Source organism: Olea europaea, chromosome 2 (genome assembly GCF_002742605.1).
Source record: "Olea europaea var. sylvestris chromosome 2, O_europaea_v1, whole genome shotgun sequence".
Taxonomy (NCBI): Eukaryota; Viridiplantae; Streptophyta; class Magnoliopsida; order Lamiales; family Oleaceae; genus Olea; species Olea europaea.
In genome coordinates, this window is record NC_036238.1 from 14944716 (window position 1) to 15016804 (window position 72089).

Here is a 72089-nt window from a genome sequence, read left to right on the forward strand (position 1 = left end):
TCCTTTACATGGGATGGATGATGGACCTTATTAGTTGTTAAATTCAATTCATAACTCTTAAATTTAATAATTTCTTGGATTTTCTTATTATGTATGCATTCATATTGTGTTATTTAATTGCTTTCTATTGATTGGATAAATTGTTTCCTATTTGTAGTGCTAGGAGGCTCACAATGGATTTCACTACATATTTGACATACCGATAATAGATATTAGCTATTAATGATGTGTGCAATCTTATGCGATAGATCCTGTGAATTAATACACATTTTTCATATGAATTCGAATCAGGAATATGACTGTTTCATATTAAACATTGGTTTAATATATATTGAAAAATAATATTGACTAAAATTGGATTATCAATTGTCATTAACGATAAAAAATACTTACTATTTTTATGGGTCGAGAATTGAAAATAGTACTAATAGGGGAATTCTGAAATTCAATACATTCGTCTCGAATTGATAAAATCACTTTTAATTGCGTTCTTTGTTAGAATTAGTATAAACAACAAATTCAATCTTTTTGTGTTACTATACATCGAATTTGGTAAAAACTATTGAACTAGATATTAGACATTGTTTCTAGTGAGAACAATAAACTCAAAATTCCGTTATTTCTATTACTTGTCAACGATCTCATACGCTTACCAATTTTGTCCAAACAATCCCCCATATATTTTTGTCTCATCGAGTTACCTTAGTACATGATGTTCCAATTTTTCGAATTTGAAATTAAGGAAAAAGTCCATGAAACGCTATATGCTGCATATGCATAAGGTATGTAACATTATTATTCTACTCTCAAAATAAATTTTAGCTTTGAAAAAAAAAATACTTGGCAAAGTAAAAGAATAAAATAAAATAAAATAATGCCTGAAGTCACAAGGAATACATCTAAGAAAAATTTAAAAATCATAAAGAACTTTGAAAAGTTATTATTGATTATTTCAAAGGCGCTCTTTATTAGTTGAAATCATTTTTAAGCATACATTTGAATAACATAAATTAAAAGTAAATTTTTTTAAGAATTTTATACCAAATAAAGAACCATGACTTTTTTTTGGGTTAGATGTATATTGACTGAAATAAAATGTGAACAAAAGAACAAATTGTTAGACACTATTGCATGTAAATTGACAATTTGTTTTTTTATGTTGGCTTGTTCCGTGGTTTTAATAAGGAAAAAATCATGTTAGCTTGAATTTTAATTGTATACATTTGGAATCTTCTAGCAACTTCATAGATTTTACATAAATCAAAAAAATAAAAATAAATAAATAAATAAATAAAATATATATATATATATATATATATGCCTTTTTGTAGGAAATTAGAAGCAATGCAAGAGGGATTAGTGGAATTGACACTTCAAAATGGGATTTTTGGTAATTCAACATATATGTAATAAAAGTGGAATAATTTTTCTATTCAATTAGTTATATGTTTTTATGGTTCTTGTTTTTGAACTTCAAGTTATTGAAATTCGATTTCAGTTATAAGATTTGTAGCTCTTCAAAACATATCTTCCTTTGTGCTATTTGTCTAGAATTTGAGTGTAATGTAAAATAGTGGATATGCAACTCATGGTACTACTTTTTGCTATTGGTCAAGGATTTAAGAGTATTCTAATATAGTATTAAATGTGCCTCTTTTGTGCAAGTAGGTGTATTAAGTATGCAACTTTCGTGCAATTAGTCTAAGGTTGCTTATTTTCTAAAAGTGTTCAAAACAAGACCTTTGTGCTATTGGTTAAGGATTCGTGTGTTCTAAAAATAGTAAAAGTCTAAAACAAGTGTTTCCTTACTTTGCCTTTTTATTTATTTATTTTTTGGTGACGTAAAAGCATAATTTATTTTGAATGGAAAACTTTCTAGGGTCCAAGTTCTCAACCAGTATTAATTCAAACCAACTTCCCCCATTCCTGCATTTCTGCAGCTGTAAATAATAAAAACTTAAGCAGTAACAAGACTACTTGCCAGTATTACCCCGTTTGGCCTCCATTTTTTGGAAATGAAAATGAGTGGAATAATATTTTTTTGAAAAATTGATGGTTGAAAAAAGAATGAAATTTTTTCAATTTACATGTAATATTATTTTCTGCAAAATTGTGTGATTAAAAATAGAAGAGAGAAAATGAAATAAAATTTAATGGGGGCCAAACGGAAATTCCTTTATGTGTATCGTGTGAATATTGTATCCAGCAAGAAATCATCCTTCAAGTAACTCGTTCTTTTTCTATTTCTCAAGCTCTTCCTATTGCCCTAGGTATTCGGGAAATACTAGATGAAGATTGTAGAACTGGAGTTGGCACAAGAGGTGGAACAGGAGCTTGCTAAGGAGTTGTCACTGGATTTTATGGCACAGAAGGTGGAACACCAGCTCGCAAAGGAGTTGTCATGGGATTTGACCCGTGAGCTGGTTCAGAAGCGTGTGAAGATGAAGAATTTATTTCATCCAGACTTGTACGACAACGTGGTGTAGATGCTACAACCAAACCTGTAGTTTTTTAATAAAACTATTTGCCAGGTTTAAAGCCAGGGCAAAATCCAGCACTCTTCGTAGTTTTTATCTCATGTTTTCTTATGGTCTGTTTCATTACAAAGGTAGACAAGGCAAACCAATTTCATGTAAGTTAGAAAAGAAAAATCTTCCAAAATCATAGGAATTTGTTTTCCACTCAATTGGGCAAAAACATGCTTTAAGCGTTTGTACTTTGAAAAGAAAAACCAATTTCACATAAGGTAAAAAAGGGAAAAAAAAAATCAAAACCATATGAATACATTTTCCATGGAATTGGCCAAAAATATCATTTAAGTGTTTGTATCTTGAAATTCAAACTTCATTTCCACATTCGTATTAAACAGTCAAAGTAGAAAACAAATTTTTCGAACGTGACATTTTCCATGGAATTCAATCCAATCAAACAGACCTTATAGTGTTTTATGTTCCAACTTTTCAAATATCTAATTAAGGACAAAGTCGATGAAATGATATATTACACACATGCATGAGGCATGTATCATTACTATTCAAAATACAATATAATTTTAGCTTTTGTAGAGAAATGCACAAAAGATTTCATGGAAAAGTTAAAAATAAATAAATAAATAAATAAATAAGAAGGAATTCACAAGGAATACGTAATTGGAGAATTAAAAAAATGATATAAAGTCCAAAGTTATTATTCTTTATTAGTAGAAATCACTTTAAGCGAACATTTGTACAATATAAACTAAAAGAAAATCTAAGAATTTTATACCAAACAAATAACCATGACATTGTTGGTTAGACGTATAAATGTTTGAAATAAAATGAGAACAGGACACAATATTGTATGTCAATAGATAATTTGTGATTCTTATGTTGTCTTGTTCCCTGATTCTTACAAAGGAAAAATGCCAAATTAAGCAGAATTTGAAATGTATACACATAAAAACTTCTAGCGATTCTTAGTTTATATGTAGATCACAACAATAGGAGAATTAGAGGCAATGCATGTCCCACAAGTACGATTTCTTGAATGGACACATAATAAAGCAATTTTTGTGGTGCAACTTAGGTAAAAAGGTAAAATATTTTCCTAGACAATACAGTTATTTCTTTTTACAGATCTTGTTTTTGAACTTTGAGCTATTAAAAAGGCTTTTTTTCCTTAAGATTAGTAGCTCTTAGAAACATGTTCTTCCTTTTTGTTATTGGTTTAAGTTTGAATTTAGGATACGTTTGATTGCCTATATTTTTCATGGAAAATTTGTTTTTTTCACTCAAATTCCTACTTTTGTGCTATTTGATTGTCATTTTTTTCATGAAAAATATTTTTCCACTTTTGGTCACGTGACCATATTTTCCTCAAAATCAAGGAAAATATTTTCTTTAGGAAGAGTGAGATTTTATTTTCTACGGAATTCACTCTCTCTCTCTCTTATTTATCCACTCTCTCTCATTAACTCACCAATAAAAAATAGACAAGTATAATATTTTCTAAGTTGAAAATTAAATCAATCAAACACATTTAATTGACAATTTCTATACAAATAAATTATAGGCAATTGAATTACCTAAAATTTATTTTCTTTCCATACAAATTTCATGTTTGCGATCAAACGCATCCTTAATGTAAAAGTAGTAGACAGGCAACTCATGGTGCTAATTCTGAGCTATTGGTAAAGAATTTAGGTGTGTTCTAAAATTAGTAGTAAATGTGCTTCTTTTGTGCAAGTATATATGTTAAGTTTGAATTTAGGATACGTTTGATTGCCTATATTTTTCATGGAAAATTTGTTTTTTTCACTCAAATTCCTACTTTTGTGCTGTTTGATTGTCATTTTTTTCATGAAAAATATTTTTCCACTTTTGGTCACGTGACCATATTTTCCTCAAAATCAAGGAAAATATTTTCTTTAAGAAGAGTGAGATTTTATTTTCTACGGAATTCACTCTCTCTCTCTCTTATTTATCCACTCTCTCTCATTAACTCACCAATAAAAAATAAACAAGTATAATATTTTCTAAGTTGAAAATTAAATCAATCAAACACATTTAATTGACAATTTCTATACAAATAAATTATAGGCAATTGAATTACCTAAAATTATTTTCTTTCGATACAAATTTCATGTTTGCAATCAAACGCATCTTTAATGTAAAAGTAGTAGACAGGCAACTCATGGTGCTAATTCTGAGCTATTGGTAAAGAATTTAGGTGTGTTCTAAAATTAGTAGTAAATGTGTTTCTTTTGTGCAAGTATATATGCCACTGGTATTCTGGAAATAGTAATGAAGATTGCACAACTGGAGTTTGCACAGGAGGTGGAACAGGATCTTTTGAAGAAGTTGGCACTAGCAAGATCTGACGGCACAGAACGTGGAACACCAGCTTGCAAAGGAGTTGGCCCGCGATTTGACGATGAGCTGGCTCAGAAGTTTCTGAAGATGGAGAATTTATTTTCTTTGGACTTCCACTACAACGTGGCACGGATGCTACAACCAATCACTCGTAGCTTTCGTCTCCTCGAGTTTCCCTAGTGTTTGATATCCAACCATTAATAAATGTAATTAACGAAAAAGTATTTGAAATGCTATATTTTACACGTGCATAATGTATGTGTCAAATTATTATTCAAAACATATTATTATTCAAAACATAATATAATTTTAGATTTCGTAGAAAAATGAACAAAAGAATACACGGATAAGTTTTAAAAAAATGAAGTCACAAGGAGTGTTAAGATTTGGGGTCCATCTTAATAAGGTCAACCTTAATAAGAGGAGTGACCCAAAATTTATTTAAGTTGATCAATATTTCGATATTTCACCGATGTGGGATTTATTGCCTTAACATGCCCCCGCAAGATGGTTGCTCTTTTTGAGTAGACCAATTTTGAAATTCGTGTGCTCATTTTTTAGACTTAATCGGATCGAATAGCTCATTGGAACTTAATGGGCTCTGATACCATGTTAAAACTTTAGGTCCATCTTAATAAGGTCAACCTTAGTAAAAGGAGGGGTCCAATATCTATTTAAATTGGTCAATATTTCGATATTTAACCGATGTGAGATTTATTCCCTTAACAAGGAGTACGTTCATGGAGAACCAAAAAAATGATTCAAAACATATTATTATTCAAAACATAATATAATTTTAGATTTCGTAGAAAAATGAACAAAAGAATACACGGATAAGTTTTAAAAAAATGAAGTCACAAGGAGTGTTAAGATTTGGGGTCCATCTTAATAAGGTCAACCTTAATAAGAGGAGTGACCCAAAATTTATTTAAGTTGATCAATATTTCGGTATTTCACCGATGTGGGATTTATTGCCTTAACATGCCCCCGCAAGATGGTTGCTCTTTTTGAGTAGACCAATTTTGAAATTCGTGTGCTCATTTTTTAGACTTAATCGGATCGAATAGCTCATTGGAGCTTAATGGGCTCTGATACCATGTTAAAACTTTAGGACCATCTTAATAAGGTCAACCTTAGTAAGAGGAGGGGTCCAATATCTATTTAAATTGGTCAATATTTCGGTATTTAATCGATGTGGGATTTATTCCCTTAACAAGGAGTACGTTCATGGAGAACCAAAAAAATGATAAAAAAAAATAAAAAATAAAAATGTGAACATTATTATTCTTTATTTCAAAGGCATGCTTTATTAGTTGAAATCATTTTTAAACGATCATATGAACAACATAAACTAGAAGAAAAATTTTCTAAGCATTTTTTACCAAACAAATAACCATTACGTTTTTGTTTAAATTGACAAATGTTTGAAATAAATTAGAACAAAAGAAAAATTTGTGACACAGTATTGCATGTCAATTTACAATTTGTATTTCCTATGTTGTCTTGTTCCTTGATTCTTATAAAGGAAAAACGCTGTGTTAACTTGAATTTGAACTATGTGGATTTGTAATCTTCTAGAAATTCTTAGTTTATACCTAGATTAAAGTAAAATAGGCCTTTCTTGTAGGAGAATAAAAGGAAATACACACTTTAAAATGCAATTTCTTGTAATGCAACATAAGTAATAAGATAAAATATTTTTTGCTACGCAATATAGCTTCTGTTTGGACTCCATTTTTTTGAAACGCATTTTTCTCTTTTCTTTTCAATAATAAAATAATATTGCGTGTAAATTCAAAATTTTTCCTTCTTTTTTAACCACACATTTATAAAAAAAAATCACTATTTCGAAATACCATTTTTCCAAAATTTGATTTTAATGGAGTCCAAATAAGGGCACATGATCTCGCGAATTATTTCTGAACAAATTAAGAAATTATATGTACGAACCACAGCATTTTCGTGATTAATTGGCAAATCTACTTTGATTCTCTAGGAACCAATAATGTGTTTATTTTTTTCGTGGTTTTTTTTTTTTTTTTTAACTTCGAGATATTAGACAGGTCCCTATTATAAGATTAGTAGCTCTTCACAACATATTCTTCCTTTGTGCAATCGGTCTAGAGTTTGAGTGGAGCGTAAAAGTTGTAGATGCCCAAATCATGGTGCTAATTTTGTGTGATTTGTCAAGGGTTAAGTGTATTCTTAAAATAGTATTAAATGTTCTTCTTTTGTGCAAGTAGATGTGCTATTTATGTTCTCTTTCACATAAAAGAGAACGAAAAAGTACTAAAATATATTTCTTTTGTGCTATTTGTCTAGGTTGTTTTTGTATTCACTACAAAAAAAATGGGCTCCACCGACCAAGATTTCAGCGACCAATAGAAAGTGGTTGCTATACAGCATTATCATCAACAAAATGTTGGTTGGTAAAAGTTTTGGTTTGTTAAAGCAGTATTAATATTGTAATGCACTTCAACGACCATTCTCTGGTCACTGGTGTGAAGTATCAGCAACCAATATTGCCTTGGTCACTGGAAAACATGGTGGAATGTATTTTTCTAGCTCTTTGGTGACCAAAACTGTGGCCACTAAGTATTATCCGCCTTCAGCAACCATTCTATGGTCACTGTTGTGAAGTTTCAGCAACCAACATCGCCTTGGTCGTTGGTAAACATGGTGGGATGTACCCCGCATATTTTTCTAGCTATTTAGCGACCACCACCACGTGGTTACTGAATATTATCTACCTTCAATGACCATAGAATGTTCGTTGGTGTGAAGTTTCAGCCACCAACTTCGCCTTGGTCGTTGGAAAACATGGCGGGATGTACCTCGCGAATTTTTTCTAACTGTTTTAGTGACCAAGAATGTGGTCACAGAAATGTTTTTTTTCCCACGCTCATTTTCTTGATTTCTTTAGCAACCAACTTCAAGTGGTCATTGAATATTTGATTTCGTCAGCGACCAATATATGGTCGTTGGTGTGACCAACCAACCTTCAAATAACCTTGGCACTGATTATAATTATTTTTTGTAGACCTTTTAACCGGTTATAACCAACAACCATGAATTAGCCTATAATTCTGTGATGAAATATTTGTAAATAATTTGTTTTTTTATCAATTATAAATAATAGCCAAGTAAGTACGGATTGTTTAAAATGCTCATATGAAAAATTTATGCTTTATTTTTCATATAATGCGACAAATAAGTTGATCGATTTAGGCTTGTTACAATGCAAACAGACCACAAAAATTTGAAACCAAATTGATTATTCGAAGTTCCATTGTTTTTTTTTTTTTTTAATTTCAATTACCGATTTTGAATTCACCCAAATCAATTAAAAATTAAAAAAAAATTATAGGATAAATTTCATTTACAATAACAATACTACATCTTTATTAAAAATAAAAATAAAATGAAAAAATATTAATACAAACATGTAAAAAAATTTGAATAACCCATTTTAAAATTCGTTGAAATATTAATAAAAATATGTAAAAAAAAAAAAATTGAATAACCAATTTTTACAATATGCAATTTCCCTCCTACTTAAATTTTCACTTCCCGCTTGAATTTTTTTTCCAATTAAATGAAAAAACTGAATGGAAAAAAAATCATTTTCCTCTCCCGACCGACTCCAGCTTGCCTCTCCTCTCACAGTTGCCTATCGCGGCCTCGCCTCTCTGCTCCAACCGGACAGGCGATTGCAATGGCCACTCCCTTAGGTAGTTAGGCTGCTTTTCTTCTTCTTCTCTTCCCTTCACTTGTTCATAAATCAAAACGTGCCGACCCTTTTTTCAACCCTAACTGCTTTGTTGCCATGCCGCGTCCACCATCTGCGCAACAGTGCGTCACTCCGGCCATCGACCTACTCCCAGTAAAGGAGAAGTAAAGATTGCTTGTCTAGCTTCTCCAACTCTCTTTAAATCTACAGAATCGAAAAGGAAAAAAGCAAAAATGTTGATGTCCAAAGTGAAATATGAGGCCTTACGCGAGCAAAGATTGGAAGAGAACAGGAAAAGACTTCTATAGTCCTCAAAAACTCCTCTTATCCCAAACCCACACTAGTATCTCTCTTTCGTGGTCTTATTTGACTTACAAAGTACTGTGGCTCTCCTTTTAGGCCTTTTTCTAACTCTGCCAGATGGTAAACTCCTTGCAAATGGTTTTTAAAAATTTCTAGCACATTAATTTAATTTGTTAACAATGTAATTATTGTGTAGAACAGTGTTCTTTATTGGGTTAATGCATTTGTAGAGTTACCAATTGGATCCGGAACCTCTCGAATCTTGCATATGCATAAGATGAAGATAGAGAATGTGCTATAAAGAAAGCAGAGGAGCTTGAGTCAAGCCTAAAGTCTGATTATCCATGTCGCTGGTGGTTTTTGGCTGGTGAGCATCAGTAGATTACTTAACTCTATTTTTCACAGTGAACGTTGCTTCAAATATATTCCCTTTGGATTAGGCTGCAGAAGAAGAGTATATTATTGATCCATTATTTTGACTTGCCTAATAATTTCAAACAAGGTACCATGTGTTGGGAAAACTAGACAAGTCACTTACTCTGTATTGAATCATTTGGTTGAGTGTCATCATTTTCTTGAGAAGATTGGTTTGTTGGAAGAAAAAGAGATGACCACCTTCATGATGCTGTCCAGGTAAATGTGTTTGTCATTTACTTTAATGTTCTTCATTTTGATGCTATCATTTCATATTTATACTACTAAAATTTAAACTTTGATGTAGAGTGACTTAAAAAAGCTCTTTAAGAAACCCCCTCTGGTGAAAATTGTGTGCTTTTTGGATTTAAGCGCAATCTAAAATCTCAAAGTGTTTTGCATAAATTATATATTAGGACTAATTTTTTTGTGCTGATTTTTTCTCTTCAAGTGGTTTTGGGGCTTCATAGCTAAAGGAAATCTGTTTTTGGTGTAAGGTTCCTTTCTCTTTCTCTTCCTATCTCTCTATTTGCATCTATTTATAAAATGGCCTCTATTTCATTTTCGACACTGCAAATGCCCATAAAATGGTGCTATTTGTTCCACTGGTGTTTTGGAAATCTGGTGCAAACTATCAGTTTATTTTTGAATTTGAATCTTTAAGCCACTGCTTCAGCAATAGCCACTGGTACTTTTTTTTTAAAAAACTTTATTTAATCTTCAAATGTGCAGTGGATTATTGTTCTCAGATAATATTTGGAAAAGGAGCTTGTAAATGCACCTGCTAATATGCTCACCATTGGTTAGTAATCTTTCACACTTCTGCATCTTTTTCCTATATTTGATTTAACCATTTTTTTTAGACTTACTACTGGAGTTGGTTACTTTATCAAGCTTTAGTATACATCATATTAATTAAAACCACATCATAGATAATTTAGAATGGAATGGACCACCCTTCTAAATATATGCCATGTACACAGATATGATTACTGTTTCTATTGGATTTCGTATACTAGGCATGTCAAGTTGTGAACAAATCCAGAAATGAATGAGATGTTCTGCACTAGCTATCAGATTAAAATGATGGCAGCTTTGGCCAGACATATTTGAAACCTTGTGTTGGACATCATTTGGATATGCAGCTAATCACCGGAAGGTGTTTCAAAACTTACTTAACATGCTTCAAACTTTATTTATAGGGTGATTTCTAGTCTTGCTAAAAAACTAACGTTTGGCTGGATTTTGTGTTTAAATTTAATTTTCTAGAATTTGTTATAGTCCACATTAAGGTTGGCACATAAGATCAGACTGATGTTGTTACTATTATTTATTTATCTCTGTTGTCAATGCAATAGGTAATGTTTATGTAAGATATCATTTCTTTATTGATCTCATTACATGTTTTTTTAATGCTTATACAGATGCAACCAAAAAGAAAGTCGAAGCACGTGTCACCTGCTATTCCTCCAAACTCATGCAATGGAAGTCCATCTCATTGTGGGCAAGGACAACACTCTAATAAATTACACATTCCTATGTCAACACTTTCTACAGCTCAATTTGATGCAAATAGGACAACTTAATCAAGTGTTGGAAGTTATAATTCATCTTTTTGTGGTTAAATATTAGTCATTTAGGGTTATTAATAATTGAAATATGTGCGATACAATTTTACTTCTATGGTGATACGTTTCTTTTCAAATTTTTTTTTTTTATTATCGAATTTGTGAATTTCAACTGTCTTTGTGGTTTTTGAAAATTGAAATATTAGATAAAATATTAGCAAAAATAAAAAAAATATTGGCTTTTAAAAGATTTATATTAATGTTCCCTGACCAAAGATTGATTGCAAAAGCATGTAAAATCAAATAGTTTTTTCTTTTATTGACCACAGCATTGGTCGTTGGATGTTCACAACTAGCGACCACAGCATTGGTTGCTAAAGACATTAATATTTATCAGCCACAAGCGACCACAACATTGGTCAGTAAAGACATTAACATTTATCGACCACGTGATTGGTTGCAAAAGATATTCATGCACCAACCTTTGGCGACCAACAATTGGTCACTGTATGTTGTATATATAGCGACTACGCTCTATTGGTCGATGAAAACCTTCACAAATGGTGAATTACCAACCAGCAATGCGGTCGCTAAAGGTATTTATCTACCAAAAAAATAGCTTTTAGCGACCAATTAAATTGGTCGCTGGATCTAGTTTTTTTTTGTAGTGTGTTCTTCTTCGTGTTCTCCTTTTTTTAATCTAAAAAATAATAACATTATTTTATTTTGAATGGAAAACTTTCTCAGGTCCAAGCTTTAAAGCAGTATTAATTCAAACCAACATCTACCATTTCTGCAGCTATAAATTAAAAATTTCAAACAAAGAGACGAGTTCAATTAAAATATTATGACAGCATCTACTCCAAAGTTTTTCAGGTTTATACATGCCTTTCTTTATGTGTGTATCTTGTGGAGGACTGCTGTATCCAACAAGAAATCATCCTTTAAGTAATTCAGTGTTTTTCTCTTCCTTGAGCCTTCATATTCCCACTGGTATTCTGGAAATACTATATGAAGATTGTGTTAGAAATATACTTAATCATGCACAGTCGAGTCTAAACAATTTCAATTCTCATCGAGGATCTTCTTTATTTTTTTATATAAACTACTATAAGAATTATACCCCTAGTTAATTTTGCGAAGTTCTTTAACAATCTTAGAAACATACAATCCTAATCTGCACATCATAGTTGTCCAATTATCAAACCTCCAAATTCACAGAAAGAGTACAAGAATGAGAGAATATGGTTTATTTTTCTTGTGCTAACAAAATAATGAAGGTATGTTATAATTTCCCAAACCCAAACAATTTATTAATAAAAGTTTAAGTGGGCTTGACCCATCCCTTAAACTTAATCTGGTCCAATATTTAATTGATTTAATTAGTTAAACTTGATTTATAAATCAATTAATCTAATTAATTAACTTGGGTTCATTAATAAGCAACACCCTTTAATTAATTCTACAAATGTACAACACTTGTCAATTAATTAATTGGTAATATCATTCTTCTATTCTCCTTTTTGTGTGTGACTCATTAGGTTCCTCGTTATGATACCTAATGACGTCAATTATTATTTTAATCTAATCAAAATAAGATAAATTAAAACACAATTTTAATGTATCATTAATTCACATTCTCCATCCCAAATTGACATTTAGCAACGTGTCAGAGCTACTGATGAGTGTAATTCAATCATTAAACTAATGCCTCTAAATCGAGTTTTTGGTTTGTTCTTGAGCACTTTTGAACGTTTTGATATGTGTATTCATGTTGTTTTGTAGCTTGGACAACTTTTAAGAAAACACCATATTTTGGAGTTATGATGAAGCCATAATGAAGATCATAAAATTCTAATGTGAAATGAGGAGAACCAAATGAAAAGGACACGGCAACGAAGCGTAAAAATTGAATAAAATAAGAAGAGGTAGCTTCATGGACGTCGTGACGCAAGGAAAAGAAAGAATCAACAGAAACTTGGGCGCCGCGAGGCCAACTCATGGGTGCCGCGGCGCCCAACAAACAAAAAAAAATGTTTCAGCAAGCCAGGCGTCATGGCTCTAGGTCTAGGTGCTACGGCACCATCAGAAAAAAAAGTCGCGACGCCGCGACGCTAATTCTGGGCGCTGCGGCGCCCAATGAAAAAAAAAAAGGGAAAGAGGAAAGTGTAAATTTTTTGGCCCAGATCCAATCCTTCTCATCTTATAACTTTTGGGAAAGATAAATACCATGAAAAAGACCAAGAAAAGGGAGATTTTTCTGGCATTGAAAAAGAAAACTCAAGGCAAAAACAAGAGATCAAGAAATTCAAGGAGGAAGATCGACAATCATTGGAAGAAGATTCAAAGCATCAACTGAGAGTTTCTTTCTAATCTCTTCTTCTTCATGCTTGTTTATCTATAATTTAGAATATCATTTCCATCTATCATGAACTAAATTCTTAGATCTAGGGTTGGTGTAACCTAACTTGATACAATGTTTGGATATTGATACGGTATTTTCTTAAATTTTCAGTATTTATTTGTGTTATTCATGTTTATTGCTTTCAATCACTTGATCAATGGTTGAATGAATTGATGTATTGAATTTCGGTACTCGAGAGAGGGAGATTTGATCTTGATCTACGAATGACACAACTTAGATTTCGTGGATTTCAAGAGAAAGCACGAATTCTTTGAGGCTTAATTCCAATTAAGAACCAAGGGATTAATAATTTTTATTGATCTAATCTGGAATAGAGATATCGGGATTAGAATATAGAAATAAATTCGGTTCGGCACTTGAGAGAGGGAATGGGATTAATTTACAGTTCTTGCCTATAAATTGAGAATAATTCAAAGAATTAACCATTGAGATTGAAAGACATTGTTGATAGAGCGGTAACATCATTCCCTAGACCTCCTTGCATTGATTATTTTTATATATTTCATCTTTAAGTTATTTGAATTGCCATTTTATTTACAACATATTAATTTAGCATAAACTTATCAAGTCAAAAATTGGTTTTCTAAATAAAGTAGAAGTTAAAATAATAATTCAAAGAATTAACCATTGAGATTGAAAGACATTGTTGATAGAGCGGTAACATCATTCCCTAGACCTCCTTGCATTGATTATTTTTATATATTTCATCTTAAGTTATTTGAATTGCCATTTTATTTACAATATATTAATTTAGCATAAACTTATCAAGTCAAAAATTGGTTTTCTAAATAAAGTAGAAGTTAAAATAATTATAGTATTCGATAGGAATCAAATATCACTATATTACAAAACTTGACACCATATACTTGCAGTTAAATCACGTTGTATAAAACGCGTGGTAAGTTTTTGATGCCGTTGCCGGGGATTGTTTTGATTGATTTCTATTGATATTTACCAATTAACTTTACTTTAATTTGGATTTTATTGTTATTTTGTTGATTTTATTTCTACTTCCAATAACCCCTTGTTTTCGTTTTCAGTTGTTTATGCGAAGGGCGAGAAATCTTGATCTATTGCCTATTGATCCTGAACCAGAACGTACATTTCGTCTTCTAAGAAGTTCACATAGGTACGAACGTGGAATAATTGTAGAATAGGATGCAAGAGCAGCTCAAGCAAATAATCAACCACGACCTATTCGAGACTATGTCAGACCGATAGTCAATGAGAACTACTCTGGTATTGCATGTCCAGACATTGTAGCAAACAATTTTGAACTAAAGCCAGGGCTCATACATATGGTTCAGCGAAACCAGTTTGGAGAAAGTGCTACAAAAGATCCAAAAGCTCATCTGGGCTCATTTTTAGGGATTTGTGATACAATAAAAATGAATGGAGTGACGGAAGATGCAATTAGGCTGCATTTATTTTCATTCTCCCTGAGAGATAAGGTTAAATCGTGGTTCCAATCATTACCATATGGCTCCATCACTACTTGGGATGATCTAACTCAAAAATTTCTCACCAAGTATTTTCCCCCTTCCAAGTCGGCCCAACTCAAAAGTGAAATAGGTCAATTCAGGCAATTTGATTTTGAACCGTTCTATGAAGCTTGGAAAAGGTTTAAAGACTTGCTCAGATGGTGTCCTTAGCATGGTTATCAGAATTGGATGCAGATTGAGATTTTTTACAACGGGCTAAATGGGCAGACCAGAACTATTGTGGATGCAGCTGCACAAGGAACTTTAATGGCTAAAGTAACAGAAGCAACATATGCTTTTCCAGATGACATAGCTACAAAATGCTATCAATGGCCAAGTGAAAGATCGAACATGAAGAAAGTAGTAGGTACGCATGAAGTAGATCCCATCATAGCATTGTCATCTCAAGTGTCATCACTTACCAATCGATAGCTTCACTCGGTACACAAGGAAATCACCAAAAAGCAGATTCAGTTATGGCCACTTCCTCAATTCATCCGAATACAGAAATAGTGAACGAATAGGCTCAATATGTCAACAGCAGAATTTCAATCAAAAGGGTAACTATTCTTCCAATCACTATCATCCAAGGCTGAGAAACCATGAAAATCTTTCATATGGTAACAACAGAAACACACTTCAACCTCCACCGGGGTTCAACAATCAGCATTCTGAAGTGAAGCCATCTTTAGAAGACATTCTTGAAACTTTCATCTCTAAGACAAGATCACGATTCAACAAAGATGAATCGAGGTTGGATAATATCGAAACACATGTGTCCAACATGGGAGCTACAATAAAAAACCTTGAGGTTCAAATCGGGCAGTTGGCTATATCAGTGAAATCCTAGCAACAGGGAAAGTTTCGAAGTGACACAGAAATCAATCCGAAGAAACATTGCAAGGCCATCACATTAAGGAGTGGAAAGGAACTTGTAGAAAATATGCCTACAGAAGAAATTTATGCCACCATCAACAAGGAGAAAAATAGCCAAATGCAACACTGGCAAATCAGATCGAAGAAACACGGAAGGATTACAAACCTTATTCTATATCCTTCCCTAATAACCCACCAAAAGTCAAGCCCACACTTCCATTTCCACAAAGATTTCAGAAGAAGATGTTGGATGCGCAGTTTGCCAAATTTTTAGATATCTTCAAGAAGATTCATATTAACATCCCATTCGCTGATGCTCTAGAACAAATGTCAAACTATGCGAAGTTAATGAAAGAGTTGATGTCAAAGAAGAGGAAATTGGAAGAATACGAAACAATGAAGTTAGCAGACGAATGCAGCGCATTTCTTCAAAAGAAGCTCCCTCAAAAAAGGAAGGATCCAGGTAGCTTCACCATTCCATGCACTATTGGAGACTCTTCTTTTGATAAAGCTCTTTGTGACCTTGGAGTTAGCATAAATCTGATGCTACTCTCAGTATTCAAGAAGTTGGGTCTCGGAGAAGTTAAACCAACAACGGTGACTTTACAGTTAGATGATCGATCCCTCACTTACCCACGAGGAATTATTGAAGATGTGTTGGTGAAAGTCGACAAATTTATTTTCCCAGCAGATTTTGTATGTTGGATATGGAAGAAGATCAGGAACTTCATATAATCCTAGGTAGACCGTTCCTAGCAACAGGAAGAGCTTTGATTGATGTCCAAGGAGGTCAGTTGACCTTAAGAGTAAATGAAGAAGAGGTGAGATTCAATATCTACCAGGCAATGCAATTTCCAAATGATACAAACACATGCCACAGAATTGACTTCATTGATGCTGTAGTAAAAGAAGAAAATGTACTCATTGAAGACCACTTGGAGCATTGTATGATGATGAGTGCAACGCGAGATGATGTTACCGCCTCAGGAGGGTATATGGGCAGTAAACACCTAGTTGATTACATATTAGCTCTTGATTCCTTGCCAAATGAAGGTATTCCATCAAAAAATGAAGATATCCAACATACAATGGAACCAGATGAAAATAAAGGCAATGGGAGCACTAAAACCGAATTGAAATAGCTACCTGATCACCTTCAGTATGCATTCTTGGAGGAAAATTCTACATATCCAGTGATAATCTCACTCACCAGAGATGAAGAAAACAGATGACTAAATGTTCTGAGAGAACATAAGGCGGCTTTGGGATGGTCTATAGCTGACATAAAGGGGATAAGCCCATCTGCACAAAATTCTCATGGAAGAATCCTTTAAACCATCAATTGAGCACCAAAGGAGATTAAATCCAGCAATGAAAGAAGTGGTGTGAGTTGAAATATTGAAGCTACTAAAGGCAGGAATCATATTAGTGAATGGGTCAATCCAGTACAAGTGGTACCAAAAAAGGGGTGGGATGACAGTAATTAAGAATGACAACAACGAGCTAATCCGAACAAGGACAGTAACTGGCTGGAAAGTGTGTACAGATTATAGAAAACTGAACAAGGCAACCAGAAAGGATCACTTCCCACTTTCGTTCATTGACCAAATGTTGGACAGATTAGCTGGATACTCCCACTATTGTTTTCTCGATGGTTATTCAGGTTATAACCAGACTGCGATTGCACCAGAAGATCAAGAAAAGACAACATTCACTTGCCCTTATGATACTTTTGCATACAAACGGATGTCTTTTGGGTTCTGCAATGCACCAGCAACATTCCAAAGATGCATGATAGTGATCTTTGCAAATATGATAGAAGACATCATGGAGGTATTCATGGATGATTTTTCTGTATTTGGTACTTCTTTTGATAATTGCCTTCACAATCTATCTCTAGTTTTGCAACGTTGTGAAGAAAAGAATTTAGTTCTTAACTGGGAAAAGTGTCTCTTCATGGTAAAAGAAGGCATCGTTCTTGCCCACCATATGTCAGCAAGGGGACTTAAAGTAGACAGAGCAAAGATCGACACAATAGCGAAACTACCACCACCCATCAATATCAAAGGCATTCGAAGTTTTTTGGGACACGTTGGATTTACAGGAGGTTCATTAAAGACTTTTCAAAGATAACTAACTCTTGTGCAACCTTTCCGCATTCGTATTTGATGAAAATTGCCTAAAAGCATTTGAAGCAATAAAGGAGAAATTGGTCACAGCTCCAGTGATGGTAGCTCCAGATTGGGTTGACCATTTGAAGTCATGTGTGATACCAGTGATCACACAGTTGGGGCAGTTCTAGAACAAAGGCATGAAAAGACATTTCGAGCAATTCACTGTGCCAGTAAGACTTTGAATGAAGCTCGGTTGAATTACATAACAACAGAGAAGGAAATGCTAACAGTGGCTTTTGCTTGTGATAAATTCAGATCTTATCTCATTGGTACTAAGGTAATCATCTACACAGATCATGCCACCATCCGCTATCTCTTTTAAAAGAAAGATGCTAAGCCACGCCTGATTCGATGGATACTACTGCTACAAGAATTCGATGTGGAAATTCGGGATAAGAAAGGTAGTGAAAATATTGTTACTGATCATCTTTCATGGCTAGAGAATGATAATATAACAGAAGATGGTCTAATTCAAGAAACCTTTCCAGACGAGTTTCTTTTAACAGTTTCAACACTGACTCCATGATATGCTAACTTTATCAACTATTTGGCGTGTGGAAAAATGCCACCTGATTTTACCCCCATCAAAGGAAGAAATTTTTACATGATGTCAAGTCATATTTGTGGGATGATCCACTGCTCTTCAAAAGATGTACAGACACGATATTCAGAAGGTGTATTCCTACGGAAGAGACACGGTCAATTATAGAGCACTGTCATTCCTCACCTTATGGAGGTCATTTTGGTCCTAGCCGAATTGTATCCAAGGTATTACAATCAGGATTCTATTGGCGAACTCTCTTCAAAGATTGTTATGCCTTTGTGAAAACATGTGACCGCTGTCAGCGCACCAGGAACAACTCGAGATATCATGAGGTAGCCATGACCAATGTGCTTGAAGTGGAATTGTTTTATGTATGAGGCATAGACTTCATGGGCACCTTTCCACCATCTTTCGGTCAAGCATACATTCTTCTTGCAGTGGACTATGTGTCCAAATGGGTTGAAGCCATTGCTACTCCAACAAATGATGCACAGGTAGTTTTGAAGTTTCTGCAGAAAAATATCTTCACTCGATTTGGCACTCCTAGAGCAATCGTGAGTGATGATGGAACGTATTTCTGTAACAAACTTTTCAACTTTCTTTTAGCCAAATACAATGTCAGGCACAAAGTAGCACTTGGCTACCACCCCCAGACAAATGGACAAGCAGAAATTTCCAACCGAGAGATTAAGTAGATATTGGAGAAAACAGTGAACACAAACCGAAAAGATTGGGCGTAGAAGCTTGATAACGCACTGTGGGCATACCGAACAGCTTTCAAAACACCAATAGGATTGTCACCCTATCGCTTGGTATTTGGCAAGGCATGTCACCTGCCAGTTGAATTGGAACATCGAGCCTATTGGGCAATCAAAAAGTTGAATCTGGATATGCAATTGGCCAGTACCCAGCGACTACTACAACTTAATGAATTGGAAGAATGATGCTTATGAAAATGTAAAAATATACAAGGAACAAACGAAACTGTGGCATGACAAAAGAATCCTAGTGAGAGAATTCAAGCCGGAAGAACAGGTCTTCCTATTCAACTCTCGCCTAAAGCTATTTCTAGGAAAGCTTAGATCACGGTGGTCAGGGCCATTCGTAGCACGCAAGGTTTTTCCCTACGGTGCAGTAGAATTGGTGAGCAAAGATGGAACATCTTTTCGGGCAAATGGTCAACACCTCAAACACTATTATGGTGAAGAAGATCGATATGTGGAAGACATTGCTCTCAAAGAATCAGATTAAATCCACATCACGTTTAGCTAATGACATAAAAGAAGTGCTTCTTGGGAGGCAACCCAAACTCTATTCCTGAATTTCTTTGCACTAGTAGACATTTCATTCTTCGTAGGCAACATTAATAACTTCGTTTCCTTTTTGTTTTTGTAGGGACATACTCAATTATGGTAGCATCAACACTACAATCAACATTGGGAGAGGGGGGAAAGGAGATAAAAAAAAATTAAATTAAATTAATTTTTTTCAGAATTGTTGGCGCCGCGATGCCCAGTTTGGGCGCTGCGGCACCAACCATTCGAGAAAAAGAATCGACAGTAACGTGGCACCGCATTGCCCATGTCTTCAAAAAAGAAAAAAGAAAAAAAAAAAGAAACCTCTTTCAATTCATTTTAACCCCAAGCCCCCCTTTTCTTCTCTCTATATCTCTCAACTCCCTTTTCCCCCATTTAGAACCCCAGCCATCTCTCCCATTAATCTACTCTTTTATTGCTTCCATATCCACCATTCCCTTCACATTGTGGTTAGACAAAAGAATCTTCTCATACAAGGTAAGGAATTTTCATAGTTAGTTTATTTTTATTTATTTTTTTCTTTCTTCATTGCACACTTCTTAGCTTTGTGGGGATCCCTTTTGAGTAGTTGATTGGGTGACTTCGGGGAGAAAGAAGTATTATTACTTGGATATAAATTGCTACTATTAGAAAGTGTATTACGCTTGCTTGAGTTTTGTGTATGCAAGGTGTTTGTAAATTTGCCTAAGTGACCTCTTGTAAGTTATATTGCAATTGTGCTTTGGTTTGGTTATTGGTTGCTCATATCCCCGCTCCCCCCCCCCCCCCCCCCCCCCCCCCCCCCCCCATTAGAACCCTAGCCATCTCTCCCATTAATCCACACTTTTATTGCTTCCATATCCACCATTCCCTTCACATTGTGGTTAGACAAAAGAATCTTCTCATACAAGGTAAGGAATTTTCATAGTTAGTTTATTTTTATTTATTTTTTTCTTTCTTCATTGCACACTTCTTAGCTTTGTGGGGATCCCTTTTGAGTAGTTGATTGGGTGACTTCGGGGAGAAAGAAGTATTATTACTTGGATATAAATTGCTACTATTAGAAAGTGTATTACGCTTGCTTGAGTTTTGTGTATGCAAGGTGTTTGTAAATTTGCCTAAGTGACCTCTTGTAAGTTATATTGCAATTGTGCTTTGGTTTGGTTATTGGTTGCTCATATAATTTATAGAGGAAGTACTTTGGGATTACATTGGTCCATTAGTGGTTGCATGGCCCTAATATCTTAGTAAATTTCAAACTTTCCTTCAAGGTACAAAGAACATGCCGCCTAAAAAGAAATCCAAAGTCATGGAATCTTCATCTTCCGCTGCGTTTGATCGGAGACATTTTATCAGTTTTGCAGCAGAGGAACGATATATGAAATCTGTAATTCACCAAAATTGCATTCCCAAAAGAGGCTTTGACAACTTATTGCTTGAGAAAATATAGAGCTTGGGATGGGAAAAATTCACTCGGCGACCTACAGCTGCTGCCATTCCTTTGGTGAAAAAAATTTATGCTAATGCCAAGGAACTTGAGAATTTTAAAGTTTTTGTCCGGGGTTTTTGGATAAAGTTTGACAGTGCTTAAATAAATAGGTTCTACCAAACTCGGGGTATAACTTCAGATGACTACTCTCGATTGCATGACAAAGGGACTGATCCCGATGTATTACTTCGCACTCTCGCTCGGCCGGGTACTGAATGGAAAAGATCGACTAGTGATGTAACTCATGTCCCCGCCTCTGGTTTGTCACCCAATTGCAAAACCTGACACCACTTCATATCAGCAAAACTAATCCCCAGTAGCAACATCGGTGAGGTCACAAAGGAACGGGCTTTACTGAATTTTGTTATTCAGAAGGGATATTCTATTGATGTCAGCAACGTCATTTAGAACAGCATTCTTCGCATCCTAGCAGGACCAGCTACAGATAGTTTGGGACACCCTTCTCTAATCCATGACCTTTGTGTACGCGGGGGTGTGCCCACGCGGGAAAATGATGAAGTATTACACCCAAAACTACCACTTACACGAGAACTTCGTGATCGCCTAGGGGGACATCGAAACTTGGCTACTTCTTCCTAGTCCTTTCATCAAGCCCCACCACCCCAACCTCCACAGCTTACTGATGCTACGGGAGACATCCTTCAACGTCTTGAAGCCATGGATTTGCGTATGTCCGATGGCAGGATGGCATACAAGTACAAATGAATCATGTACAATCCACCATCTATCACTAGTTTCAGTATCAGAATGCTTGCTTGGCAGTCATGGCATCTGCACACCCCGAGCTCCCTTTCCCTCCACCGCCACAATTTCCACCTCATTCACATCCTCCAACTCCACCTGATGGCGATGAAGACAGTTGATTTCTTTGATGTGGTATTTATCTTCCCCTTCTTTCATTTTCACATTGAGGGCAATGTGTCGTTTAAGTTTGGGGGTCATACTTTAACTTTATTGTGTCAAGCATTTATTTACTGTTTTTGTTGTGTTTGCATGCATGCTTCAATTATGCTTTGAGCTTTTTGAAAGAAAAAAGAGGAAAAAAAACTTTACATTTTTATTTTGCATGCTTGTGTGAGTTGGATGATATTGTTAGCAATGATGAATATATTTGGAATGTGAGTCGGTCACGAATTATGGATGAGTCAATTGCCTGAGTTAAAGTCTTGCTTACCCTAACAAATTATTGTGATATATATGCACGTGAATCAAGTATAACGTCGAACAAAAGTTAGTTAATTCACAATTAGCTTTAAGTTGAAGTAATGACCCTAGGAAATGAATCCAAATAGCCAATAAATTAAAAGAATTCACATCCCTTAACCTACCTTAGGATAGTTGGATAAGTGAACTGTGTGGAGAAGCATTGACGTGGGTGTGAATTCCGTGTGTGCCAAATGTTATGTGGACTGTCTAGGACCAATGAGATGAAAATTGAGTAAATACTCTAAGTTGAGGGCCAATTTTCAAGAATAGGTGTTTATTAAGGCGCATTACACTAATAAAAAAAAGGATCCCAATGAGGACAACTCTAATACACTCATTGTGAAGCATCTCTTCATAGCTTTTATGACTCGAGTGATTAAGCATGTAAAGGTTTAAAACCTGATGCCCTAAAGTCATCTGATTTAGGAGTCATCGACATAAAGCTCACTACAAGAGTCATTTAGAAAGCTTAAAGGAGGGACTACCACACAAAGGGCGGTTAAAAAAAATTGTGTATAAGGTTTGATTAAGCTTCGAACACCTGTTTTAGAGAAGTAGGCCTTTGACAAGGAGTTAGTAACTTGATTGATTCTTGGAGGTTGAAGCAGTCAAAATTAGGAGAATCCGCACTTATCGATACGTTGAACTGCAATCAGTGAATTCCAATCGAACTTGAGAGGTGCAAGAGAATAGTATTGAGAATCAACTTTAGAATACATCTTGGGAAGAGAAAAGAAAATAAGTTTGGGGTGTGTGAATCCCACGAGCAGAGAGAGGAGATAATTGACTTTCAGGGGCAGAAATTGAATCAACATGCAAATGTTTGGCGTATAATTGATTCTTCACACACACACGCACATGATCTGTAATGGGTAGGTATGGAGTTAGCTTTTGTAATATAGCTTTGAGATAGTTCGTGAACTTGATCTCGTATTTCAATACGAAGTAATAAAAACAAGTTATCCAACTAAATTATGTATTTGAATTCCTTGGCATCATATGTGTTTGTGTTTGATAACTGTTAATTATTGTTTATGTTTGCTAGAGGACAAGCAAAGAACTAAGTTTGAGGGTGTTTGATGAGTGTAATTCAATCATTAAACTAACGCCCCTAAATCGAGTTTTTGGTTTGTTCTTGACCACTTTTGAACGTTTTGATATGTGTATTCGTTGTTTTGTAGCTTGGACAACTTTTAAGAAAACACCATATTTTGGAATTGTGATGAAACCATAATGAAGATCACAAAATTCTAATATGAAATGAAGAGAACCAAATGAAAATGGCATGGCAACGAAGCGTTAAAATTGAATAAAACAAGAAGAGGCAGCTTCATAGACGCCGTGACGCTGGAATTGGGCGCCCAAGGAAAAGAAAGAATCAATAGAAAGTTGGGCACCGTGGGGCCAGCTCATGGGTGCCGCGGCACCCAACAAACAAAAAAAATATTTTAGCAAGCCAGGCGCTGCAGCGCCATCAGAAAAAAGTCGTGGCGCTGCGGGACTTGACGAAAAAAGGGGGAAAGAGGAAAGTGCAAATTTTTTTGCCCAGATCCAATCCTTCTAATCTTGTAACTTTTGGGAAAGATAAATACCACGAAAAAGACCAAGAAAAGGGACATTTTTCTGGCATTGAAAAAGAAAACTCAAGGCAAAAACAAGAGATCAAGAAATTCAAGGAGGAAGATCTACAATCATTGGAAGAAGATTCAAAGCATCAACCGAATTTTTCTCTCTAATCTCTTCTTCTTCATGATTGTTTATCTGAAATTTAGAATATCATTTTCACCTATCATGAACTAAATTCTTAGATCTAGGGTTGGTGTAACCTTACTTGATACAATGTTTGGATATTGATACGGTATTTCCTTAAATTTCTGATATTTATTTGTGTTATTCATGTTTATTGCTTTCAATCACTTGATCAACGATTGAATGAATTGACGTATTGAATTTCGACACTCGAGAGAGGGAGATTTGATCTTGATCTACGATTTCGTGGATTTCGAGAGAAAGCACGAATTCTTTGAGACTTAATTCCAATTAAGAACCAAGGGCTTAATAATTTTTATTGATCTAATCTAGAATAGAGATATTGAGATTAGAATATAGAAATAAATTCGGTTCGCTACTCGAGAGAGGGAATGTAATGCCCTGAATTCTCGAAACCCGAAGCGTTAAAAAAATCATTTATTTCTTTGGTTCGACCCCTTTGACACTAGCCAAAGTATTTTATAAATCCAATTTTTTTTAAAAATATATAAAAATATAATGGAAGGTAGTTATCCATATAAACTTAGGCAAATGTAACAAAATTTGATTTTGGAAAAGATTTGGAGGCAATTCGACAATTACGGATTTAACAACAATGGAAGAAAAATATATTTGGCCTAGAAAATGTCTATTAAAAATTATGAAATTTTTATAGGGACTAAAGCATTCATATACGTACCACATATAAAAATTGGGGTCTCGAGGATAACGTTTGAAGGATGAAAATATTGCTCAAATATGCTGGACAGGAATCTCGAATTCGACACGATGCAGTTTACTAAAATGGGCATAACTTTTTTTTATTTAATTTTTTGAGAAATTCAAAAGGCCACTATTAGAAGACTCATAGAGCTTTCAAACCCCACTGGTTTTACCTTGAAACGTGCACCATACCCCAAGTTATACCATTTTAAAATAAGAGGATAGAATCTGAAATTTTAACCCAGCGTAAATTTAAACTTCATACATATTTAATCCAACACTTCTAAATTCTAGTTAACATGCATTGTCTATAAAACTAGACAAAATAAATATTAAAAGCATTTTAAAAGTGTCACCTAAGTATCCATAAAATGTTTACATAAATGGAAATATTTACTAGAAATTGAAAGCACTAGAGATCGCCGAACACTTGCCACTATGCCAACCACTGTCATGCCTCGATCTTAACCTGTAAAATTATTTGTAGGGATGGGTACTATAAATAATACTCAGTAGGAAGCACTTATGTAAATGGTAAAAATATATATATTTTTAGTATTGTAAACTTTATTCGATTGTGTCACCGTCAATTTCAAGCGAATTGGTGATCAGTCAGCCCTCTTACTTTTAGGTTTTGATAACCCCATTTCATTTATCATAATCATCTCTTCATATCTTGTATAAACCACCAAATGGTGATTCCATCATGCGTAACACAATAAGAAGTTTAACGCAAATGAAAACATATAAATCTTACATCACTTACAAAAGCGCCGGAACACCTCTACCTTAATGCTTGGAGTTTGAATATCCTTTCGAGTCCAAAGAAGTACTTTTAGTATCCTCTTTTAAGAATTTTCAGATTTAAAAGTTCTTTAATCTATGGAAAAGGACAAAATAAATTGGGAGAGAAACCGTGGCTAAAGGAGTTTAAATTTGAGTTATCGAATTTATCTTATGACTTTTAAAATGAAAAGGGATAGTTATTATTTTCTAATTCCAAATGAAGTGGCGGGCAATGTATTTTAAAAGGGAAGTTGAAAAGGAATAATGTACGTGGTGGTTATGCATAATATTTTAAATGTAAATCTCCAATGGAGGGCAGGGACATGCAAGTTAACTTCCCAATTCAATAGCAAATTAACAAAAATGGCGGTTAGACTTTTGAAATGTCTTCAAATGGTTGAACAATACGTGCCATTTGACTTCCAATATACAATGGCAATTTTATATGTATACATCTTTTGGGAAGTTAACAAATGGAGTTACAAAAGATAATAAAGTGGGGTTTATGGCTTTGAAATGTTAATCTTCAACGGACGAACAGGGCACGTAACTTCCAAATGATCAAATGGCAATTTTTTTATTTATATAAATATATATCTTTTGATAGTTAACAACAAATAAAATGGAAGTTAATATTGTAAGTGGGGTAGTTAATGGATAAAATTGGAGTTGTAATTTTATTTTCAAATGAATGATCAAGGACGATTTTGGCATTGACAAAATGGAAGTTTATTAAAATGGTAAGTTGGAGTATAAATGATGGATGATGAAACATGTAAGTAAATTTTCCGATTTAAAAAAAAAAAAAAAAGTAGTTTACATAATGGAAACCAAAATGGTAGTATTAAAATAGTGTGTCGTAAGAAAAATAATGTAACCAAATTAACATAAAATTTTGTCGTTTAAAAGAGATTTTAACACCTTGCAAAATTTAAGAAAATCAAGTATGCGAAATTTTATTTTCGTGACCAAAGTTTAATTTGGACTATTAGGAAGTGTCGTAGCGACCTAATAATATAACCCAGATTATATTTGAGTCCCATAAGAAAATTTCATTTTGGAATGAACAAAACATTTTTTTTTTTTTTTTTTGCAGTCGCTACAAGGAATGGGATTAATTTACAGTTCTTGCCTATAAATTGAGAATAATTTAGAGAATTAACAATTAAGATTGAAAGACATTGTTGATAGGGCGGTGACATCATTCCCTAGACTTCCTTGCATTGATTATTTTTATATATTTCATCTTGAGTTATTTGAATTGCCATTTTATTTACAACATATTAATTTAGCATAAACTTATCAAGTCAAAAATTGGTTTTCTAAATAAAGTAGAAGTTAAAATAATTATAGTATTCGATAGGAGTCAAACAACAATCCCTGTGGGTTCGACAATTTAATTACATCACTATATTACAAAACTTGACACCGTATACTTACGGTTAAAACACGTTACATAAAACGCATGGCAGCAACACATGTGAAGAAAAATGCCTTGTGATATGATAAAACCAAAGTTGTTTGTTAACTGTGAGACTATAATCCCTTCGTGCCAACTAGAATACCTTTCAAATGGACATTCGTCAATCACTCAATGCACCTCCTCATCCATCATCTACTAGACCATCCAGTTCAGGGATGCTCATTCCATACTAGCCTCCACCGTCATACTCACAATAGGGGAGTTCCTAGACCTTTCTTTTTGCCCTTTTTTTTTTTTTCTTATTTTGCTATATTTTGGGATATTGATGACAATGTGTGATGCATGTTTGGTGTTGGAGAACAGCATTGATGTTTTTACTGCTTTTGTGTGATTGTAGTGTCTTTAATGCTTTATTATATATGGAAACAAAGAAAAAATTGTAAAAATTCCCAAAAGATATATATTTTTGTTTGAGTGCTTGTGTGAGTGGGATAGCTTTGTTGGTTATGATACTTTGAATTTCTTGGTTTAATAAGCCATGTGTTTAGATCATTTGATCTTATCCTTGTGAAACTTTATATATATTGTGCACGTGAATTGAGTTACGTGTTTTAAATTTGTCAATTGATTCATAACATGAATATGTTGAAATAGTTGAACTTAGAATGCTAACCTAAAACATTATCATGCTTGCAACCTTGAGACCATTTGAAAATACAATTTTGGGGTGATTGAGGCAATGCAGAAAGACATTTATACGAATGTTGATTCCATGAATGAAAAACTCGTGTGGATTGTATTAGGCCAATAGAATGAAATTAGGTAGGAATCTTACGTTAGAGGTTTGATTTTGAGAATAAGTATTGATATAATGGACATTGCAGTATTGAATAAGAGAAAGAAATACCATGATTTATGAGTGAGAGCTACCATATAAAAGATCTCAATGAAAATACCTATTGAAAATCTCAAAAGAAAACTCAAGAGGGATAAAAGCTAGTGCATTAAATAAAATATGCACAGAAACTTTTGGGGAAAAAATGATTATGTGAAACAAAAGATGCACCATATGCATGATTAAGCCTTAAACGCTTTTTTGTAGAAGTTAGACTTTTAGAAATGATTATTATCTTAGTTGGGTCTTGAAGGTTGAAACAATCAAAATATAGGAGAATCCTCATTTGTTGAGATATTGACTTGCATTGATGAAATATAACCAAACTAAAGAGATAAATGAGTTAGTGGTATGAATTCAACCTTGTGATACACCCCGAAAGAGAGTATAAAGAACAAGTTTGGGGTGTGCATCTTACAAGTTAAGAAATGAGATATTTGATCATTAAGGGTCGAGAATTGAATTAACTTGTAAATTTATTATATTTGACTTGACTCTTTACAACTCACATCGGTTTGACATTGGATAAGTAGAATTTGATATAGTGAATTGGAAACTCTTTAAAAGTTTAACATGAAATTTCAAAATTGAAGTGAAACAGCAAGCTGTCCAGCTATTTTATATTTTGCATATATGTGTCGGGATAAGTATATAATTTTATTCGAGGACAAACAAATGTTCAAATTTGAAGATATTTGATAAGTGTATTCTATGCACTTATCTAGACCGTCAAACATGGATGTTTGAAAATACTTTTAGAAAATTATTCCTTAATCTCGTGTAAATATTGTTTGTTTTGGTAAAACTCAATCTTAGACGAGCTTTTGGAGAAAATAAAGGCAAACAGGACAAAAAGGATGAGTGTGATTCTGAGAATGAGGACCAATTTGATACAAACTGGAAGATCAAGGGCTTTGATAGCGACTACAACGGGGTTAAGCTGACCAAAGAAGAGAAATCAGGGATCACACTGCACAGTGTGATCACAGGGCATACACTACTAAAAAACAGTTTTTCACCTACGAAAAATTACCAACGGATTGCATCTGTTGTTGATTAGAAACGGATTATCTATTGGTAAAAGTAATTCACTTTTAGCTACGATAATTAGCAATGGATTTTCTGTTGGTAAAGATGATATCTTTTTACCAACCGATATTCCGTACCTAATGTAATCGTTTAACATTTGGATCTTCCTCCAACGGATATTCCGTAGGTGATGTACCGAATATTAACAGATTATCCGTTGGTAAAAGTAATTCACTTTTAGCTACAATAATCAGCAACAGATTTTTCGTTAGTAAAGATGATATCTCTTTACCAACGGATATTCCATGCCTAATATAACCGTTTAACATTTTAATCTTTTACCTACGGACGTTCCATTGATAATTAGAAATGGATTATCCGTTAGTGAAAATGACATTTTTTTATTAAAGGATATTCCGTGCCTAATATAACCATTTAACATTTTGATCTTTCAGCAATGGATATTCCATTGGTAATGAGAAACAGATTATCTATTGGTAAAAATAATTCACTTATCCCACATCGGAAATTTACAACAATATCTTTGTAGTTGCCCTCTATAAATTTGTGGTCCAATAAGGAGTTAAATAATATTTTGGCCTTTCAATTCAGTTGGCTAAAAATAAAAAAATATATATTATAATTATTAAATAATAATAATAATAATAACAACAACAACAACAGTAATAAAAAATAAATAAATAACTTTTTTATCATACGGTTATTTACAATATTGATTTTTACCAATTGTAATGGTAAACATTTACCAACGGAAAGTCGGTTGGTATTGGTTAAAACTTTTACCAACGAAATTCACACTTTACCAACGGAAATCCGTTGGTAAAATGTTTACTCTTTACCTACGACATGATCCGTTGGTAACTATCAGCGACCCTCAAATTACCAACAGATTTGTGGTTGCAAATATTCCGTTGGTGAAGATTATTAGCAACGGATACGATCACAAGGGCACGTTTGACAGAAGGAGTTCACAACATGGTAATGCCAAGCAATCGCACTATACCATGTGATTGAATGGTGTTAAATCATGGAGAAGATTCTATTTCTTTTTTGCTTCATCCAAGTTTTGGAAAAATAATTTGAGACGATTTAACCTACTTTGCACCTTCAATTTCGATATCCTAGATTCGACAATGTGGAGAACAAGGCTACGAAGGGATTTTGTGCAAACAAGACTAAGAGATTAAAGATTCAAGGTTTGGAAATTAAAAACATTGAGATTTTTTCTACATTGATTTCCTGCAATTATATTTTTTGGATGCTAAATTTCCAAAATTTTTGTTGTAATTTCATTATTGAGATGCTAGGCTAAATATATTAGTGTTCATGAAGATAAAAATACTATTTTACCATTTTAATTCAACGACCATTTCATTAGTTGATTTGTGTTATTGATTGCTATTGCATGCTTATGGATAATTTGGATGCTAATCACCATTTATATAATATGTTTGTTACTTAATTTCAGGAGGTTCGAGATAGGTTGAGAGCAATTGCAGTAATAAACATAGGCTCAATAAACATTAACAATCAAATAGTTAATCGTGCAATTGAATGTATTGCTTCGCACATGAATTCAGAATAGGTATATTTTGAGTTGTGCTTAAGAATAGGTTTAGCTACCCTCGAGAGAGGTAGATGAATAAATTAAATTATAGATTGTCAATTACTCACAAATAATATTAGAGAATTGGAACGAGAGAATAATAGGTGGAGCTGGAATCTCAACACACTCTTCTCACTTGCATTTAAATAGTAATTGAAATAGACATTAGTAGTTAACAAACACAAACATCAAAACTTTGTCTTGTTTCCAGTACATTCGTGTTTTATATCGAATAAATTCAATTCAACTTAGAATCCAAATCAATTGCTCCTAAAATGATACTTTGACTCCTAACTCTTACTTGTCAATGATCTCGTATCATTGCAATATTTCACCGAATAGTGTTCAAAAAAATGTATTTCATTAAAGCATATTTTTCATTTGTGCTATTGGTCTATAGTTTGCGCGTAATGAAAAAGTAGTATATTTGCAATTCATGGTACTACTTTTTTGCTATTAATCAAGGTTTAAGTGTATTCTTAAAAAAAATTAAAAAAAAATAAAAATAGAGAACAAAAAAAGTATTAAATATGCTTCTTTTGTGCCATTATTCTAGAATTCTTACGTTTTCAAAAAGTATTTACGTGCAAAACACGTGCAACCTTTTGTGCAAGTAGATAAAAGTATTATGTGCTTCTTTTGTGCCATTATTCTAGAGTTCTTGTGTTTTGAAAAAGTATTTATGTGCAAAACATGTGCAATCTTTGTGCTATTGGTCTAGGGTTCATTCGTTCTAAAATGGAAAAAATACAAAATATGTTTTTTTTTTTCTGAGATATAAAAGATTATTTCATATTTAATGGAAAACTATTTCGGGTTTAATTTTTAAAATGATATTAATTCAACCCAACTTCCACCATTTCTGACAAAGAATAGATAAAAACTTTCATCACAATTGTCGATACATAGAATCCATATTTATGAAGAGTTTGTATAGGAAAAAGCCAAACGACCCACAAGGATGACCTCGAGGGCGACCGCGCCCTCACATGCCCGATGTGGGTCCCCCATAAATAAAATAATCCCACCCCTCATGTGTGTGTGTTGTGTCAACCTCGTGGTCATCTATGCGGGCATTGTAGCACGGCTCTTGCAATTATTTGCTAGTTAGGTTTCAAATCAGAGCAAAGTTTAAACGAGCAGAGAGGGCAACATTGCAAACCAAGCTCCATATATTTAGTATCCTCAATAAAGTTAATTATCATTAAAATTCTAATCCCAAGGAAAGTCTTCCCATTCGCATAAGCCGGTCTTTTGAGTCTTCGAGGTTTCGAAGCAGTCTCCCATAATATCCTCTCGAAGACAAAAACAAAGAAAATGTATGGTTTTTATCGTTTGAACTTACAGGTAACTAGTAACTCAACTCTATTTTGCAAAAAAAAAAAAAAAAAAAAATCGATATTATTTTTCTCCCCATTTTCAAGTGAAATTAATGATAGATTAGTAGATAATAACAATCTTTTTAGTTTACCTGATCGGTTGGAATGTTATGAAGCAGTTCATCTTGGCCTACTTCCTCGGGAAGGACTACAAATGTATCTTGTGATTTATCTTCCTTGTTATTGTCTTCATTGCCGTTGCCAATTCCATTTTCATCGACATTAATTTCATTGTCATTTCCATTGCTACAGCTTCCATTGATAGAGTTAATACTAAATTTTGTGTTAGCCAGTTGTTCGTACGAAATCTACAAGCGTATAGGATCTTTGACAAATAATAATGTGATAAGAAAGAATATCGTTGCACGAAGAAAAAAACTTTAAATTGAATTAAATCAACTCGTTATCAAATTCGAGTGTAACTAACAAAAGAGATTTGTGCTTATTACATTTAAATTTTAAACTAAAATATGAGATATATTGAGTTGGAATTTCGAATCCACCTATTATTATTTTATTTCCAATTCTTAGCCCATATAATTTTATATGATTCGTATTCATGACAATCGATAATCCAATTTTATTTCATTATCTCCCTCGAGATAACTTAAAAATATTCTAAACACAATCCGATCATATTCTTATTCCAAATCATACGGAATGTAACGTATTCAATTACATGATTATCTATATGATTCTACATGTCATACATGTTATTCCCAACATCTATTGCACGTGTTAAACTTACAAAATTCTGAACATATTATAAATCTCTCAGCACTACGACAAACAACTAATTGCCTAATTGGTGATCGAACAATTAAATAATTCAACAAATCATACAAGATCAATCATGAACATAAATTAACTAAATTATGGGATCTTTGAATTAAAAATAAATGATAATAGGGTTCATCTTCATCCCAATATAAATAAATAAAACATAGCCTAGCATGTTTCTAGAAATAAAACAACAAAGAAATTGAAAAATCATTACCTGAAATTTATCTATAAGATATTAAATATCACATCAAGTGATAATCATTTTTTGAACGATTTTAACCTACTTATTCAATTATTTCGATAGTACCTTACTTTTCATTTTTTGAATATGTAATCAATATTTAAAAATCCTTATCATATATGAATTGCGTGTTATTAATTCTAGTTAATCAACATTCACATTAATCTAGACTCAACAAATTTTGACTTGATGAATCTTGATCTACATAAATCTAGAGTTCATGTATCTAGAAATTTTAATGAATATATATTTAAATTCATGTATTAGCAATTAATTCTTATGTACCAAATGTAGTATAAAAAGTTGTTCATTTGTAGTATTTCATCATCACAAAAAATTTGAATCATAGAAGTTGAGATTGGAGATTATAATTTTCTTCTCTTAAATTTGTATCCTAATTTTTTTTTTATTTGGTTCACTTGAAACTTATCAAATCCTCCCAACAAATTGGTATCAAATACTTTTACAGCACTTATTAATTTTTTCAGAATAATGTGCAATGTACGTTCAACTCTAATTAATAAATACAAGAAGGAGATGTGAAATCTATTTCTTGATCTTGATCTTCACTTCCAAGATTTAATTCTTCAAATTCTTGACTTTTTTTCATTTGGATTCTTTGCTAGATTTGTTCTCATTTCCAACTTTTGATGTATTGGCCAGTCGTTCTTGAAAGATATCTCTTGAATGTTAGCCCTTGTTCTATACTTATACTGATCGAAAATTAGGTCAAATTTATGGAAAAATTGGTTTTGACAAGAGTTTCAATAATAAAAGAAAACTATCACATTCTGCCGAAACTAGTATTGTTGCTCTTGCAATGGGCAAAGTTATTCGGCCTTGAGTTTGGAAAAAGTGAGCCTTGCTCTTGCAAGGAATTGCATGGAGTAAAAATCTTCTGCGATTATCCATTTTGGTATCCAGATTTCATTCTTTGTTCAATTTGAGTCCTTTTCACATGTAATTTTCATCATTTGGCTTCTAATCTCATCGAATCGATCTCGTATGATCTTCAACCATCATGTTATAGTCCGAATCAACTACTGAATATTTACAATTTGGTCGCCCAAACTTTAGAAATTATCCTTTTCCACCAATTTTCTTTCCTTGCTTTCAATTATAACTCAATTCATTGAATTTTACCTAACAAATAATATATGCACGAGATAAGGCCATAATTAATCATAAAAATTCCTACTTTATTTAAAGGCTTAGGTAAGTATATAGCAGCATCTGGCCTATTTCTTCTCCCAGCACGCCCGTGAAATTGCTTAATTTTGAACCTGCATATTCCAATACAGTTTCTGTCTGCTAATAGTGAGATTGAGGCATCTCCATACTCTTGCCGGCATCACAAGTATTGATTACTGTTGATGGTGTGAATCTAGAAACAAGTCAATTGGTAATTGTTATTCTGTAAGTCAAAAATAGAAAGAAAATGAAAAGGCAAAAGGCAAAGAGTCGATGGGGTGAAATTGGTTTGACCATGTTGAGTGAATGTATAATGTATCTGACATAGATATATTCTCAATTTCTATAAACTCCTGACCCGTTTAAGAGACGTACAAAATCCATGTAAACCAGACACTGTCTACAATATAAGCATTGAGCTCTTTTCTCATTGTTGTTTGCTTTTCTAAGGCGGGTAAAAAAAAAAAAAAAACACACACACACACAAGAAATTTTAGAAATCATTAACATAGCAGACTCGAAGCCTAGAGCGTCACTACATATACATGCATAATGAAAGCATTCATTGCTCGGAAAGCAAATCGCCTTTTATCTCCGCTTCAAGCATATCAAATTCGATCAATTCTTTTCTCGTGGAATCAAGTTATCTCCTCTTATCGTCCGACTCTCCAAAACCGTTCGGACATGCTCCCATGCAAACGGTTCCAGCCTCCCATTTATAATAGGACATTGTGATGCCTCTTAGAGAAAATTATAGAATTCATAAATGATCCAAGTAAAAACAAGTCACATATCATTCTACATATACCAAAAACTCAGTCCCTCTTTGAGCCTCGTTCTTTAAAAATTTAATTTTTTTTTTCAAATTTATTTTCAACCACATTTTTCAAATAAAATAATTTTATACGCAAATCTAAAACTTCTCTACTATCCAACCACACATTCTCCAAATAATACTACTAAAAATCTATTCTCCTAATAAATTGTCTCACTCAATGTTCAAAATTCATCGTTTTAGCACATAAATAACAGACGTGTATTAAAAATTTGTCCAAGAAAAGCAAAAGATGATGTCCAAACGTACTAAAAGTTCTCAACTTTTATAATTTTATGATAATGCCAAAAAAAAAAAATTTAATGAATAAATTAATAATTGACCACTTTTTGAGCCGGGAGTCTCCTACATTTAAAAGAAGAGACCGTTGTTGGGAATTAGAATTTATCTAGAATTGTTAATAAACTAAACGTGATCCATTAAATAGTTTTAGTTTTAAATTGAGCTGATGATACTCCTAATTGACCAATATAAATTGCTTCATTTTTTGTGCCTTTCAAGCTCAACCCAGTACAAAATTGCTCCTAGAACAACTGAATTTGGGTTCAAGAACCCATGAATAACACCATGGCTACACAAGAAGAATTGATAAAGCCAAAAGAACTCCGAAACAACTAAAGAATCTTCCACCACATAGAAACCTTACAAGGTTGTCATGCTGACCTTAAATAAAGTGAAATATTACGGTAAAACTCTATTAGAATTACATTAACTGCGAAGAATATAACAAGCACGCATATTTGATTTACAAAGCTTTGAAGGAATCCATGTCTTTCATACGATGCAGGCCTGGATCCTATGCTATTAGCAAGATTTCACCACCTGAACCTGTCGAAATAAAGAAAAAAAGACACTATAAAAATAATGTTCATGAGAATAAAATATTATGAGCATGTTTGCATGAGCTTTAAGCGTTTACTTAAAGTAAGTTAGAAAACCTTGAAATAAATATTTTTAGTTACTTGAAAAGGTAAGTTACTTTTTTTAAGATTAGCCAAGCATGCTCATGGTTGTACATCAGGAAAAAGAAAAGCAAGGAGAATTACTTTGATCGAAAATGTCAGCTGCAAACTGAAGCAGTGAGTCCATCTCTTCAGCCATCCTCGAGACCCTCTCCGCCTCCTTGACAGCTTCGGCTGCCACGAAAGATTTGTTTTCTGCTTCTGCAATTCTATAGGCAGCAGAAACTGCTGCATCTTCAACTGTATCCCCGAGATATCCAATGCTCTGTGCCTGTCTTGGTAGTGAGTTCTGCTTTGTAGTAGGGGTTTTCATGTCAAGCACGACATCTGTTTTGATTCTGAAGCAATTTTGTACCTGTTTTTCAAATTTTAAAATAAAGATTAGAATGAGAAAATATTTCTTTCCAAATCTTAAATTTTAAAGATCAATGGTTCGTGCAACTCCCAACTTGAGACAACAAAAGTACTGTAAATTTTTGAATCTCAAAGGCACCTGAGAAGCTCAAGTACAGCCAAAACCATTAGGGGGCATCTTCTAACTGACATGGAAAACTGGGCAATTCGAGCACAAAAGTCGACATTTAAGAAAAGAAACACTTGAGGACAAAAGGAGAAATTAAAAGAAGCTCAACCTACTTATTTCAGGAAGGTCACCTATAGAGATGATTAAATTTTCAGTCATCACAAGCAGATTGTCCAGGAGTTGCACAGCCATTGGTTATCATCTAAAGCATCAGCACAGTAGAAAAAAGGAACAAAAGGTGACCGCAAGGTTATAGAAGATCCTTTCTGTAAATAGAAGATACATAAGGCTGACTTCCATTAATTCTTTGTATTACTTCAAACAACCACTTACCATAGACTCAATTGTTATAATCCAAAACTGTTACCGTCTACAAATCAAACTTGTTGGGAGGTATCACTTAACTCGGATGAAGATCTTAACAGGGCCTTACATTTTTAATTATTGGAAATTTTATTGTCAGAAACAGCAGAGAACTGTCAACTACTGAATGGTAATGATTCAAGGCACAGATTCATCTAAAAGACCTTTTTCATGAAAATATCACAGCAATAAACTGGAAACAAGTTGTACACTTCAGAACACTGAACAGGAACTAATTAAAGTTGATCTGCCAGCAAAGATGAACTGCACTGTGATATGACCCCAAGGGCAAAATGGACAGATCAAGAAAAAGGGCGTAAATGAATATTCAAGCAAATTCATGTTGAGAACTTTGGCAACAAATCACAATAAATAGGGGGTTGCAAGTTCATTTGAGGCATCAAGTAATTGTAGAATTGTTGGGAGAGTTGAGGCCTCTCGATTGCCTTGGAATCTGTAATTCATTTTCCTTATAATTTCTTTCTTCAATTCAGTACCTCTTATATACAAAACACAGTTTATGTTCTTCAATTATTGAGTTCTATTACCAACAAAATCAGAGGGTTCTACCAAAATGGTATCAGAGCAACCATTGGGAATCAGGTCATGAGGAAAAAGAATTAGGAGGTCAATTGGACAAGGTTGAAGAAAGGATGGAGGTAATCAAAATTGAATTGCAATCAGGGTTAGAGGAGATTCATTTCATTCATATTCGTATTCGTATAATTCATGTTCTTACTACTACAATTCAGTACTCATATATACAAAATACAAAAATACAGTTTATGTTCTTCAATTATTGAATTCAATTACTGCCAAAATCAGAGGGGTCTACCAAAATGGTATCAAAGCAACCATTCTGGAAATTACGTAAAAGAATTAGAAGATCAATTGGACTAGATTGAAGAAAGGAAGGAGGTAATCAAAATTAAATTGCAATCATTGTTAAAAGCAGTGATATCTAAATTTCACAAGGTACAAGATGTGTTGGAGATGAAAATGTCTTTGATTATGGAGAAAATGAAATTTATGATGGATAAATGTAAGAATCAAGAACAGAGGAAGGAGGAGTATCCCCAACCATGGGAAAGAAGTGTAATGCCATTGAAGATACTTACAGCGTCAGATAAGAGGGAGTCATCAGAGAACATTTTGGAAGGGAATTTTATTCATGGGCTACAACCAGAAACTAGAGCTGAGGTTGTCGAGTTACAGCCCAATGGACTAGCCTGAATAAGGGAGGACATCAATACTTCTCTTAAGCATGCCCAGATAATCCCAGACCATTAGAGTTGAAAGTCCACAATAATTCTAATAACTAGAATCCACTAACTTCGATTCCCAAATCAGTCGGTAATTCATCTCTCAAACCCATCTCAACTCCCAAACGACAAAATTCCCTCAAAACAATTAAATGAGGTAGAGTTCAATTGATAATAGAAAAGGGACTTTCTATCCTGTGAGATGAAAAATCTTTGATTGGACAGAACAAGGAATCGCAGAATTTGGTTGTGAAAAAAGAGATTGGTTAAATCAACTGTCTTGAATTCAATGGAGATGACTATAGTCATAATCAGCTCCTTCAATCCATATACCCACTCCAATCAATCCGAAACCACCCGATCCACATAACTCTTCAACCTGCAAACCCCTCACCAATTGGGAATTCCTGCTCAAGCATGAGGAGGGGTATTGCTGCCGATGCAAAGGAAAGAATTTTGTAAACCATCATTGTAGGGAAAAGAGCTTCCAGTCTAGGAGGTCAGTGATAATGTGGAAGAATCAGGTTTAGCAGGAGAAAAAGACGGGGATGGAGCAGCCACAACCCAAACTCACGAACAGCTTAGTGCTAGCATACGAAGAGAGTCAAATTATTGAGGAGAGCAACAAATATCATGGTGCTCTAATAATGCAACAGCTCATTCAAACATCAGTAGGTCAGCCCCTAATCTTACACATCTATTGCGTAGATTTGATTATGACAGACCAGTAGAGCACATACTGCATCCGGCCAAAACGTCATTACAGTTGCATGATAGTCATTCTTCAAATGTTGGATAAGCTCGAAATCAGTTCATTGCTTCATGAAATTGGTTTTGATCTAACTAATAAATCATGCACAGATCCCCTGTTTTCAGGTCCTATTATGGATTTATTGTCTACAAAAAAGTACCAGTTCTTCTTGAAGGCCTAGTTGAGCCTTATGTGGCATAAAATGAAAATGGAGGCACTTGCACACCGTCAAAAGGTGGATATTGACGTTGGCGAACCAGAATTGCAACTTGAGGACAAGGTGAATTTTTGGACATTGGATAATGATAGGAATCCAAAAGGCAAAATGGACCGATCAAGCAAAACGGCATATATGGATATTCAAGCAAATTCATATGGGAAAGTTTGGCACCAACTCATGATAAATAGGGGGCAGAGAGTTCATTTCGGGCATTGAGTAATTGGAGAATTGTTGGGAGAGTCCAGGCCTCTCAAATGCCTTGGAATGTGTAATTCATTTCATTTACTTCCGTGAAATTTCTGTTCTTCTTCAATTCAGTTCTCTATGTTCTTCAAATATTGAATTTAATTACCATCAAAATCAGAGTACCACATTGTAACATAAAATCTGCAAACTAGCACTGAGAGTATAATAAAATAACTATTGCTAATTGCTAAGATACAAAATTCACCTTTTCAAGTTTGTCCTGTTGCACAAGCCTTCTTAATCTACAACTCAATAGCCTTTTGAAATTTTGGGGCAACTCATTTCTTTGCTGCATAAAATATCACCAAAAACTGAATAAGAAATCTTTCCTTCAATTCAAGAAAAATAAGATGACCATGAGACATTGTTATAACACGGGATGCTAAAAAATCAAACAACAATTTACTCACTATATCTACTGTATAAAAGAAAAATAACTTCAACCAAAAGACTGACGCTGTTTGATCACAAATAAGCTTCAGAATCTTCCAGTTTGCAAAAGTGCAGAGGAATCAAATTTCCGACAGTATATGCCATATTTATTTTCAAATTATTAACTATTACTCTAATCAGCAATTTCTCTTAAAACCACATCTTCCCAATGCATGGTTCTACCACAACCAGCAGATAAGGTGTTACACAAATAGAAGGACTTGAAATTGAAAAGAAAATATATAAATTCGATATTTCAAATATAAGGTCTCCCTTAATGAAAGACCAATATTGCACTTGAAACAAATTTATAAAGAGGAGGCATGTTAGGCTGTCAATTAGCATCACAAGGGAGACCAAACAAAGAAATGAGCATTTTTATAAAACCCCCGCGAAGAAAAAAATAAGTATCAAATAAAATGTTGGAGAAATTTCTATTAAAAAAAATAAATAAATAAATAGTTGTTCTCGGGTCATGCCCATCATGTGAATGTTAGTGCCAACACATGGTTCCAGAAAGAGAGAGAAAAGGAAAAGAATTCATACATAGACTAAAGAAAATGGAAAAATAATTGGATCACTTTGTAATGCCAATAAAACACACACAGTCAAAATCAAGAGTGCGAACAAAAGTATTTGTCAAAACCTGGATCATAACAAGGACATGTCAGAGGCATAAGCAAGATGGTATATGTGTCTTACATCTTCTAGATTTATTTAATTGTAATATTGTCACATGGAATTTTTTTATTACAATATTGTGACATAGAATGCTTTAAATTCAGCACGAGTGATATCTGTTAATTTCGGAAAGATGAAGATAGTGGTAGTTACACTGCACAAGTAAAGGACACAACTTTGATGCCCACTTAAACACTAGGTCCCTGAAAGAGTTCACTCCTAAAACAAAATTATTTCCCCTTCTCCCCACCAATGTGACTTATCATTAAAAATGTATAAATTAACTAATGATGGTATATCATTTTACCAGACCTCAATAAAATTAGCAATTGTACTAGAATCTGATCCATTTGGCTCTTTAAGGGTCAAAAGTGCTTCATATATCATCGCATTGTACCTGAAAAACAAAACAGCGATGCCATTCATCAGAGGAGATAAAAGAGACAATTAAATTTAATTGCAATTATTGAAGAAAATACAAAAACGAGGACAAAATCATGCAGACGACTTTAGAAATTGTCAAGAATTTCAGGTTTTTTATCTTCTCTTTCTTTCCTCCTTTCCTTTCACCGGTTTGACAAGAGATGATTTTTAGCTGTACTGACCAAAAGAAATAGAATGGAACCACCAAGTTTGGAGACAATCATTTTTGTCCACATGCCTTTGACAGACAACAGTGCTCAACCTCATCCAACCATACCCTAGTCACCCCACCTTCGCCTAAGCTACTTAATAGACACCATACTGCAATCCTGTATCACCACTACCACATAACCACAACTGCTACAGCTATTCAACCCGCATAACCATCAAAACAGTCCACCCACTCCTGCTATCACAACCACCTCAACCACCAACATACATCTTGACTTCTTCTGCCACCAAGTTCACAGAGTCCACCCCCTAACTCAGAAGCCAACACATCCACATACCTGATCTCCAGTCCCCTTACCCCATCCTTCAAATAAGACAAAAAGAATATAGAGGCCCCACCTCTTTTTTTTCAGGCGCTTCCCTACCAACCACCGATCTAGGCCTTTTAAAATCAAATGCTCAGTCTACTCTCTTGTGATCTGTTTCAATCACATAATATCCGGAAATAAGGTAGTTCCCTTAAGTATTTAACTTATGATTTAATAATTGAATTTGACTTTCTTATTTCATATGTATCTCCGTGCCGTGAAACCACAGTGATTGAAAACTGCTGATAAAATAGTAACCCAATGTATAGGTAAAAATACATGGTACAAATGTCATGAATTAGCTGAACCAATCTGGCACCATATTTAGAACTTGTCGATTGGAGGCAGAATTTTTGCCTCCAAATTTTATTGTTCCTCTTGGCTTACCAGGGAAATTAGAAAAAGCACATGCATTGTAGGTACGCATAAAATACAGTTCTGTTGTGTATGTAAACAATGATAATAAAACCGTCATTGCCATCAAAGATTTAAGTCACTGTCCACCATATTTAATCATGTCATTTGTCAAAGGCTTTCATATCTTGACCATGAAGCTGCAAAAGATTCCATTCAAAAGGAAACCTGAGCACACACTTTCACTTACTCATGGCAGACCATAGTCAATTCACATGGCATTGCCACCATCACCAGCAAAGGCAATGACAACTATGTAGCTATGGCCTAAGGTAGATGGAAACACTGAGAGAAGTATAGTAGATGTATGGGCAAATGCTTCAACAGGGACTTCTTTATTTTGATCAAAGACAGGAGTTCTAGAATCAGAATACCAAATTATTCTTCCCAGTTAGACCGCTAAAATTCAATAAATGCAATCAAATCATGCACTCGTTATATGTCACAGAGCACTCACTCACGGTATCTGAATACTTGCTTACTCCAAATCTCCAATATTAAGAAACTATTATACATCAGTGGAATCAATGACCACAGAACAGAACAAGACATATACAAGAATTTCACAATCTATTATGAAGATTCGATAATGGACAATCATTTGATCTGTTCTATTTTCATCATGACTTTCTTGTTGGAATCCAGTTCTTTGCAACTCCACATGAATATATGGGATGCTGGAATCAGAAAAAAAAACTAGGATCTGATTGCCATTGACATGCAGCTAAAATTCCAAATAACGTATCTAATCAAATTTAAAAACATTTGGTTTCAGTGCATTACCCTCGAAACGTGTTTTAACAAAATCCTTGATCTCCACCCCAATCGAAAGCGTCAAACCTTCAATATCCTTCCAAGAACTAATTGCACTAGCATATCGGCACTAAATTAAAACCAGAATGCACATACGAAATTTGAAATTAAGGGGAAAAAAATGCTTTTCATTGTCTCTCTTTCTCTCTCTCCCTCCCGCACCACCCAATATGGAATCAATGTTATTGGAGAGATTGGGAAAAAAATTATATTTGTTATCTCAATTCAAAAAAAAAAAAAAAAATCATGTGTATTGTGGTTTTGATATAGCACCCACACACTAGTACAGTTTGTTCTTGAAGGACATTGAAGAAAGTTTGGGGCTTTCAATTGCATTGTAAATCAAGAATTTTGTTAAAGCACACTTCAAGGGTAAGGCACAAAAACTCCAATGTGTTTAATTCGAGCATACAAAGTTTCGACGTCTAGTTGCATATCAATAGCAATCCAATCATAGTTTTTCCCGTTCCAGCATCCCATATCGTTATTTGGAGGTGCATACAACCAGATTCCAACATCTCTGAAATAAAATTTCTGCCTCTTCCCAAGGTTTGCAGAATAACAATTTATTGATCCAGAGAAAGAGCAAAAAAATTATTTTTTTTCACTTCTGTTAAGCTTTTCATTTAGATTGTTGTTTCGAGATTGAGCAAATTATCACATTCCTGAAATCCTCATATAAAAGATCACCGCAGAAAGATAACACTGACTAGTAAGATGAAAAATGTAATGGTACAATACCTAGCAGCAAAGGAAAAATTATTTACCTTGACGCATTATTCCCTTCAGGTAAGGGCCTCAAAGAATCTTCCATAACTACATCTGCTGATGTATTCTGTGACTCTGGAGTAATAGAAATCGGGGTATTTGGATTGGGCAACAGAATAGTTGGAGTATCAGCAGCACTGGCCTTTGCCTTGGGTGTTTTTGATTTATCTCTTGACCCTAGGCCGTTGGCAACACTTAAATTCCGCCATTTATCCTGTTAAAGCAAAACAGCACCATAGTGAGCCTTGTATTATTTTTTTCGATCTTTTATTGGCTTGGTCAGTGATTCAGGCTGCTAAAGACCAAAAGTCTGTCAATTTTAAATTCACCGTATGAACACAATGTGGAAAATGGTCATCAACTTATCTTACATACGATATAACAGCAAATGCGTTGCAAGCCGCAGACAAAATTTGTATTTGCAATTAAAACAATAGATACTCAGATGATACTCTCTGAAAACCATGAACATTATGCTTTCTGAAACTTGATTCAATATTGCATATCTCAACTGAAACTACATATGTTACACTTCGGAAATTTTGAATTTTCAATTGTCAGAATAATTCGAGTGTTTGTAGCCCAGGATCAACCCAGGCAGCCCAATAACAATTAACTATCAACGATAAAAATCACAAAAAAAATAAAATAAATAAAATAAAAAGTAAAAAAATACAAGTAACTAGTTTAATTTATGCGCGCTTTAATTTTTGCAATTTAATATAATGATATGCATAAAGTCATAGAGTTACTTATACAAATATAATTTTCATACATACATAGGCCTGTTTTTATAATTATAGTGACCTTGAGATCAATGTTGGAGCGAGAAAAGAGGAGGTGATTGAACTCAGGGTCTTTTTGAATGTTCTTCCACTTTCCGGCACCGTGCTTGGCAACTCCGGCGCGCAATGCTTCTTCTTCCTCAGAAGTCCACTTCTGCTTTCGATTCCCCATCGCTTTGCTAATTCCACAACTAATCTCCGCTGCTGCTCAAATTCTGTGTATCCTACGTAGTTTTTTCTTTGGAAAAGTTCGGAATCTTTGACTATAATAAAACACGCACTGCGGCGCCGTTCCTAATAAGGATTATTTGGCTAAGCCTAATTAGTTTGTATTATTAACAATCATGATATATGTAGAAAGATGGTTGATTGGCAAAAATCGTCATGTTTCTCCACTTCAAAAAAATTTTAAAATAATTTTTTTAAATTATCACGTCAAATATTGTCGAGAAACATTGTCAACAAGTTGATTAACTCTATTATTAACGTTTTAGAATATGCTTAGAGAGTTTATATTTTTAAAATTAAAAAAAAATTGAAATAAATTTTATGCATGTTGCTTTACTGCTTGTAACTTTAAGCTTTGTTCAGCTCTTCAAGAGTTCTAATTAAATTTAAATCATCAATATAAACTGTTACAATCGCAAATTCAATATTTCTTTTCATAAAAACACATAGGCAGACATTATTATTTTTATAACCCTCCTTAAAAAATATTCGCTAAGGAAATCATACCGACTGCGTCGAATTGTTTCAATCCATATAATAATCTTTGCAGTTATAGTTCTTGGGCATGTATCATTTAATCCTGACACTTTTAAGTCCATTAGGGATTTTCATATATATGTCATTATCAAGTGAATCTACAAATAAGCAGTTACTATATTCATAAAGTGTATATAAAGCTTTTGTGATAAGATCAAACTAGTTGAGAATCAAAAAGTAATGGTGTCCATTACGAAAAAATATATTTTCTCATAATCAATTCCAAGTCTTTGTGAGAAACATTGAGCTACGAGTTAAATTTTGTATCTTGTGATTTCATTATTTTCATTTCTCTTTTCGTACAAAGACATATTTGTATTCTATAGAGATTATATTTTCAGGTGTTCGAACTACAATTCCAAACAATTTTTGTTTCTCTAAGGAATTCAATTCCGCTTATATGGCTTATTTTTTTTTTGGTCAATTATTTCTATTTTGACAATCTTCAACTGATTGTAGTTCAGGATCCTTATTTTGCAAAATATCAAGAGTCACAATAAAAGCGAAAATCTTGTCTATGACAAAATTATTTCGTTCCATAATTTATGAGATAACATTAATTTATTGAAATATCATTATTTTTAGAGACCGGTGGTTTTTCAGGAACCATATTTTTAATATTTGATTGATCAATCTTTTGTAATATTACTTCTTTTGATGTTTTTGTTGGTTTTTCTCTTGTACTTTTTTTTCGGAGTACAAAATTTTTTGTACGAATTGGTATACCATGCTTCTGGCATATTTGAAATTCATTTGCTACAACAAATTGTTCTGCAAGAATATCAATTTTTACTGAAATAATTTCTACTAGTACATATGATTTTGTTGTTTTTCTTGTGTCAACAAATATATCGGGTAATTGATTTACAACACCTTGCAATTAAATGATTTTTCAACATTTTGCTCACATTGATTACTGTAAGAATCAAAATGAGATAGAGTTATTTCATTTCAAAAAATTTTACCTATTTTTCAGGATGTAGTCTTTCTCCTCCTAAAGTTGGGAAAGTCATTCTTCAAAATGACAATCTACAAAACGTACGGTAAATAAATCACATGTTAAAGGTTCAAAATACCTAATCATAGATGGTGAATCAAAATCCGCATAAATCCCAAATTTTCGTTGGGGACCCATCCAATTAACACTTGACAATAATGCAAGTATCAAAAATCAGTGCACAAATAGTAAAGTTCAATCGGTAAGAACCCTGTGTCATGTATACTATTGTGTACACTTTAGTTTACACTTTGCCATGTGACATTACCATATTGGACAGTATAAATTTCAAACTGTTTTCCTATCCAATTGACACTTGACAACAATGCGAATGTCAAACAACGTGTCAAAAATCAGTATACAAATAGTAATGTTCAATCGATAGGAACATTGCTACATGTACACTTTATGTTACACTTTGCCACGTGACATTACCCGGTTGGACAATTTAAATTTCAAATATGTTTCTCACCCCAATTGACACTAGACAACAATGCAAGTGTCAAACAACGTGTCAAAAATCAGTGTACAAATAGTAAAGTTCAATCGGCAAGAACCTTACTACGTCTACCCTATGGTGTACACTTTAGTTTACACTTTGCCACGTGACATTACCCGGTTGGACAGTTTAAATTTCAAACAGTTTTCTCATCCAATTGATACTAGACAACAATGCAAGTGTCAAACAACGTGTCAAAAATCAGTGTACAAACAGCAAATTTCAATCGGTAAGAACCTTGCAACATGTACACTATGGTGTACACTTTAGTTTACACTTTGCCACGTGACATTACCCGGTTGGACAGTATAAATTTTCATTGGGGACCCATTTTAGTATGTTGTAGGGATGAAATAGGGACTTAGATAATATAACCAAAAATTCGTAAGTGGTAAATATCGGGTTCATGACCAAATATCAGTCACCAAGGTAAATATTGATAATAAGTAGTTGGTCTAATACAAATCAATGACGCAACATGTAATATGGCTTGATCACAAACAGAAACTGGAAGTTTTGTTTTCATAAGTAATTGTCCTGCAATAAGTTTTATACGTTTAATAAACTACTCCGCTAAACCATTTCGTGTATGAATAGGTGCAACCAAATGTTCAATAGAAATCACAATTGACATACAATAATCATCGAGCGCTTGTGATCTAAATTCATCAGTTTTGTCAAGACGAATAGTCTTGATGAGTAATTAGAAAGTTGCACTTGTAATTTGGTAATTTGAGCAAGCAGTCTAGTAAAAGCTACATTTCTAGTAGAAAGTGGGCAAACATGTGACCATCTAATAAGAAGAATCAATTAATACCATAAAATAACGAAATGGTCTACATGGTATATGTATTGGCTACATATATCTTTGTGAATTTTTTCCAAGAAAGTTGGAGTTTCAGTCGAAATTCTAATGACTAACTTACCTTGCGAACAAATTACACATGAATAATCATTAGGTAAAAAAATATTCTGGTTCTTTAAAGGATGCTCATATGAGTTATTTATTATTTGACGCATTATTATAGTTCCTAGATATCCAAGCCGATCATACCCAAGTATAAAACTTTTTTAGTCAACGAACTTCTGGTTCATGACAATATTTTCAACCATTTTTATAAATGCATAATACATGTCAGATAAGAGTGTATGAGGTTTTCCTATTATCTGCTTCTTGCCAAATACAAAGAAGTTATGTAAAGATATTCAACATTATTTTCTTGCATCGTGTCAATATGATATCAATTGTAGCGGATATCTTTAAAACTAAGCAAATTTCTTCTGAATTATCTAGAGTAAAGTACATCGTCAATATAAAATTCTGCATTATTCGATGTCCTCGATATCATATTAACATTATTTTCTGTTAATGTTAACTCCAAAAAATATTTTTGTCTTGAAAAATAGAATGTATAGTTTTACTATCAATCAAGCAGGTATTTTAGTAAATCCATCATGAATCTACAACAAAAAAAGATGTATTTAAAAACTTAAATTTAAATTTGAAAATGTAAATTAATTCAATATGTGAAATTAATGATCCATAATAAAAGTTTTATTTTGATTTTTATTTTTGTGAAAAGTAAAAACATATTTCAAACTAAATTTCTAAAATAAAGGAAAATACTAAAAACATAGAAAATAAACTAATCTATATCTTCCATTACACCAACCCCAATTAAATGGTTCATATTTTCATTTGGATCAACAAAGAAATTGGATATATCCAAAAGAGTTACATCGATTGGACCATCATAATCAGCAAAATATGTCTCTACTTTTCCCTTTCCCATGATTGATTTTTGATAGAGATGTACAAGGTATTATGTCATAGGACAGGTACGTGCCCAATCCCTTTCATCCCACATCTAAAGTAACTTTTTTTCGTGTTTCCTTTTGGATGTGCTACTTTCATTTGCTTTGTGCCTATTAAAATTGTTATCTTGTTGTTGATAACTTTGTTGATTATTTCATCTATGGTTTATTTCACTTGCACCTCCGTGTCCACATCCACATCTAAATTTTATATTTGCTTTATGCAATGGTACAGAACCAGATTGACGTAAGTCATGATTTTTCATCAACAATTCATTATTTTGTTTAGCAACAAGCAGACAAGATATAAGTTTTTAAAATTTTTTGAAATCACGCTCACGATATTGCTACTGCAAAAACACATTCGAAACTTGAAAAGTAGAAAAAGGTTTTCTCTAACATATTTTTACCGATGATTTTTTCTCCACTCATAGTTAATTTTGACCATTTTCTAAATAGTTCAAAATTGTACTCACTAACAGTTTGAAATCTTGCAAACGAATGTGTATTCACTCATAGCGGGCTATGGGTAAGGCTATAGTCCTCTGATGATCAAATATTTTCAGTTAATTTTTTCAAAGAACTTATAGATCTTTCTCAGTGAGATATTCAATTTTCAGTTCACGTGAAGATGATGACGAAGCGAAGATGAATGCTTTTGCACAATCCTGCAGAGATTATTTGTTCCCTCTTTTATTATCTCTATCGAACCTTTTGAAACATCATGGATATCAACATTGAGTACCAATGATAGATAATTTATCCAGATATGTCAAGTGCAGCAATCTCAAATTTTGTAATATATGTCATTTGATTAAGTACACGATAAAGTAAAAGAAAATATAATTAATTTCAAAAAATACGATTAAACATCACATAATAGTTAATCAAGTAGTTAACATAGCATAAGTTACGTGTTTTCTTTTAGAGATAAACACTAATTTAAAATAATATGTTTTTTCAAAACATGTGCTACTTCGGGATTATATTATATTTTACTATTACTTTTTCAAAAGTAATATTTTAATATTCTTCTAAAATATTAAAAAATATAATCCATGCTTTTCATAAGCAAATAATTTTTTTTTAATATTAATTATAATGTTGCGTTATTTCATGAGCAACAACATAATAAATTATTAATCTAAACACATAAAGAATCTTTAAAGATCACCAAATGTAAGAAAAATTAAATCAAAGAGTACATAATTTTTCCGTTAATGTAAATAACACTTAATTTTCGAACAAAAGCAATTAATATTCTCGAATTTGAGAGCAAACAATTAAGAAACAAGTCAGCAATCAATGATAAAGGGATTAAACATGTATATTCATATTGTAGACAGGACAAAAGCTATCATTATTAAAAAGCAATCATCACATATATAGATTTAGTTCAAACCGCCTAATGATTGCTTCTCTAGTTCTCAAGGACAAAAGTGCGTTGATTCTCATTGATTAATGCCAAAAAAATGTAATCCATACATGATTAATTTATAACAGCCCAAGAACAACTAACCAAGAGGAGTGAATTGGTTATTTGAAACTTTTTCGAAAATAAGTTCAAATTTAAATAAATAACAATTAAAATAATAAGTAAGATATCAGAAAAATAATAAGAGGAAGGGAAGAGAGAGCGCAACGATGTAATAAGTAGGTTTGATCCAATCAACGATCTACGTCCCCTGTTACCAAGCTCTCCGTCACGAGCAAGGCCTTTCCCACTTTATTTGATTGACTTATGGTGTAATCCAACATTTACAAAGCTTTCGATGACTTACAATCAAGAAGCACTGATCCTTTTACACCATTGAGATTTTCGGGACCTCAACACGATCCACAATCCAAAAATAAGAGAATTGAAATTACAAGTGAAAAACTTCTCTCTTAATAAATGATATAGACTTAGTTTGAATATAAGAGAGAATTAGGTAAACACTTTAATTAATAGCAAAGAAGGTAGCTTAAGTGTTTTGACTGAAAAACTTTAGTTGAGCTAAATGATTTTTCAACTTTTGATCACTCAAAAAGTTTTTTAATAAATGAATGATTTGATCTTTAAAAGAGTGAAAAATAAGGTTGAGAGAACCAATAAAATAATTCACTTAATGCTCATGAACAGTTATAAAAATAGTGAAAAGAATGTGGTATTTATAACTTTTAAAGATCTTCCTAACGGTCAAGAGTCTACCCTACCGGACAAGTGTACCGAATCGTCCGGTATACCGGACAAGGCTACTAGCCATTGGTGAGTTAGGTGTCAGAACGTTAAAAATTTTGACCGTTGGGCAAAGACCTTTATCGAACCGTCCAGTAGCTCAATTCTCAAAAATAGATTTTGCCTTAAATGATTTTATTTTGAGCTCTCGAGACTTCTTTGCTAAATATTAAAATGTTATACCTTTACATATAAATTCAAGAGGTCTAATATAATTTTCTTCAATATGCTCGATCATCAAGGTTTATGACTTCGATATTGATTCCTCTTAACATTGGCATTCGTTTCGTTCTTCATGAGTGCATTTATCTTGTCCTATGCATGAATTTTCATTTTGATGCGATGGTCGATTTGATTTCAACTATCATGATTCAAAAGTAGGTTTGTTAGAACCAAAATTAAACCTTGTTTGTTATAATCAAAACATAGACCGAAGTCAACCATATCAACAATTTCCCCCTCTTTGATTATGACAAACAAGATGATTTGCAAAAAATGAATGATTCACAAATTTAACAAATATATATTTCTTTTGCACATCAATGATCATATATTGAAGATATTCTCCCCTTAATCATACACATTATGCATAATCAACCATTACGCTATTAATTCCATTTGGCAAATTTTTGCATAATCATCCACATATCATATTTTTGCATAATCATCCATATATCACTTCCCCCTTTTGGCATAAGCAAAAAGAAGTCAACCATTGAATGCAAGAACATAGAAACAAAATAGATTTGTCTAATAACAATGCATAAAACCCAAAAACAGTTAGAGAAACATAGTAGTGCAATGTTCAAAAGGAAATTATAAAGACAAGCATTATAAATGATGGTGAGTGAACTATGGTGCCGGAGGGAATCTAGAGTAAAAATCGGCAAAGAAAGCAGTTTGTTGTGCTTGCATCTCTACCTGCCAGTCTTGGATAGTTGTTTGTTGTGCCTGAAGCTGGAGAAGTAAACTTTCAAAACTGTCGATGGTGGAAGTGTGAGATTTAATACGGTCGTTGAGGATGTTAAATTGATCTTTGGTCATGCGATTCCCTCTACTCAATGCTCGAGGGCCACTCGAGCCCGGAATGTCGGAAAGAGAGATTGGAGCATCGTCGAAATCATCCTCATCATCGCCTTCCAATGCTAAAGTGGATGGACCCGAGGTAGGATCGAACCCCTTTGTGTGTGCTACCCATTACCCTTTTCCTTTGTGATTCACATTCGTGCAAGTGTTTTGATGTTAATGGTGTCGATTGGACATAATTTGACAAAAGGCTCATTGTCCAACGACACATGAAAGTGTTTGAAAATTTTGGTTAAAAGCATGTCATATAGAAGAGTTTTGGTTTTTCGAGAGGTATGCACGCGTTCCATAGTTCCAATAACCAAAGTTGGAAAATCTAATTTTCGATTCACAAGAAAATAGTCGAGAATAAATCAGTCGAGGAAATTAACTTCGTCCCAATGTCCTTTTTGAGGAAGTATGACATAGGCGATAATATGTTGTAAAACCTTGCAAGGTAAACTCAAGTGATGTGTACTAATTTTATTGATATTTTCAAAATCTTTTCCGGTAACATGTCGACAAGCATCACTCGGGTTATAACCCTCTATAGACGAATGTACCTTATGATGATAAATTTGTGTTTCACACATGTCAAGCTCAAGAATATCATGAATGAGTGTTTTGGAAATAGTGATACGCACATTGTTAAGAAAACAAGTAATTGCGTCTGATCGAATAACCATTGAGTGATAAAATTCTCTCATTAACCTAGGATATGCGTGCTCTTTTATCCCGACTACATTGGTCCAATCCATGTTTTCTAAGAAATCCTCAATCTGAAATGCAGGTGCTAACAATGTAAAATAAGAGAGATCGACATTTTTACCTATGAGAATGAGAGATTTCTCAAATGGGTTTGTAGGAACCTCAGGTACCTCATCCATTTCTTCATTGGAGGAGCTTGGTGGAGGATGTATAACAGTCCTTTTGGGGTGATTTACTGCTCTTTTCACTCTTGGCATGGTGGAAATTTTGAAAAATTGATGAAGAAAGAGCTAGGGTTCGAACTTTGTGATTTAGGGATATTTGCAAATGATAGCTTGAGATTTGGAGTAATAGTGAGTGTAGAAGTTATGCGTAGGAGAGATTTTTAAGAATTTAGCAAAAGGAATATGTTGTAGGATGAAGGAAGAAGATATTGAGGGTGAGAAGTTAGGAAATGGGGAGAAGAAGTGAGAAGGAAGATGACTGGTTTGGGTTTAAAAATCGATATCCCGTTATACCAGACGGTCCGATACATCATACCGGACAATCTGTTATGGCAGAGAAATTTATGTAAAAAATGGATTAATGTACTGGATAGTTCGTTGGGCTTGTCCGGTAAGTACCGGACGATCCGTTTTGGTCGTCCGATACATTTTTTTTTTTAAAAAACTAAGATACTAAAATATGATGAAGTCATGAATAAGTAATAATTCGGACAATTTTATAAAAGCTTATGAATGTTGATCAACGTGATAGGGAGAATTAACTACATTCAACTTCATTTTCATCGATAATTCCTAAACCTTTTCGCATATATGTGAAACGATCGTGTGCAAGAGGTTTGGTGAGAATATCAGTCAATTGGTCGTCGGTCTTTATAAATTCTAATTCAATATCTCATTTTTGCACATGATCACAAAGAAAATGATGTCGAATCTCAATATGTTTAGTTTGTGAATGCAAGACGAGATTTTTAGATAAATTTTTGGCACTAGCATTATCACATAAAATAGGCACATGAACGTAAAACAAATAATAATCACATAGAGTTTGTTTCATCCAAAGTGTTTATGCACAACAACTAGCGATCGAAATATATTCCGTCTCGATGGTGGATAGTGCAAAGAAATTTTGTTTCTTACTAGACCAAGACATAAGTACAAAACCTAGAAAGTGACAATTTCCACTTGTGCTTTTACGATCAACATTACATTCGGCTCAATCGGCATCCGAATAATTAATTAAGTCAATATCAGTGCCTTTTGGATACCATAGTCCTAAAGTTCTCGTACCACTTAAATAACGAAAAATTCTTTTTACGATCTTTAAGTGTGATTCTTCAGGATTAGATTGAAAGCGAGCACATAGGCAAACACAAAACATAATATCCGGCCTACTAGCAGTTAAATAAAGAAAGGATCCGATCATACCTCAGTATTTTGTGACACCCATGGATGTACCATGCTCATCCTTATTAAGTTTTAGAGATGTGCTCATAGGTGTGTTCATAAGCTTGATGTCATGCATGTCAAATTTCTTAAACATATCTAATATGTATTCATTTTGATTTATGAAAATTCTTTCTTTCATTTGTTTAATTTGAAGGTCAAGAAAATTTTTTTAACTCACCCATCATGCTCATTTCAAATTCTTTACTCATGCATTTTGAAAATTCTTCACAAAGATGTATATTTGTAACTCCAAAAATAATATTGTCAACATAAATTTGAACAATGAGCATATCATCTTTATGTGTTTTTATAAAAAGTGTAGTATACGCTTTTCTAATCGAAAAACCATTTGAGAGAAGAAATTTGCTCAACCGTTCGTACCAAGCTTTAGAGCTTGTTTCAAATCGTAAAGAGCTTTTTGAAATTTAAATGCATGATCCGAATACTTGTGATCTTTAAAATCAGGAGGTTGCTCAACAAAAACTTATTCTTAAATGAAACCATTTAAAAAAGTACTTTTAACATCCATTTGATAAAATGTAAAATCTTTGTAACATACAAATTCAAAAAGCATACGGATGGATTCTAATCTAGCTACGGGTGTAAATATTTCTTCAAAATCGATACATTCTTCTTGATTGTAACCTTGGGCCACTAATCTAACCTTGTTATGCACGATTATTTCATTTTCATCTCTTTTATTTCTAAAAACTCATTTTGTTTCAATAACGGTTTGATTGTTTGGTCTAACGACTAAGTCCCAAACATGGTTTCTTTCAAATTGATTTAATTCTTCTTGCATTGCTAGAATCCAAAACTCATCAAACTTGGCTTCTTTGAAATTCTTAGGTTCGATTTGAGAAATAAATGCACAACTACCAAAATAATTTTTGTAAGAGGTTCTAATAGTGATACCTTTTGATGGATCACCAATTATTAGCTCTTTGGAATGAGATGGAACAAACCTCCATTCTTTTGGTAACGAGGGATCACTTTATTCTCCGTTTTGTCTTTCTTCATTTTTTTGAGCATTTGACTTTTCTATGTCTCCATTTGTTGCCTCCTTATTTTGGTCTTGAATTTTCATTTGTTCGAAAGGAGCTTCCAAACCTACATCGTCATCACTACCTTTCTCTCGATCAAATGAGTTAGTTCCATCAAAAGTAACATGCATAGATTCTTCAACGACTAGAGTTCGTTTGTTAAAAACTCTATATGCTTTGCTAGTCGATGAATATCCTAAGAAAATTCCAATGTCGGATTTGGAGTCGAATTTCCCCAAATTGTATTTTGTATTTAAAATAAAACATTTACATCCAAAAACTTTAAAATAACTAATATTTGGAATTCTATTTTTCCAAAATTCGTAAGGAGTTTTAGTTTTCCTTTTACTTACTAATACTCTATTGATAATGTAGCAAGCGGTATTAACGGCTTTAGCCCAAAAATATTTAGGCAAGTTATTTTCATTTAACATAGTTCGAGTCATTTCTTACAATATACGATTCTTCCTTTCTACTACACCATTTTGTTGAGGTGTTCTAGGAGCCGAAAAATTATGTTCATATCCATGTTCTTTACAAAAATCATCAAACCCAACATTATCAAATTCTCCACCATGGTCACTTCTAATAGTTGAAATAGAATAGCCTTTTTTCATTTTCAACTTTCTTATAAAAATGTTTAAAAAATTTCAAAACTTCTTCTTTTAAGCTTAAAAATATAACCCAAGTAAATTTTGAAAAATTATCGACAATAACAAAAGCATAATGTTTACCTCCTAAGCTAGCCATCCTAGAAGGTCCAAAAAGATCCATATGGAAAAATTGTAATGATTTTGTGGTTGAAGTATAAAGTTTTGGTTTGAAAGAACTTTTTACTTGTTTTCCAAATTGACAGGTATCACAAATTTTGTCTTTTTCAAATTCGGTAAACCTTTTACAAAACAATTTTTGAAAATTTTTGAAAGAAGATCCATATTTACATGTCCAAGTCTTCTATGCCATAACCATGATTCTACTTTCAAGCTAAGTAAACATTTTTCATTATTTTCCAATTCAATGTTTATAATATAAACATCTTTACTTCGACTTCCTATAAAAATCACCTCTTTCGATGTAGCATCCTTAATAAGACATTTGGAAGAATTGAATTTTATGTTATAAGCTTTGTCACATAATTGACTAATGCTTAGTAAATTATGTTTAAAATTATCAACGAGTAAAATATTTTCGATAGAGGGGGATGAGTGGTTACCAATGTTTCCAATGCCGATTATTTTACCTTTGGCATTATCTTCAAAAGTCACATAGCCTTCATCCTTCTCTTGAAAGTTTGATAATAATGATCAATCTCTAGTCATATGCTTTGAGCATCCACTATCCAAGAATCATTTAATTTTTATTTTCTTTGGTACCTACAAAGACAAATTAAGTTTTGACTTTTGGTACCCACACAAATATAGGTCCTTGATGATTTTTTTTGTGGATTCTTGTATCCACTTGTATTTGCTCTCAAAGAATAATTTTTTTATTTACACAATTTAAAGCAATATGTTCACTTTTATTACAAAAGCTACATGAAATATTTGAAGCCTTAACAAACATATTTTTGAGTGATTTTTGTTTTAGAGAGGGTTTGTATCCAATTCCTCCTTTATCAAAAATATATTTTTGACTACCGAGTATTAAATCAAAATTTTTCTTACATATAATAAACTCATGGATAATTTGTGTTAAATCATTAACCTTTTCTTTCAAAGAAATGTTTTCTTTTATCAAAAGGTCATGATCAATACTCACTTTTTGATTTTCGAAAATTTTCTTAATTTCTTCTTTTAAAATAAAGTTTTTCTTTTTAAGAATAGCATGATTTAAAGCGAGTTTTTCAAAATTTTCAAGCATTTCAACATAAGAAATTGAAAGCTCATCATAAGAACATACTTCTTCTTCGATTGCCATGAAGCACATATTTGCCACTTCATCTTGACTATCTTCCCATTTTGTTCTTCGTCATTGCTATCATCCCTGTGGCTTGGAGTGCCTTTTTCTTGAAATTTTTCTTTTTGTGTGGACACTCGATTCTCTTGTGACCTAGCTTGTCACAATTATAGCAAACAATTTTTTTGTTCCTATCTTCTCCTTTTTCTTATTTCTTTTTGAATCTTCGATTATTACGAAAACCTCTTCATTTTTTGACAAGAAGGACCAAATCATCAAGTTCTTCATCGCTCATATTTTCATTTGATGTTCCTTCTTCAATTGCCAACTTTAATGCAATTTGTCGTTTAGGAGGCTCCTTTGATTCCTCCTTGCTTTTTTTCATTTTCTCCTTAACTTCGGCATTGTTTAGCTCATTAATGTGCCGTAGAGCTCTTCCAAAAGATATGTATTTACATCCTTAGTATTCTCGATCAACATCCTCAATGGACTTCATTCCTCCGATAAGCACCTAAGCATTTTTCTCACAAGTTCACTGTTAGTAAATTTACAATCAAAACCTTTAAGATCATTTACAATATCGGTAAAACAAGTAATCATGTCAACAATAGGCTCATTTTGTTTCATATAGAAATTTTCAAATTCTTTAACTAACATATTTATCTTTGTTTCCTTAACTTACTTGTGCCAACATGAGTAACTTCAAGAGCATGCCAAATACCATATGCCGAATCACATGTACTAATTCGATTAAATTCATTTCTATCAAGTGCACAATAAAGTAAATTTTTAGCCTTGGCATTTAATGTAGTTTTCTCTTATCTTCATCATCGTATTCTTCTCTAGATTTGGGGAGAGTTTGCTCCGGTTTATCGTCTACTTTAATAGTCTTAGTGGGAACATATGGACCATATTCTATAACTTCCGAAATATTGTAAACAATGGATTGAACATATATCATCATCCGAGCCTTCCAATAGTTATAATGTGTACCATCAAAGAAAAGAGGCCGGTTTGTAGAGTGTCCCTCAATATTTTGAAAAACTTGGTTAGCCATTACTCAAGATTGTATAATCTTAAAAAAAAAAAAAAAAAAAAGAGAGAGAGAACCTTGCTCTGATACCAATTGACAGCCCAAGAACAACTGACCAAGAGGGGGTGAATTGGTTATTTGAAACTTTTTTGAAAATAAGTTCAAATTTAAACAAATAACAATTAAAATAATAAGTAAGTAAGATATCGCAAAAATAATAAGAAAAAGGGAAGAGAGAGCGCAAACGATGTAATAAGGAGGTTCGATCCAATCAACTATCTACGTCCCCTGTTACCAAGCTCTCCGTCACGAGTAAGGCTTTTTCCACTATATTTGATTGACTTATGGTTCAATGCAACCTTTACAAAGCTTTCGATGACTTACAATTAAGGAGTACTGATCCTTTTACATCGTTGAGAGGTGTCAGAACGTTAAAAATTTTGACCGTTGGGCAAAGACCTTTACCGGACGGTCCGGTATCGTCTGGTACACTACTGGACCGTCCGGTAGCTCAATTCTCAAAAATAGATTTTGCCTTGAATGCTTTTATTTTGATCTCCCGAGACTTCTTTGCTAAATATTAAAATGTTATACCTTTACATATAAATTCAAGAGTTTTAATATAATTTTCTTCAATATGCTCGATCATCAAGGGTTATGACTTCGATCTTGATTCCTCTTGACATTGGCATTCGTTTCGTTCTTCATGAGTGCATTTATCTTGTCCTATGCATGAATCTTCATTTTGATGCGATGGTCGATTTGATTTCAACTATCATGATTCAAAAGTAGGTTTGTTAGAACCAAAATTAAATCTTGTCTGTTATAATCAAAACATAGACCGAAGTCAACCATGTCAACAATTTAACTCTACTTGTATAACTCTATGCATGCATATAAAAAAAAATATACTAACTTTTGAAGAGGAATTGTGCTGATAACTTGTTATAAAAAGAGAAGAGATAATAAAAATTAATAGACTTGTGTATTTTATTAAGAATCAAAACTCTATATTTATAGGGAAGAATTATGGATACAACTGTAATAATTTCCAAGGCTACATGGTTACAATTGTCATTCACTAATAAACTTACAATTTATAATGCAATTGGAATAATGTCTAGGGCTACGGTGATACAATTGTCATTTGCTAATAAACTTACCATTTACAACAATATATGTGCGTGTGAGAGTGTTAAATATACTCCTAACCAATATTCCATAAAGGATAATTCGCATAATACCTATTTGCCTATTTTGATGGATACTTTTCTAACATTTTATTTTGTTGCTCACCCAAACATTGTAGAATACAACATCTTATCCATTTTCCTTATAAAATGACGAATTTATCCTCCTTTTATAAATAAGAAAAGAAAATAAGGAAAAATAAAGAATTAAGTGCATCCATAATTTCAAAATTTTCAAAAAATGTAAATGAGCCATAATTTAAAAAAATCAAAAAACTTTTCTTTTCTCCAAATCCTATCACTCTACACCACCACCACCACCACCACTATTATAAATTAAAATTCATAATTACTATTCCATTATCATAAACTTACACAATAAAAAAAAGAAAAAGATTATGGTTATCATGTGCATCCTCTTCTTCTTTTGTACACTTCGTAACATTGCAACTATTGGACTAGAAAGAAATGAACACTAGCCATGTCCGACCTTGACAACATTGACCTTAAAGATTTTAAGTCCTCAATCCCACCAAAGAAGGTCCCATACGGCAACATTTTCATAGCCTCTAAAGTTGACGATGTCAACAGGCTTCGTTACCTCTTCGGTTCCAGCATTAATGTCAATGGTCGTGATCAACGGGACTTTGTTGCTTTATATTATGCTTGTTTGGGGGGTCATTTAGATGCGCTTGTGTGTTTTAGAAGAGCGACACCATCTGCTTCAAGCACACTTTCAGTATTAATGTAGCCATTGTCCATCAATTTGGAAGTGCTAAAATTGTTGAAGGTGTACGAGTCCCAACCTTCTTGGCCTGCAAAGCTAACTCAACCTATTTGGATTAATCAAATGGCCAATTGCCAACTCCATTTTTTTTTTTTTTTGTTTGATTTTAATGTCATTCCTTTATGCGATCCAGTATAATTCTTTTTTTCTTGGTTGAGTGGTTACTCTATGCTACTCTTTGAGTCTTTTCTCATCATTTTAATGATAATAGTCCCTTTGATGACGTGGATAGAAATGAAAGCTCATTGTTTTGTAAGAGTTGGAATTAGTGGTGGTAGGGCATAGTGATGGGATTTCGAGAAGAGAATATTATTAATTTTTCTAAATTTATTGTATTACTCACTTTTCAAAAATTTTAGAATTATGGATGCAATTATTTATTTATTTATTCCTTCTTTTCATTTTTCAAAGAATGGGGTAAATTTGTCATTTTACAAAGAAAATGAAGAAAAGTTTGTATTCCGCAACGTGATTTAAAAGGTTTTGTGCCAGAATTAAATATTAGAGGATATTAAAAAAAAAAAAAAAGCAAATGTTAGGGGGTATTGTGCTAATTATCTTTCTAGAAAAAACGTTGAATATTTTATTTATTATTCTATGAGAGTATCAATATTCTTCTATAATATTGTATTGTATTGTATTATTATTACGTGAGCTCCTACAGAAGTACACCTTTATGTATATAATTAAAAAGAACATTATATTATTATTTGCAAATAACAACTTTAAAAATATCAAAAAAATTGTATTATTAATTATGAAAAATATTCTATAAGAATATTAAGTTGTTATTCTTGGGCAGAAAACCTTCATATTTTGTCATTATTCAAACAGAATATTGTACAATTACTCCTGAAAAGCATCACTATATAGCATTCTTTAAAAATATTATATAGTTATTTTTATTGAATAAAACACAATGTTATAGCCATTTAATATTTGAGAAGAATATTGTGCTATATCTTTTTAAAACAAACGACTATATACAAATTAACATTCTATATTATGTCTATACTCTTGAAGAATTATAATTGAATGCACATAAATATTCTAAAATTTAAAAGCACAGTATTTTTGTTATTGAAGACACACAATAAACCCTTGTTTGGCGGGAATTAATCAATTGATCAATCAAATTTACATGTGATTTGAATAGTTTAAAAAATAGAATACTAAAATTTGCGATTTATTAAATACAAACATTGTACATTAAGAATTAACTATTTTTTGAATTTTAATTGTAATTTCAAATATTTATACTGGCTTTTTTTATTGGGATTATATGTAAAATTAAAAATTTTAAACTCAATTATGTGCCGATACTTAGTGGTTTTACCACAATAAATTATAAATTGTAAAGAAAAGGGAATTTGATTATATGGAGGTTGTTTGCCATTCATATCAAAGACATTATTCTTTTTATTTTCTTAGTTTTATGAATATTGGATTAGTCTCGAAAATTAACTTTATACAAGAGTTTGCTCGATTATCATTTCTTGGGAAAAAATGAGTTTTGAATAGTATTTTTATGAAAATGTGTAATTAAAAAGTAGGAAAAAAATTTTGATGTACGTGTAGAATATTTTATTGTGTGAATGTGTTATTAAAAATGATCATGTAACAAACTATAAAATAAATTAATGGATGCCAAAACAGGCACTAAGTTTGACAAATTTTTTAATATTCATATAGAAGCATAACTTATACTCCTCATCTCCCATTTGTATAGGCTTATTTTGTTTTTCACACAGATAAAAAAATCTTATTTAATGTCATTGAAAAAACAATTTTTGGCAAAAACTTTTCTAATTTACCCTTATTTATATTTGTACAATGCTAAGATTAAGTGGGAGAAATTGAATATAACTAGACAAATTAAGTAAAGGTATATTAGTAAACAAACAAAACAAAATATTCTCAATAAAGAAACAAAACTATATAACTGAAATAAGAAAATAAGGAAATATAGTCTATAAAAATGGAGGAGAGGGAATATATAATGGGTTATTTTTTCAAAGCACGACTATATACTTACCATTACTTAAAAGAATTTATGATATTCATGAAGAACCACAATTTTTTTTAAATATTAATACAAATAAGAAAAATATGTTAGTGCTTAATGATAAGCGTAAATTTTATATATTGAAATATCATAAGGTTGATTTTTTTTATCTTCAATTATAATAATATTTTAAGAAAACAATATTATCAAATCTCGTGAGAAATCTATCTAAATGCAAAATTTTACAGTTTATCATCAAAGGAAAGCAAGTTTGGGCGTTGGGTGGGTCATTTTACATATTTTAATACTTGGAATCATCCATAACACTTCAAGTGTTTTATACATGGAACCTTTTGAGTCCACATGATTAATGTAATCGAAACCAATTTGAACCATCGCTTTGAGCTCAATTCTACACATTATATATATATACATTTAAAAAAAATCATTAGCTAATAATATACATTATCGTTCCACTATCTAGCAAAAATAAAAATAAATAAAATAACTATTTCAACACCTTAATCCATTAAAATATGAGACCAAATAAATACCGTCTAATATATAGCATAGTAGCATCAAATCCTTATTGTGGCTCTGCATACAACACTTCAAGAAGAGTTTGTATGATAGATAACATAAAGCACGATCAGGAGTGACCAAGAACAAAATAAATATGGTTCGATTATTCAAATAAATAAATTTGGTTGGTTATAGTATTTACTACTTAGACATTACAAGCTTGCTCAAGGTGAACAAATTGTGAAAAATTAAAAACTTATAACATGGTTTTGGATCAAGGATCCAAGAACCCTCTTAAGACCAATCCAATTCTTAGTTCTGGTTTCTATCAATATTTTCAAAATCGGATCAAATCAGTAGCTTCAATCGAAAAATTCGAGAACTAGACCGAAGTCCAATTCAATTGTATTGTAATAATCGAATGTTGAGAAATTGCTGCAAAATTTGAGAATCGTCCTGCTCAATCAAAATTTGGTGAATTGATCGTGATTTTTATGGATTTTACAGTTGATATTTGATTAAAAAAAATAAAATAGTGTAAAGTGAAGAAGAAGGCTTCATTCCCAATCCTATTGTCTGTCACAAGAACTTTAATATCCTTTTGGTGAAATCCTTGCACAAATTTTTAATCAAAACATCCATGATACAAATATAAAACAATCTTAAACATATAAAATTACAAGTATTTATATTGTTATATACAAATACCTATATTTTATGTGTGAAAGAGAAGATCGAGAGTGAATGTTGAGCTGTTGCCTCTGCCCTTTGCAATGGATATTCAATAGGGAAAAATTCATAACACAGGTGTATTATTTATACCAATTCAAAAATTAGGTAAATAGTTTGAAAATTCAAAATTCAGGTATATATTTAATTAATTAAAAATATTTATTAATTAAATATAATAAAGTCACAGTTATAGAATTTATGCTCACAATAACACAATTATAGGTCACAATTTATTTATTGGTCACATGTCATCAAATTAATTAGTCACAAATTATTTCTATGTCACAAATAAAAAAAATTCATAGGTCACAGTTTATTTCGAGGTTACAAATCAAAAATTTAGAGGTCACAGATTATTTCAAGATCAAATTTACTTGGTCACAAATTATCAAAACTTTAGCTACAATTAAATCCTTGGTCATAGATAACCAAATAGTTGGTCACATAGCCAAATAGTAGTCACATACCAGCATCACCATCGTTACCATCGCCACCACCAACACCATCAAAATTGCCACCACTAGATCAAATCAAATGCCAACAAAAATAACAACAACCGCAGCCACCAACAACCACCTTTGTCGCAAAAACCTCCACAACTGTCACCACTAAACACACCTACAATGCCCAACCCACAACCTTACCAACACCACCCTCATCACCCCTGCCAACACCAACACCTCCACCGTCGTCGGAAGCCACCACCAAACACACCAACAACACCTAACCATCATCACCCTCACTACGTCACAACAATTGCTTCACTCCCAAAACAAAACTATTCACAGATCCGTCCATTGTGGACATACTACTTCGAAAACACCCAGGGATCATATTTGTGGTTGACAGTAATGATAGGGATCGTGTTGTGGAGGTAAGGGATGAAATGCACAGTAGAGTACAGTAGATTGATCAGCTACATCGGTGCACTACCGCCAGCACCATCACCACACCGCACTACTATCGCCTATCATTCTCACCAAACCGCGCAGCTACCTAGATTCACCGCACCAGCTCACCACTATCGCTCGTTGTCATTCTCATACACCCGACTGGAGTTGATCTCGCCACAGCATCGACTGCACGACGTCGTGATGCTGTCGTCGCACAGCCACATCTATGCACTACTGCCATCGCCGCCACCACCATCACCCTCTGCACCGCTACCACCGATCGTTCTCACCACACCAAATAACACCGCTACTTAGATCCACCGCCGCGTCGACTCCACAGCGTCGATCGGGCAAATCTATAGTAGTGTCTACGTTAGAGTCGACAGAGAGAGCACTTTAGGTTTGAAAATGGAATTGGGGATTGGTCGAGGTTAATTAATTATAATATACCTGATTTATGATTAATTAAAGTTTGTTCTTGAATTTTGAAAAGTAATCTGTAAATGCCGGCTATTGTGTAATTTCCACTATTCTATATTAGGGTTTGGATTTTGGGTATACGGACTATAAAATTGTTTTGACCCATTTATTAACTCACTTGATGTTAAAGTTAATAAGTAATAAATGATATATAAGGAGTTTTAAAATGCTATTTTAATTAATAAAATTTTTAATATAGTATATAAATCTATTTATTATTTTAATTTTAGATCAATCCCGGTTCGACCTAGGTTTTATTATTTGACCCTTAGGAGAACTGAGATTTTATTTTTCGAGTAATTGACCCTCTCTCATCTACCTATCAATAAAAAAATGAACAAGTACTATATTTTTTAAGTTGAAAATTAAATCAATCAAACACATGTAATTAAGAATTTTCATGCAAATAAATTCTAGACAATTGAATTACCTAAAATTTATTTTCTTTCTATACAAATTTCATACTTGTAATCAAATGCACCCTAAATGAAATTTGAGTGTAAAAAGAGGCTCAAATCAGTTTAAAAAAGAAATATTACAATATAATTTTTTGTAAAAGCATTGTCCACATATAATGTGTACATGGAAATGTTTTCATTCACATTTCTTTATATCCAAAGCACAGATTCACATTCACTAAAAAAAAATTCTAGAAAAAATCCTTAAAAAATAGATTGTAGAAAATCCTTCCAAACCCATCTTCAAATTATCACTATCAACTTAAGAAATCTTTTTACACAGCATTTTCTTAGCGTTCTAGTCTAAATATTCACGAAAATTGGAAAGTTCCTAAAATCTGTAAAATTTTATAAAAATACATCTATAAATAATATATTTATATCTTCACCTTTTCCTCCAAAATCCATGTCTCCATTATCACTCTAACCCTATAAATCCATTCTTTATCAAAGTTAATTGTTTTTTATACTGCCATAGCGCCTCAAAACCATTCACACTTCACAGCAGTTGAATAATTGTCAAACAAAGTAAAATCAGCAATATTTTATATTTAATCTAAACTTAATTTACTTGATTAATGGTTTAATCACAAAATCAAAATGAATGTAAATAATTCTACCATCTATACTATTAATGTCATTGTTGTATACCAATTATTATTGCCCAAGTTCAGTTAATTTTTAAGTCTAAACATATGCAGCATGCTCAATTAGAAGAGAAAAATAGAAAGAAAAGGTAAAGGAAAACCTAACCCTACACATATTAAACTCCATTTACGAAATTGATACTTCTATTAAAGATTGAGAATCCGTGCACGAGATATAGACAAAAACTGAGAGGAGAGATTTTAATTTGAGTTAGTTTAAAAGTGGCTTAAAAAACATAATATTTTTTGGACCCCTATGTAGCTGGGCATGAAGCAGCCCCAACTCAGGTTCGACTCTACAGCTCCCCTTGCCCACGAATGGCCTAATTTTTTGTTGGGTGTTCCCTCCACATGAGGGAAGTTATTTTGTGTGAAGTGGGGGCCACTTTCCCCCACTTTCCACTTTTTCCCAAGTCAATCTAAAAAGCCCCAAATATAAAGAAAAAAATAGAGATACAAAGAGAGAGAGAGAACAAAAAAAAGAACGAGAGAAAGAGACAAATGGTTTTCAATTCTTCTTGCCAATGATCAAAGCTTGTTTATGGTCCGATTAAATTGAAATTTCAGTATGTTATTCTTGGTAAAGAGAGCTACATTTTGACTAAAGCTGATTGTCCAGATTCCTTTCCATTTTTCTGGGCAATACACATTTGTTTAGTGAGATTTTCTCCTTGTTATTGTGTATATCTATTTTGGTATCTTCTTGTTGTTGGTATCCAATAACTATATGTGTTGTTGATGTAATGATAGCCTCTAGATTGTATTTTGGAGAAGAAAAAACTGTGCATCCCATTATTTTTTATAGTATAAAGCTTCTACTGGACAAGTTGTCAAGGTTTTTCCTTTCATAGGATTCCCCATCAACAAATGTTTGTGTTCAACTGTTACTTTTCTTACTGTATGAGTTATTATTATTATTATTACTGTCATTATAACTCTGCACAGACCCGACCCTGGACCAAAGCCATAAGGCAATGGCATTGGGCCTCCAATCTTAATGGGGCCTCAAAAAAATAAAAATAAAATAAAACAATACTGGTGTTAAATTGAGCAATCAATGACCCAAGGCAAAATGAAAAAACAATCATAAATGTATAAACATCAAACAAATTACAACAAAAGTAAAGTAAAAAAATGGAAAAGGAAAAGCATTTTCTTCACCATTTTCAAAGCAGAAATTCTCAATTTCATACAGATCTTAAAAGTTTCAGCCAATAATGTATGACCATATTGACGAACTCCTATGATGTTTCCTCAAAAGTGGAAAATTAATAACTCACAACTAATTTTTGCTAAGCTTCATTTGTCAATTCCAAATGGTATATCATTTAATCATTTTCCCTCATTATAGTAGCAAAAATAATTGGACTGAGATAATCAATTAAATAAAAAGGATGGAAATGGAAATTAAAAGGAAAATGGAATTTTACCTGGTAGGGAAGGAAATAGAGAGTGAAACTTAATAAAGCAAAAGAGTGTGGGGAGAAAGGTAAAGGATATGAATTAAGCTACTCAAACAGGAAATTTGACGGGAAATATTGACAGAGCTGATGTGGCGAACTGTGATTAACCTATTTTTTATTTTTAAAATTTTCATCTTCTAATAAATAAATGCCAAATGTTATCTGTCACCATTTCCTGTGCAAATTTCCCTGTTTGAGTAGCACAATTGAAAGAAAATACCGCCAAATGAAGAAAGAGAGAAAAAGTTCTTGGAGTAAAAGATAAAAAAAAATAAAAATTGATCCCTTGATTTATAATTTATTGCCTATCTAGCAATTTAAGTCTTTAAATTTTCATTATAATTTTTATCTACCCTTTTACGCTAGTAAAAAGATTTTTTTAGAAGGCCTCATTATAATTATTTGCCTAGGGCCTCAAAAATCTGCCGGCCCTGAGTCTGCACATTGGAGGGGTTGAAATATTGTTTCCGTTGCTTGTCTTACTGGTTCGACCCCAACAATTTTGGTAGTTCTTCAATCTCCTTCTCTTCAACTTTTTTTTGGTTTTTCAAGTTCCTTGTAGTCCGGAGGAGCAACAAAACCCGCCTCACAATCTGTCCCGATGAGACACATTACAGGCCAAGGTTTCGTTTCCAAAATATTAATGTAAAACTTCTGGTCATTATGATTTATCATTATGGTATTCCCCGTGCTCAAACAAGAAAAGCTACTCATGGTATTTTTCAGAACAGCTTTCGGGTTTGAGGCTGCAGTTTCATGTAATTTCAGGCGAGAAGAACTACGATTACGACCTCTACAAGCTCTCCTTCTTGTACGTTAAAGTTCTCCATCATCCAGTCTGGCACCACAATGCAGCCCTTGTTAAGAAATATAGGATTATTTATTATTTATTAAGGGTAGAATAGTCATTTTTAGTTTCCTTTGTTTAGCCTATATACATTCTCTTTGTATTTAGGTTAAATTATCTTTTAGCATTCAATTAATTACGTAGTACGAATGAAATCCTAGCCTCCTCCTTGTTCTTCTTTATTTTCTTTGGATTGTTTAACATGGCATCAGAGCCAGATTTCATGGGACAAAATTTAATCTCAAATACAGCTTTCGCGGATCCAACTTATTTCTGGTATTTCTGCAATCTGGTATTTCTGCAATCTGTTATTTTTTTATTATTATGGCTACTGAAAGAGACGATTCGCTTCAGTATGTGAGTGTGAGGTTGGATGGAAAGAATTATTCGTATTGGAGTTACGTGATGAGAAATTTTCTTAAGAGTAAAAAGATGTGGAGATTCATTAGTGGAACTTCTGTGAAACCTGAGAATACCAATGAGGGTTATGCTGCTTTGATAGATGCCTGGGAATCAAACAATTCAAAAAATTTTACTTGGATTAACAGTTGGCGAAGTATGACACAGCAAAGGAGGTTTGGGATCATCTACAAAGATTATTCACTTAGTCAAATTTTGCAAAGCAGTATCAATTGGAGAATGATATACGAGCTCTTCATCAGAATAACATGAGTATTTAGGAGTTTTATTCTGCTATGACAGATCTTTGGGGTCAATTGGCCCTTACAGAATCGACAGAATTAAAGGCATGTGCTGCCTATATTACTCGTAGAGAGCAGCAACGGTTGGTACAATTTTTAACGGCGCTTCGCAGTGATTTTGAAGGACTCAGAGGTTCAATTTTGCATCGTTCTCCACTTCCTTCTGTTAACTCAGTTGTTAGCGAGTTATTGGTTGAAGAAATACGTTTTAAGTCTTATGCTGAAAATGGAATTCTTTTTGCTTCTAATACTTCTGTATTAGCAGTGTCTTCTAAGTCATCCTCTAATAATCAAAATAAGCCTTACACAAGGGTTGCCTTTGACGAGTGCAGTTTCTGTAAGCATAAAGCTCATTGGAAGGCTCAGTGTCCTAAGTTGAGACAGTCGAATCAATTACAGCAGCAATCTCAAGCTTGGAAGCCTGGCAACCAATCACGATCTAATGCTCATAGACTACCACAATCTAATACTGCAGCAGTAGCTTCATCAGGTCCTTTCACTGATCATAGTACTTTAGCTGAGCAATTTCAGAAGTTTCTCTCCTTACAGCCTCAAGCTATGTCTGCTTCTTCCATAGGTCAGTTGCCTCATAGTTCTTCAAGTATGTCACATTCTGTATGGGTCTTGGATTCTGGTCCTTCACATCATATGTCTCCAGATTCTTCGTCTTTTGCTTCTATGTCCCCTTCGTCCTCTATTGCTGTCATGACTGTTAATGGCACTCCTATGTCATTAGCAGGTGTTGGTTCTGTTGTCACACCTCACTTGTCCCTTCCTAATATTTATCATATTCCGAAACTCACATTAAATCTTGCTTCTGTTAGTCAGTTATGTGATTCTGGTAATTTAGTCACATTTTCCTCTTCTTCTTGTTATGTGCAGGATCTGCAGTCTCAGAAGCTGATTGGGACAGGCCGTATGAAGGGTGGACTATATATTTTGGATGAGCTAAAAGTGCCAGTTGTTGCAGCCGCTACTAGTGTTGATTTTCTTCGTTTCGTTTGAGTCCTTCTTCTTCTAGTTTTTATTTATGGCATTCTCGTCTAGGTCATGTTTCATCGTCTCGTTTGAGATTTTTAGCTTCTACAAGGGCTTTAGAAAATTTACACCCTTGTGATATTTCTGATTGTAGCGGATGCAAACTAACAAAATTTTCAGCTTTACCTTTTAATCGAAGTATTTTCGTTTCTTCTTCTCCATTTAATTTGATTCATTCTGATATATGGGGGCCTTCTCCTGTTGCCACAAAAGGAGAGTCTCGATATTATGTTTCTTTTATTGATGATCACACTCGTTATTGTTGGGTTTATTTAATGAAACATCGTTTTGAATTTTTTGAGATATACTTAGCCTTTCGTGCTCTTGTTAAAACTCAACATTCTGCTGTTATCAAATGTTTTAGGTTTGATTTGGGTGGGGAATACACTTCTAATAAATTTTGTGAGCTGCTTGCTTTAGATGGAACTATTCACCAAACTTCGTGTACAATACTCCTGAGTAAAATGGTGTTGCTGAAAGAAAACATAGGCACATTGTTGAAACTGCTCGTTCTCTCTTGTTGTCTACATCTGTCCCTAGTGTGTTTTAGGGTGAATCTGTTCTTATTGCTGTATGTTTGATTAATACAATTTCATCTTCTCATATTTCAGGATTTTCTCCTTTCAAAAAGTTGTATGGGTATACCCCTGATTATTCTCTCTTTAGAGTTTTTGGTTGTACTTGTTTCGTTCTTGGTCCTCACATAGAACACAGCAAGTTGTCACTTTGATCTGCTATTTGTGTCTTTCTTGGTTATGGTGAAGGTAAAAAGGGGTATCGTTGTTTTAATCCAATAACCTAGAAACTTTAGGTGTTCGTCATGTTGTTTTTCTCGAGCATATACCTTTCTTTTCTATTCCATCTACTACTCATAGTCTGACTAGAGCTGATCTTATTCGTATAGATCCGTTTTCTGACAATCCTGATAGTTTGTCTTCTCAGGAGCCTACTACTTCAAATGTACATTCTCATGTTCCTACCCCGTTGTCTTTACAACCAATTCGTACTAATCATTCCGCAGGTACTGACACTGTACTCTCCGGCACACCTGAAGCGTCCTCTTCTCCTACGGTCCCTCAAACTCCGTCTGAGATTGTGGATCCACCTCTACGTCAATCCATACGCATTCGTAAGTCTACAAAGTTACCAGATTTTGCTTATTCTTCATCCTTTTCTACCTTTTTAGCTTCTATTCATTGTCTCTCTGAGCCCTCTTCCTATAAAGAGACAATTCTTGATCCTCTTTGGCAGCAAGCTATGGATGAGGAACTTTCTGCTTTGCATAAGACTGGTACTTGGGATTTGATTACTTTACCTTCTGGTAAGAGTGTTGTTAGTTGTTGTTGGGTGTATAAGATCAAAATTAATTCTGATGGGTCAATTGAGCGATACAAAGCTAGGTTGGTTGCAAATGAATACTCTCAACAGTATGGTATGGATTATGAGGAGACATTTGCTCCTGTTGCAAAAATGACTACTATTCGTACTCTTATTGCAGTAGCTTCGATTCGTCAGTGGCGTATCTCTTAACTTGATGTTAAAAATGCCTTCCTGAATGGAGATCTTCAAAAAGAGGTTTATATGACACCCCCTCCTGGTGTTTCACATGATTCTGGGTATGTTTGAAAGATCAAGAAAGCGTTGTATGGTCTCAAAAAAGCACCTCGTGCTTGGTTTGAGAAATTTTCTGTTGTGATCTCTTCCCTTGGATTTGCTTCTAGTAGTCATGATTCTGCTCTTTTTGTTAAGAGCAATGATGCAGGTCGTATCATTCTATCTTTATATATTGATGACATGATTATTACTGGTGATGATATTGATGGTATTTTAGTTTTGAAGACATAGAACTAGACAGTTTGAAATGAAAAATTTGGGTTCTCTATGATATTTCTTGGGTATTGAGGTAGCCTTCTCACCCAGAGGTTATCTTCTTTTTTAATCGAAATATGTTGCAGATATTCTTGAGCGGGTAAGACTTATTGATAATAAGATTGTTGATACTCCAATTGAGATTAACGCGAAATATTCTTCTTCTGACGGTTTACCTTTGTCAGATCCTACTTTATACCGTACTATTGTTGGGAGCTTGGTATATCTCACAATTACTCTTCCAGATACTGCATATGCTGTTCATATTGTTAGTCAGTTTGTTGCTTCTCCCACTACAGTTCATTGGGCAGCTGTTCTTCGCATTTTGCGATATCTTCGGAGTACAGTCTTTCAGAGTCTGTTACTTCCATCCACCTCCTCCTTGGAGGTGCGTGCATACTCTGATGCTGATCATGGCAGTGATCCCACATATCGTAAGTCTGTTACTGGTTTCTGTATCTTTTTGGGTGATTCTCTTATTTCTTGGAAAAGCAAGAAACAATCTATTGTTTTTCAATCTTCCACCGAAGTAGAATATCGTGCTATGGCATCTACTACTAAAGAGATTGTTTGGTTACGTTGGTTACTTGCAGATATGAGAGTTTTTCTTTCTCATCCCACTCCTATGTATTGCGACAACCAAAGTTCTATTCAGATTGCTCACAACTCGATTTTTCATGAACGAACTAAGCACATTGAGATCGATTGTCATTTTACTCGTCATCATCTCAAGCATGGCACAATTACT

At 33.3% G+C, this 72089-nt stretch overlaps 1 protein-coding gene across 1 annotated transcript; it reads right to left on the minus strand.

Moving 5' to 3' along the window:
- Nucleotides 1–35609: 35609 nt before the first annotated feature.
- LOC111412014 (telomere repeat-binding factor 4-like) lies at nt 35610–44615 on the minus strand. The gene is made up of 6 exons (XM_023042749.1): nt 44242–44615; nt 43434–43648; nt 40790–40874; nt 39570–39653; nt 36084–36354; nt 35610–35865 (listed from the first exon to the last, which is right to left on the minus strand). Exons 1-6 carry the CDS (start codon nt 44389–44391, stop codon nt 35834–35836), a joined length of 837 nt encoding a protein of 278 aa, XP_022898517.1. The 5' UTR covers nt 44392–44615; the 3' UTR covers nt 35610–35833.
- Between the last annotated feature and the right edge of the window lie 27474 nt (nt 44616–72089).

Bases quoted from the DNA above. Each gene is read 5' to 3' on its own strand.
- LOC111412014 (XM_023042749.1), bottom strand. From the start codon at position 44,391: ATGGGGAATCGAAAGCAGAAGTGGACTTCTGAGGAAGAAGAAGCATTG. The intron at 43,649-44,241 runs GTCACTATAATT...TTGCTTTAACAG, and splicing joins GCTCCAACATTGATCTCAAG to GATAAATGGCGGAATTTAAG. The intron at 35,866-36,083 runs GTAATTCTCCTT...TTATTTCGACAG, and splicing joins AGCTGACATTTTCGATCAAA to GTTCAGGTGGTGAAATCTTG.